At 36.0% G+C, this 72,089-nt stretch overlaps 2 protein-coding genes across 2 annotated transcripts; one reads left to right on the top strand and one right to left on the bottom strand.

Moving 5' to 3' along the window:
• Positions 1-50,441: 50,441 nt before the first annotated feature.
• Positions 50,442-52,729, top strand: LOC113293094 (probable WRKY transcription factor 49). The gene is made up of 3 exons (XM_026541857.1): positions 50,442-50,829; positions 50,975-51,118; positions 52,033-52,729. Exons 1-3 carry the CDS (start codon positions 50,513-50,515, stop codon positions 52,559-52,561), a joined length of 990 nt encoding a protein of 329 aa, XP_026397642.1. The 5' UTR covers positions 50,442-50,512; the 3' UTR covers positions 52,562-52,729.
• Positions 52,730-53,758: 1,029 nt separating this feature from the next.
• Positions 53,759-55,233, bottom strand: LOC113298817. Its single transcript, XM_026547658.1, has one exon. It carries the CDS (start codon positions 55,195-55,197, stop codon positions 54,004-54,006), a length of 1,194 nt encoding a protein of 397 aa, XP_026403443.1. The 5' UTR covers positions 55,198-55,233; the 3' UTR covers positions 53,759-54,003.
• Positions 55,234-72,089: the final 16,856 nt, after the last annotated feature.

Raw genomic sequence — 72,089 nt, 5'->3', positions numbered from 1 at the left:
AATGTGGGTTTAAAAAGAATTGTTCCCAACCCAAAATTACACTAGATGTGATAGTTTCCTTCAAGCAAGGCTTTTATACCAGTTAAAAGCATCAATTTTGATTTTGCGAATGATTTCATGGAGTTTGAAAGTTTTACCATTAAAAGCTATAGCGTTGCGAGCTTTCCAGAGACGAATTTTTGCAGTTTACAAGAACAGTTGAAAAATGCTATAATTATTAAATTAAAATTGTAAATTAATTTTTTTTCTTTTTAATGTATAAAAATCTTATTTTGTTTAGCGAGTAATATTTTTTTAATTTTTGAGCTATGATATTTTGAACATGCAGAATAGTTACAGCGGGGTGAACAACTTGAGTTTATAGACAAAAACATAATTCAATGATAAAAATTATTTAATATCAATTCAAAGCTTTACTAATAACAATTATATGTCTGAGATACTATTACAATAAATTTATTCATGTTTTTATTGCCTATTTTTATCCTCGTTTAATTGGGGGCCCCAAAAAACAATTGGGGCCCTGACCAATTTATACCCACACCATAAATTATAAAGGGAGTCAAAAAAAATAGGGAGAAAATACTATCTTACCCTTCCCACTTAAAAACCTATTAACACTAAACATTGGCCCCCAATTGTATCAAAATCAGAAACTCTTCTCCTCCCCCTCCTCTCCCTCCACGGTTCGTCTTCTCCTCCATTGACGACCAAATATTTTTTTCTTCGTCGATTCATCGTCGTAATCGTTACGAAAAACTTTAATCGATTATTAACTTCCTCTACAAACATGGCTTGAACGAATGAATACAAAGGAAAGTTTGCTAACCGTAGATATACCCAAATTGAAGATTAATCTTAAAACCGAGGTTACAATATCAAGCCGGGAAGAATTAGAAGAACAAATGGCGCCGATTAGAAAGTAAGTAAACTATAACCCACCTTTGTTTCGATTAGTTGTCTTGTTTTGATTGTTTGATTGATTTTTGGAATCATTTTTTCAGTTTCAGTGATAGGGTCGTCAGTCTGTGTTTTCCTATTACTTAACGACTCTATTCATGCATGTATAATCTATGAAAAATCGTTAGTCTGTTTGATGTTTAAGTTAACGATTCTAAATTTTCTACTGCAAATTTTTTGTTCTAGATTTGAATATGTTGACGACCCTTTTGTGTATGATAACGATCCCAATTGAAATACGAACCGTCTCTCTGTCCCAAATATTGGAAGAGTCGTCAATATATCTATTTAGGTCGTCATTGTACAGTTTTGCCCTAGATTAGAGTCATTACCTCTATATAGTAACTATATGACGACCCGATGTTGAAAACAATCATACTCTCTATCCAAAATATTGATAGGGTCGTCACTTATATCACACAGAGTCGTCAATGTTTTACACAGGGTCGTCGTCTTCTGTTCTTAGAGTCGTCATGTACTATATGAGAGTCGTTTTGTTTTTAATGAATATTGTGACGACCCTTGTTCTGATATATACCCACTCCTCCTTCCATACCAAAGAAAGACAAGAAACACATGCCTACTCCTCCCTCTAAACCTCCCGTACACACCAGATACTTGAATGTCGGTCCATTCCGAGGAAAAAAGCCGGATGATGTACCATTGTCTATCAACGAACCAAGAGACCCAGGTAATGATTCGTCTGATTCTTCCACCCCTGTTTTATCTGTTACCGGGACCGATGCAGAAGAGGAGGATGATGATGAAGTTCTAGAACAAAAAGAGATTAATGTTGATGGCAATGGTGGTAATGATGGTGATGATGGAAATGGTGGTGGTAATAGTGGTGATAATGGAAATGGTGGCGGTAATGGTGTTGGTGGTGATGATGATGATGAGGAGGAGGATAATGAAGGTAATGATGGTAACAATGGTAAGGGTGGTGGTGGTGGTGGTGATGATGAGGATGCTGATGAGGAGAAAGAGGAAGAGCAGGTGAAACAGTCGAGACGGAAGGATGGAAAGCCAGTTGCAGAGAGCGCGAGTCACAATCCCGACGAACATTTGTTGCTTACACGTATTTCTAGTGGTAAAGCCAGAGGAGAACCCAGAGATGGCTGCAAAGTTTTATTTGGATATCCCAGAATGTGGGCTCGTACCATCTACGAAACAATCGTAACAATCTTAACTTTGTTTTTATATTTGATTTGTTGATTTTAACTTTATTTTCTTTTAGTACTTACTTTAATACTTTATTATTCCTTTGTAGGATCATAAGAATTCCGTTCGTCTCTTCAGGCGGCAATCTTCTTATGTGAAAATGTCCATGTGGGATCTAAAGGATGAATGTCAAAGAGTGAAAGATATTATTGAAAACTTTACTCTGTATGCTGCTGTTGTGAACTCCGTGGTTGGATATGACAAGGTTGCATTGTCAAGTTTCTGTGAGAGGTTCTACGGCGAAACCCATACATTCCAATTACCCTTTGGTGATATGGCATTGACACCCGATGATGCAGATCAGATATTAGGTCTCCCGGTCGAAGGAAAATCAACCAATGACAAGTTTAAGAAGAAGCTTAGTTGGGAAGAAATTTATGGATTGACCGAGAAATTGTTTGGCTGGGATAAAGAGATGACATATGGCCGTTTCGTGATAGGAATGACATACCCGAAGAAAGAGTTCAAACTCGTTGATATTAGGGAGATGTTTGTTGGAACACTAATCAAAGAAAAATTAAATTTGATGGTCTCTCTAATATGGAATGTCGTTATGCTGCGGCTGGGTATTTCCTGTACACCCTTGCGTCGGTTATATTTCCCGACAGCAAGGGTAACCGGGTGAGTGTGAACCTTCTTCAACTTTTGGATCCTTTGGAAGATGTGAAAAAGTACTCTTGGGGGATTGCCATGGTAGCACATCTGAATTGTCAGTTATCAAATGCATCTCGGTTACGATCTTCTCAAGTTCATGGCAATACGGCTCTACTCCAGGTAATGTTTTATTGATTGAACCAAGTTGTCTCCTCTATTTATGCTTTTTTGTACTTTGAATATTTTTATACCAATCAGAATGTTTTATTTGATTTTATTTGTTGTCAATGTAGGTATGGATTTACGATCGCTTCCCTTCATTGTTCAAAGACAATCCCGAAGTAAAAATCAACCCAGAATGGAACAAAACTAAACCAAGAGGGACTTGATACTTGTTCAGTGTCTGTCAGTACAAGGACCAAAAGGATGCGTTCTTAGAAATGCGCCAAAAACTGGACAACATCACTGCTAAAGAGGTAATCTTTAATCCTTATAAGAATGATAGGGTGAGCGCAATTGAAGATGTCGTGTATTACAGCGGCCCTTTGTTTTACCCTTATGGATTTTCAATGTATAATTCGATGAGAATCATGCGTCAACTTGGGTATATTCAAGATTCACCCGCACTGGATTATGAATCGCATTTCAACCACAATTTGAAAAAATGTCGGTCTGGCGACTCGTCATTAGTGGTGGCTTACGAACCTGAACCTAAGACCAAGCATTGGGATGATAGGCACAAGCATGATAGCAAGATAGACGTCTATTTTTGGGAGCATGTGAATGAATTTCATGAGTCCACAGATAATTACTTGGAAAGGTATGAACAATTCTCTAACCCTCGGGTCATCCAGATAGATGCTCTTGGCACTCGAAGGAGTAACAAGGCATCTTCATCGGCTTCTAGATCTGACACTAGAGATGATTCCACCATTCTTAAGCTTGTGGTTAGTATTTATTTTTGGTATTGTGTTTTTCATAAACATACAAATATAACTTATTTAATATGAATTGGTGTTTTAATTCAAATAGAGGGATCGAAATAAGATTCTTATCAAGGCATTTTGTTGCACGGTCGACAAAGGAGAAGTGGTAGAACCTGAGCAACATTGTAAGTACGCTGATTATTGCAGCCACATTGAAAATCCACAAGCAAAGAAAATGTTTGCTGATCTGGCTAAGCAAAGTAAGAGGCCCATGAGAACTCAAGAAAAAATGAGACAAGAATGTGCCAAACGGGTGAAGCAAAACAATATGGAGGAAGCCAAGGTGAGGAAATCTCGGAGGAAATAGAAGACGTGAAGCAAGTACAAGCCAAGGCCGTCGTAAGAGAATCCGGACAACAGCTGGTGAACCAAGTGCAAGTCAAGGTCGAGGCCGAGGTGGAGGTCGAGGGCGTGGTGGCGGTCGAGGCGTAGGTGGAGGCCGTACTCTTGTGTGAGGATCTGTTTTTAATTATGAACCTTGAACTTATGTTTGTTTGTTTGGTTATTGTTTGATACAACTATCTACTGCTACATCAAATGGTTTGTTAAAACATTGTCGTTTTTTTTAATATGTTAGTAGTTTGTTTTAAAAATTTAATGTTATTGTTATCAAACAATATATCTCCAAAAAAATATCCCAGCATAATGATTGTCATCTTATCATATTAAACGATGACGACTTCAAACCTTTTAGCTGAAAAAGAACAACAGTCATCCAACAATTAATATAACAAATTAACGACTCTCTCTATAATTTACTGAGGAACTTAAAAAATTTTGTCAAAAATAGAGTCGTCCAGGAATATGGGTATTCTATTAACGACTTTAACTTACTAAAAAGCTATGGATTTTGGTCGTTTTTTTGGATGATTACAAGGTTGACGACTCCAAGTGCCAAAATCATCCAGGAGACCAACAAATATGGACCTTTAGAGTCGTCGTGTAATAGGGATATCCTATTAACGCCTCTAAGTTAATTTAAAGTTGGTGATTTTGGTCGTTACTTGTTATCAATATAACACTAACGACCTCTACAAAAATAAATACAAAGAGTGGACTTGTATTTTCCTATATTTAGTCGTTAGTTTTTATGTGTAAACCAATGACGACACTAATAGTTACAAAACCTCCAGTATTTCTTAAATTTCAAAATTGGAGTCGTTGGATTGAACATATTAAACAGTAACGACTTTTTATATGCATTAAATCCAGAGAACACCATTTTTAGGTAGGTAGGGTCGTTGTATGTTACAAGGAACCAAATAACGACCCTTGTTGAAAATAAAGAAGTCGTTATGTTGATCATATAGCAGAGTAGCGACCCAAATTTGAAATATTACTACTTCAACGAGAATGTACTTTGATTTCACTAAGAAAATAACATTACATCAATCTCGTACTACATAAGAGTCAATATGGATATCCTTAAATTTGATACATCAAATGTTCGTCGATGAACCTCCTGGCATGTAGGTACAACATGGTATATTCTTTGTGGTGAATGAACATAGTTTCCCCGTTACGAATTCTCCATAGCCCATTGAAACGTTCCAGCTGAAATTCTTAAACTTTAGTATGCCAACTATTAAGGATGTGAACTATTTACGAAGAACAATAACGGATTACTTACTTTTTCCGTAAGAGGAGCTCGTGGATGATGTGCGTACACCATATTTCTTACTTTAACATACTCTCGCATTGAAATTTTCATGTAGTTAAATCAAAAAGCCAAGTCTCTCCACTTGCGGCTATTGGGATTCCCGGTTCGCCAGTTAAAGAACTCTTTAACTCTCTTCCAAAACATGGAATAGATTTCATTAGGACGTTCACGAAACGTATTAGCAAACGATTTAACGAGACATAAATCTTCAAACGGTTCCCATTCCGACATTTCTACTAAAGGTTTAAGTATTTTGGTAGAAACTGAAATGTTTTAGGCAGTTTTATCAAGAGTAGGGGGTTGTATTTTATAGAAGAAAACCTCAACGGTCGGATTTTTTGAAATCCACAACTAGAATCGTTAAGCTATATATACACAATGTGACGACTCTTATGAGAAAAAAATTTAACTGCAGAAACTCCATTTAGTTGAAACTACAATACATCAACTTCAACATAAATCCACAACAAATTACATGTTATTTATTTTCCTGGTGAGAGAATGAACGACCATTGCAGCTTCGATGTGATAAAACGGTTCTCCTCTCCATTTGGTATAAGCGGCCTGGGCATCACGTCTATCCCATTTGTGCCTCGCGAGAAACTCGTTGTACTTGGTGCACAATTCGATAACGTGATTGTGGGAAGGTTCATAATTAAAGTGTTCTTTCTTCTTGAAATTAACGAAAGGACTCACATCAACTTGTTGATGTTCTTTGGGAAGATCTTTGATGTTATAATAACTTTTAACCCATTCAGTCTCTTCCTCGACTTGCTTGAATACTTCTCGTACATGGAATTGTTCTTCGCCCCGTTTTTTGGCCTCACACATCTTTTCTTCTTCCTTCGTAGTATATGATGATCCAGTGAATGGTTTTTTAGTAGGTCGCATGCTTCTTTTGCGTATTTCTTCTTCCATTGCCAATATTGATTTGGTTGGTCTCTTGCATCTTCTAAGTATGGATTCAATTGAATTGTTAACTGATGATGGTCTTGACATTGGAAAAATGATTTACTTTGATTGTTTTCGGGTGTATTTGCTAGTTGATGATGGAGTCTTTATATAAATAACATCCCAACGGCTCTTTTTTTTGGGAAAAGTGTACTCAGAAATAGCCTTTGAAGACAAATCATGGAAGAGTCGTTATTAAGTTACATTATCAGGTTGACGACTCCAAGTGTCAAAAACATCCAGGAGACCAACAAATATGGACCATTAGAGTCATACCGGTTTAGGCTTATCATATTGACGACTCTAGATCAGAAAAATGTTTGTGATTTTGGTCGTTATTTAGTAAGATTATTATGCTGACGACTTCAAGTGTCAAAAACATCCAGGAGACCAACAGATATGGACCATTAGAGTCGTACCGGTTTAGGGTTACTAGTTGAAGGGTCGTTTATGTTTAGCCGTTACAACGTAACGACTGTTGATCTAAATACAGTAAAAATCAATATAAAACACATGGTATTCACTAAGAGTATGAACTAAGCATTAAACAACCATCTTTTAAGAGTATATTTCAAAATACAATCCCCAAAATAAACATGTTCAAACAATTAAACCATCTTTCAATCATTCATACCACCATCACCCATGTCAACGGAATCCGGCATTAGGTCCAAAGCATTCCACAAGTTCATGCCGTACTCGTACAGGTTTGTCCACTCCTTAGTGAACTATCCCCAGTCACCATAGCCCACCTGTGGCAAAGGATATTCATCAGTTATCTTCAAACCTATGTAATGGTTCATGTTTACATGTGCCATTACAATTCTTATTTTCTTTAGCGCCGGCACACATCTAGTTCTTGAGGGTACATATGTACAAGAGCCTCCAGAGAACCCTTTGCTGAATACATGAACCACACAACTGAATATGTCCGCTAAAAGTTGGGCACCGAAAGGCATTTGCATCCAAAACTTTTAACCGGCCGTCTTCGACCCCTTTCGCCATTTCACGTTGGAAACCAACTCCTTGAACTCCATTTCTTTCTCTTTTGATCTCCTTCCATGATCATTTTTAAATAGAATTGCTTGTCCTCAACTAATTTAGCGGCCATTTTTTTCCTTGCAAATTCGATTTGGGTGAGTTTTAGATTGTCCGCTTCATCGAAGTGCCCTAACTGTTCCGTTGCAACATGGTAGCCACAATTTCTATCTCCGTCAACGTCGTCGGTGGATATAAGGTGGTCCAAGATGACGTAGGGAAGTTGATCGGTATACTCTTTATACAAAGTGTAAGCAACACGATGTGACCTTCCTTGGGAATCTCTAGGAGTGCACGGATAACCCTCCATTCCTTTAATTGTCACCATTCCGCTCGTTTGGCTTTGTTGGATACCAACCGTATACTCAACAACATCCATATCCACCTTTTCATTGGCTTGTATATGACTTTGGTTGACTACTTGTTTTTTTGCTCTGACCCCTTTTCTTGGGAAGAAATGAGTTCTCATACTCCGTATATTCAGCTTGGACATACTCATGACGTGATGGGTCACTTGTGCAGTTCTTGTCCCCATTCACTATTTCTCTAAACGACTTTTTAGTTGTTGGTCTACCCGGTGGTTTTTGTTTGATTGGCTCTTCTTATACTCCCAAACTCTTACGGGCAGCCGGCCACAAATTAGAAACCAATATTTGTCTTCCTGCACAATTCATTTTTTGGTATTTTTCATTAATGTACTTGCCAATCTCCAAGTCTCCAAATTCTTGCTCAGCGTCACCTGTGGGATTTGGGTCGAATGATAGTTGCTTCCAGAATGGATCGATATCTCCAAGTCTCCAAATTCTTCCATCATATGCTCTATCGCCCACCATGATACTTGGTGTGCTACCCCCTTAGGAAATCTTGGTCTTCTATGAATTGCATTTGAAAACGGTCTTTACTTATCTCCATTTGAGCCACTATTTTGCTTAGATCATTCTCTGCGTGCTCGTGAATATCTTCTTGTACCGTAACTATCCCACCATTATTCTCTTCCAAAAAAAAATTCAAACGTCCATGAGACTGCTCTGCAATACTTGTAGACTCATTTTTGAAGTGCTTGTATCTATTGGTCCATGCATAAACAAACTTCTGCTTCCAAGGATTCAACCAAGTATCTAGGCAATAGTATACCGCCTTCTTATGTTCCGTGCTCCAATCATCAATAAACTTATGCAAGTTAGCATAATACTTGACCTATGTCTTCGAATGAACCAAATAGTCTCAATCCCTGCAGAAATCCTTTCATAGGTCCCCCTCTTCGTCATATTTTTCCTTTTCTTTTCTTCTCTCTTCCGCTCGCTCCTTTTTGGAAAGTTTACTTAGATGCTCGTCTTCCTCATTCGAACGTTGATTACCCTTCTTAGTATGGATCTTTTGTATTTGATTCTTGCAATTAGATAAAAGATTGTTTTGGATGTGCCACGTACAAAGAAAATGTTGAGCTAGTGGAAAAACTTGACGGACGACACTCATAACTGCATAATCTCGATCCATAAATATAACCTGCGGTGTCTCTTCACCACGGTAAATCAACCTCACTTGCTCCAACGCCCAAACATAATCCTTTATTTCTTCTTTTTCCATAAAGCACCATGCCACGGTGAATGATTGTTTATCCGAAGTATGACTGACCACGTTCAACATCGGCATGTTATAATACCTGTTTGTCTTGTAGGTGCAATCTAGGAACAAAACCTGGTAAAAACACTGAGCCAAATCCACCATCCTAGGATGGGTAAGAAAAATATGAGTCACCTTATTGTCCGTACCCACCCTGGTTTGCATGGCGTAGTTAAGTGTTTCTTCCAACCACTCAGACTGTTGCATAATTAATCTACCATTCCATTCGGTTTTCTTGATCGTTGCTTTGGCAGCGTAGATTGTGGAAATGGTAGACAAGTTATCCTTATCTTCCTTCCTTATCACATTTAGGATCTTAAGAGGCATACATCCCTTCATCTTACGGACCTTCTCCATTTGATGCGGTTTCAATCGGGCATATGCAGGGTGTCCATATAAACTTTTAGGTGGAGGATGGTTGTGACGGGCGTCAGGAATACTATCCAATCTCCATCGATCAGTTTCATGATGCCTTTTGAAATAAATCCTGAACGGACATTTACACTTCTTCGATGTTGTTTTGTAAACCCTAGTCGTCTTCTTCTCATATTTGTAATTCTTACCTTTATGACTTTCTCCCTTTTTCCCCGCCCTCTCGCATACCATCTCCATCTTCTTACAATCGACGTGTCTGCTTTGAACAACAACGCACATCATCTCTTTTGCCTTTGTGATAAGCCATTCCTTGGCCTCAGCCTTGTCTCTCCATGTCTACATTCAACAAAAAAATTACACGTCCATGAGATCACTAACTAAAAAATGCTAAATTAAATATAACTAAACGGTTAAGGGAAATGTATCAAATCATTTATATAGTGTTGGGAGGTGTCCGGACCCATTATATTGACTGGTTCTGGCTGGGAGCTTGGTTGCACCACCAACTGCAACAAAGCACAAAACATTCATTAGAAGGTCGTCAATATGTACAATAAAACAATGGCGACTGCTATCTTAAGTAACCTTGCCAAGGCTAGAGTCGTCATACATGGAACTTGGAGACCAACAACTCCAAAGCCTTGAAAACTGGAAATTCTTACATTTACTAGGGTCGTCACTTACTATTTTAGCAGATTGATGACCAAATAGGGAGTGAGGAGATGTCAAATGTGTACCAGGGATAGGTCGTCATGGGCGTTATAGCAGGTGAATGACTCAACTGGTAAAAAATGACGATACTAAAATAATACTAACGACTCTTGACGTAAAAACACACACCAATCTGTCCAGTTTTCTTAATGGGTCGTTCCGGTGTGTAAACAAAAGAAATGACGACTTTTTTGTATCTGCAAGGGTCGTCAATTTTTTTATATATAAGGTGACGACCATATTAGCAGTTAATGTGTGTTTTGAATTCACCTAATGTGGTTGAGTCGACCAACGGACAAAAATTAAAAAAAAAATGACAGTTGGGTGATTCAAGTCTATAAATAGAGACCCATATATCACCTCTTCCTCACCCAAACCATAATTCTCAACATTCACAACCTTTATCATAGATTTAACATTCAAAAGGAAAAAAGAAGATATCTTCAAGATGACTACTCCCTACACTTCCGAAGAGAATTGTGCCATTACGAGAGCTTGGTTGATAGTCACAAACCACTTTGAAAGTCTAGACAAAGACATTGATGAAATATCGGATGCTTGATGGAACCGCGTATTCATCGTTTTTGTGGCGTTGGACGGAAATTGTAACTCAAGGTCTTTGAAACTCGTCAAGGAACGGTTCGAGGAGATAAAATTGGAATGTGATGCTTTCAAAAGAGAATTGAAGGCCGTAAGGGAAGCCGTGCCCAATATGTTGGGTGCTATAAGAGTAAGTATTTAAACAAGAGGTGAAACTTATCAAAATCTTTGAACAATACTAACTAAGGGGAAGGCGTATGCGCGATATGAGGTGCTTCGTGGGAAAAAGTTTGAGTTCGACCATTGCTACTTTATTTTGGATGGCACTATGTATAATTACGCCATTTATGGTTAAATGTATAAGTGCACTGTTATTATCTACTTTATTTCATTTTCTTCAATGCAACGCTATGCCAGATGTATGTTTTTACGATTCAATGAAATGATTATATGAAATCAAAAATTATGATAGTCCAGTGCAAGGGTCGTTAGTATATTAACTAAGAAACCGAACGACTATACACAAAATTTGAAATGTCTGGCTAGGGTCGTCATCTTCTATGAATACATATATGACAACTCTAAGTGTTTTATTTACTGAGAGTATTGGTTTTAGAGTCGTTTGTCTGTAAACAAAAAAAAAACTAACGACCCTTTGTGACCTAGTTAAAAAGGGTCATCAATGTTTATCACACCATCCTAACGATTTTTCATAACCCGGGAAAGTTGCAGGTTTTAGTCGTCATTGGGAGTGTCAATATAGTGACGACATTCTAGCGTCGTTTGGGTATTAACAACCCCGACTATGACGACCCTTACACTGGGTTCTTCCATGGTGTGGATGATTCGACCACTTGGAATAACAAACAGACAAATCTAAGGGTATAAGATGTTTACCTGATTGTTTTGAGCTTGGGGTTCCTCATTTTGAGTGTTGGTTCCTTCATTTTGAGCAATGGGATCTTCATTTGCACCATTGTTCATAGCTTCCTCTATCAACATTTCCTCATCGAACATCCAATCCATATGATTAGTTGAGACAATCTTGTCATCAACACAATCATTGTTGTTGTTTGAAGCTTCACTAACATCATTTCCTCCACTAGAATCACGCATTTCAAATAACCCTAACTTTTCCCCAAAAACTCACTCAACTTCTCCTTCTCCACAACACAAAAACACAATACTCCTTTTATCCAAAAATTATCCCCAAATCTGATTTTAATCTAACTAAACTAATTAACATATTAATCCACTTAATTAATTTAATCATATGTAATAATTTAAAGGTAGTTTTGACATTTTTAAAAAATTAGGATAAGGAATATCCTCCAAATGCTATTTCATGACACTTTTTGTCCTCTAGTGTGAGGCCCCCAATTAAACGAGGATTTTTATCTTACACGCTTCAAATTTTTAATCCCTAAAAGTCCACTGGCAACAGAACAAGCACCTAGTTTGATGCAACAACGGACAACCTTCCTTGCCCAAGATTTAGTATTATCTATGGGCTGGTAGATTTTCATGGAAAGCCCTGGTAGATTTTCATGGAAAGCCCATGAGATGCGTAATTTGACTTGGAGATAGTTTGACTATTGACCGGTGTATGTTGCTATTTTTGGTGAGAATCTTTGTTAGTTGTTACTTGCTGGTACAAACTGAATAAACTAATTTTAGTAAATTCAACAACAAATCAAGTCAACACAACTAACAGTAGTACTTTCTGAACTCAGGAGCCCTGCATTTCTTTGATTTTATTCCTGTACTTGTTCTTTACATCATGAAGATCATAACCGTCGTACCGAAAATAAGAGCATGTCCAAGTCTAGTTCATACCACACAGTATGACTAAAACCAATCTCTTAATTAAATCCCAAAACCAGAGTTTAAATTTAAAAATAAACCCCAAAATTAAAAAAAAAAAAAAAAAAAAAAAAAAAAAAAAATGAAAGAAGGTGTGTTCATTAGTCCCTGTAAGTTATCACTTTTCACCGGTTCATTCAACAAAAATATAAAAACATATCACATATTAAATAATTTCACCTAACAGAAGTACTACTACTAGTATTCAAAAAGCCTGTAATCTGATGATCTGTATACAAACATATATATAGAAAATCTTTTCTAATTAAGTTTGTAACTTGGACTAGCCCCAAAGCAGCTAGTTTCTCTGATTCTTGATTTATGATGAGAGCGGTGGTGTAACAAAGAGAAGCTCAAGGTCAGGTGGCTGATAATAACCATTCTTAGGCGGTTCTCTTTTTGCTCCATAGTTGATAGGTTTATTCTTCTTTGGTGGTGGCGGTGGACATTTCAAGTTCAACCTGATCTGATTTTCATCTCTTATTGGTGTCTTCCATCCCTCTTCACCTTCATATTCCATCATCTCATTCCCATACCGTACGCATCTTCCATCTCTCTCTCTCTCTCTCTCTCTTCTTTTTCTTTCTAGACTCTGAAAGACTAAGAGCAACTGCAGTGGTGCGATCAAAACCAAAGATCAAAGATCAAAAAAAAGATCAAAGTTTGGGTTTAGTCCGTGTTGTGACGCAACGGTACATGATTAAAATTTCGTCATGCGGACTTTAAAAGTCCGCCTCATTTTTTTTTCGTAAAATTTCATCAGGCGGACTTTAAAAGTCCGCCCCATTTTTTGTAAATTTCATCAGGCGGACTTTAAAAGTCCGCCCCATTAAAATTTCATCAGGCGGACTTTAAAAGTCCGCCCCATTCTTTGTAACTTTCATCAGACGGACTTTAAAAGTCCGCCTCATTCTTTTTTTTTTTTTTTTTAATTTGAATTTTCATCGGGCGTAATTTAAATCTCCGCCCGTTAACAAGCGTACTTTAAATTTACGCCCAGCAACAAGCGTACTTTAAATTTACGCCCGACTATATTAGAATTTGGGATTTGGTCGCGACCATATTTGGTCTGGAATTTGATCTTTGGTTGGGATTTGATCTTTACTCCGTCCCACTGTGTTACGATCTCATCCCAAATTTTTGGTTATACTCGCCCACTGTGGATGCTCTAAAAGAACAACCACGTAAATGATGAAGCAGCACAAAATGATTTGTACTCGGTACTTATAAGAGCAACCACAGTGGTGACCAAATTTGGGGACTATACCCAAATTTGGTCCCTAATTCATCCGTAATGTAACGGACTAAAACCATATTTAGTCTGGTTTATTAGGGTTTGCGACCAAATGTGGTCGCCAACCCAGACTAAAAACATCAATAGTGGGACGGAAGTATAGTGGGCGTATGATTTCAGACGGAAGTATAATGAGCGCTTCACATGGGGCGTACGTATAAATAACGTATGATATTGGGACGAAAGTATAGTGGGCGTATTAGTTAAGCGTTATTATAAACACCGCCGGGCTATACGTAGATAAAACCTACGCCCCATAGCAGGCGCAGTTATTAAACACGCCTGGGTTGGGCGCAGTTATTAAAAACGCCCGGTCTGGGCGGATGTATTATGACCGTCTGTCGAAGACGCATGTATTATGAACGTCTCACAGAGACGCATGTTTTACGAGCGTATGATCTAGGCGCATGTATGACGACCGTCTGTATTGGGCGCACGTAGAATGATCGTCTGTATGAGACGCATGTTTTATGAGCGTCTGGGATGGACGCACGTATTATGAGCGTTTGTTCGCAGCGCATGTATTACGGGCGTCTCTTACCAGGCGTAGAACCAGACGTGCGCCAACGGTTATATTTTGGAATTCTGATTTTGCAATTGATAACGGTTATATTTTGGAATTCTGATTTTGCAATTGATTTTCTGATTTTCCGACCGTTTGATAGATTGCAACGGTTCTCCAACATTAGGGTCTATTTCAGGCTCCATTGGACCTTTACCTTTGCGTTTCTTATTATTCATCTTTTTTCCTTGTGCAAATCTCGACGTTATTCTGCTCAACATCTGAGCACGATATAAATACAAGTTAGTAATTGTTTTTTCTGAGTTTACAGCATCCATAAGAAGTTCTATTCTATATTATAGAAGATCAAAATTTACAGTATAGAAGATCAAAAAAATTTACAGTAAAGATTATTTTTATTTACTTACAGTATAGAAGATCAAAATTTTTTAAAGTAAATAAATACGAAAATTACATTAAACGAGTTTGAATCTCACTACATACACCGTCTATATCACAGAACTGTTTAAAATTTTGTATCTCCCCTTGTGTGAGCAACAACAATACATGTTTAATGGATTTGAGTGAACTACTACAGGTGATAAATTAGAATTATTGTATTCTATCAATCATGTTACAGTGTGTTATTTCGCTATTAGATGATGATGCGGAAGTATATAACTAATCAAACAAACAAACTAATCAAACAAACAGTAATCAAACAAACAGTAATCAAATAAACAGTACATAATCAAACAAACAGTAACCTCACGGTATGCTTAATGAAATCAACATGCAATCCACCGATTCCACCCAAACACAGCCTAATTAATCGTAACTTTAATCTTTAATCAAATTATCCAACCAAAAACAGATTACCCCAAAACAAACCATACTTTTAATCTTCAATCAAATTTGCCCGCACCCGATTAACGAATAAGATTAGTCGTTTCTTTCACAAGAACTCGTTTCTCCGCACCCAATCAAATGGCCGTCACATGAGATTTAGGTATTGCCCTAGATTTTTACTTAGGTTTCGTCGTTTTTTTTTCTTCTGTAAAAACGTAGGTTATGTAAAAAGAGGAGGAGAAGAGGATAAAAGAAGTATATATTCAGACGCTCTTTCTAAAAGCGCCCCACACAAACGCTATTTCTGTGCACGCCCCATCGAAACGCACTTATTAACAACGTCCCAACTAGACGCACTTATTAACAACGTCCTAACCAGACGCACTTATTAAAAACGTCCCAACCAGACGCCTCTTTCATGCACGCCCCACACAGACGCTTCTTCAATGCACGCCCCATTCAGACGCTCCTTCTATAAACGCCCCAATCAAACGCATCTTGTATAAACGTCTCACCCAGACGCATAAGCCATTAACGCCCGAAACATACGCACTTTATATCTCCGTATGAATGGGACGCACTTTTAATCCCCGTCCCTGTAGACGGCACTTTCCATCCCCGTCCCATATCCGGCGTTAATTATACCTACGCCTCAATCAAACGCGCATTATACCTACGTTTCACTCAAACGCATAATATAAAGCCGCCTAATCAACAAACGTGAATATAATTTCCGTCTGACATCGGGCGTGTGTATAAGTTACGCTTCACCAAATTTGGTGTTCTACCACTGCGCTTGAACACCCAGAATACCAAAATTTTTTGGTTTTTAGTCTTACTTTTGGTATTTGGTCCGTCTCATGGCTGTGGTTGCTCTAAGAACGCAACGTGTTAAACAAAAAAGGTGTTTCATATACAGAGTTGGTGTTTGTTGTTAGTTTGTTTGTGTGGTCGGACATGGAGAAGTGGCCGAGAAAATGATAGTCTGGAAAAAGTAGTGGGGACAGTGTGAATGCCGAGGCTTGTTCCGGAAGGATCCAAAGGGGACCTACTCAAACCCCTAGAAAGTGGATTTAGTAGATACTAGAACTGGGATTAGTATGCGGTCGAACAAAATGCAACTACAGCTCAGCGGTGCAGAGACCAGGTGTTGTCAAGATGGAGTCTCTTTATCTACGTGTGATCGAAAGGTGGTTCACTTTCAACCCATCATTTTCGTAAGCGTGTTTGGATGAATGAAGAGGGCGCCAATTTGAAATTGAGGATTGTTTTCCATTTTTTTTCCTTTATTTTTGTTTTTTAAACACAAAATTAGTTAAAAAGATCAAAATCAATAATTTGGAAAAGACATTTAGATTTTGATACTGTTTAAATGGAAAAAAATGTAAAAATAACCAGGATGTAAACAGTTTCATTGTACTTATTTTCAAATATTTTTTCTTATTTTTAATTTACACAGAATGCATTTCATCCTCGCTATTTTTTAAGTTTACGCCGGGATGAAACTGGTTTCATCTTTGCTATTTTTTTGGTGTTTATTTCATCCATAATAATTTTTACTCGTCCGTGAGATTCATGTTTTAAAAATATTTAGCCAAATGATCTATTTTCTGTTTTTTAAACGAGGGTTGTTGTCTCGCTGGGAAAGTGGTAAATTAGTAATAAGATTTTGGTTTGAATCTAGACCTCTTGTTTCCTCATAATCTAATTTAATAAATGTGGTATTTCATCTTGTGATCCCAGGTGCGACATATGTAACGAGCTGGACCTTATACCCCACTAGATTGTTAGGCACACGCGATGCACGTGCTGGAATCGTTAGCAAAATTAAAAGATGATAAATCGAATTATATGTATCAAATTACCTAAATGTCATCTATTTGATTGTTAGATGTGTAGAAAAAAAGAACTATGCAGCGAGGGTGAAATTGGAAAAACTAAATGTCCAGCTTCAAGGTACTTTTTCCACGTACAGTTAAATTATTATAAGTGAGATATATTCTCACATGACCCGCTGCCTCTCCTGATTTATTTGTTAATTTACAGATTCACCCTTACTTAATTTAGTAGATATTATTGACAAAGCTTAAAATTAAGGGCAATTTTGGAAACTCTAAATTTGCAGCTTCATCTACAGTGTTTAAGGGGTGTTTCCTTTATATAATAGAATAGATATTAACGTTTCTGAAAAGTCGAGAAAAAAATGTGGCGAAATCAGAGTGGGCTTCTAGGCTTCTTATTGAGCTGATTACTAGGTATAGGATGTCATGTCATAGATGTCTTAATGCTGAAAAACCTTACTACCTTAGTTACTAAACAACGATGGGCGATAATGCCATTCTTGTATTATATCCACCCACTTGTTGCGATTTTTATAAAAACTAGATTTTGTATCCGTACTACGTCCGGGCGGCTCCGTAAACTTGCTTCACCAATTCGATCTATAACTGTAAATAGAATGGTATAGTTAACTATATTATTGATTTGGTAAAGCTTGGCTTCGGCTTCGCCTTGCCTCGCCCCGTCTCCATCGTGAATAGGAAGTCCTACACATCCATTAATCAGTAGATTGTTCTATATTTTTTTGTTTTGAAGCTTGATTGTTCTATACTTGTTCTGCACATGATGATGATGGATTTTGTTTTAGCTCACTTATCTTGTTCGCCCAAAACATGAGAAACCGTATGCTAATCAAAAAACAGAACACATACATAAAAATTAGAAAATTTCCTACTTAGAAAATACCCGTTTGTAACGGTTTGAAATCAAAACAATGATTTAACAGTCATTATGATATACAATAACATAGACATAGAGGGGCGTGCATAAAGTGGGTCAATCACTTCACTAATTTCTACTTACCAGCCATAAGATCATTTCATGAATTTTGACATACACAAACAATTGAATTTGGCTTAAGCAACTTCAAATTGTCTTTGACTTGGAGCCTTCAAAATTCAAAACAAACAATTTAGAATTTGGCCCTAATTTTATTAGTCAGCGTGTAATATTTTATGCATATGCTACACACGGGGCTGACTCTAAAACCATCCACCGTCATTGTTTTTTCTTTTAACCATATTTTTTTTGTGCATTTTTGATTTGTTGTGGCTCGGTTTCGCCTCGCCCCGCTCCCATGCATTTTTGATGTCAATGCATGCTTAGGATTTTTGATTTAGGGTGGCTCGGCCTCCCCCGTCCTTTTCTTAGATTAAATCGAGATGAATTACAATACGATACCTGCATTTGTTCTCTTTCTGCTACCTATCATCTGATGCGCCAACCATTTGAGAAGTTAAGTCAAGAACCTAAATTTTTCCATATGAGCTCACCAGTTAAGAAAAGTACATTGAGCCACAGGTGCAATAGAATGAAAATGTTAAAAGAAACATATCCACTTTGCATGATCAAATAAAACTGAAGCACATAATACAGTGCTCTGCCACTACGGCTCATAGTTCAAAAATTTGGACACCATAAGGTAACATCTTCATAACAAAAAATGATTTCAAATTAATTGTTTAATTTTGCACAGGATTGAGCTTTAGTGCTTCTCGTCTGAATAAAGTGAGCATCCGCAAACTCCATCGTTCATGCTCCAAGGCAGACGAAGAATCTGATATACATCATCCTCAATGAGCTTTTTTTTTTTTGATCGGTAAAGAATTTGATGCTGGCGAGTTTCGAACTCAGATCATTGGTATCATCACCCAGTGACTTTACCACTGTACTACAATGGCACCTGCCATCCTCAATGAGCTTCTTATTCTTGTTCTCCACATTCTTAATGGTGACCATGTATTTTAACCTCTAGTTTGGCTATCGCATCATTCACCTATGCGCCCTGTATTTATAAGCACTCACCAGCCCTACCAACAACTTTCACATAGCCAAATTCATATATTCAACTATAAAGTGCGAAATTATCCAAAGCTGATATTTCCACAAAACTTCACAAAGATCATTCTATCAAGTTTACTTAACAAAGAAAAACATAATTCGCAGAAAAGTTGTCGCCTCATTTATTTAAAATTAAGTACTCAAGAGTACAAAAACCAAAAGAGCATGCATAAAGCTTTCCTTTCATCGCTCCAACCACATTCTAGTTTGTTTCAGATTTCCTCCAGTTGCATACTCAAATCAAAAGACACGAAAATAAAAATTAAATATACAATTGCATTATAAAAAATCCAAAAATCAAAAGCTACAAAGCTGACAGATTCTCAAAGAAGATATATCCACTATATAAAAATTTAATTCAAATCAAAACCTTACCTTGGTGCGAATTACTTGTATTTTTGTTCTTTTTTTCCCCTTGGTGCAGATCAAAGCACTGCAACAAAAACAAAATCAAGTAGCGTAAAGATAAATTTTGTGAGAATGAAGAAGAAAAGATGAAAACCCCAAATACTTCTACAGAAATGAAATGTCCTTAACCTTTGAGTACCCAAAACTCTAAAGTCAATATGATGAAGTAGGGGTCTTTCTTAGCTGGGTTTTTCGGTGCCCATAGAAAGAGCTTCCTGATCCATTGTTGTTGATAACCCTTTTGCACTTGGATACATCTTGTTGTGACTGCAATATTTTCATGAGATATTTGTGCTGGGTAGCATCTCTGCGTCTGCAACATTTTCATGAGATGGAATGATCTTTAAGGAATCTCAGAATCTTAGTTTAAATATGTTTGTTACCTGTGTATCCAACTCTAATCCTTAGCTTAGACGTCAACTAATTTTAATATGACGTTGTGTGCAGAATCCAGAATAAGTTTGTTACCTAAAATTTAAAGTAAGATATGAGCATAGAATCACGTCGTGTTAGAGCGAATAAATAAGAAAAATAAAAAAGCATCAAAGGACCAAGAAGATAAAAAAGCATCGAAGGACCAAGAAGACACGGTCTAATTTATCCCTTATTCATTGCACTTGCGGTACTTAAATTTATACTTTGAGTACATCAAAGTGTAACACAGCTAGGAATTCTTCGATTTCATATACAATCATTCATGATTGGAAAAACCATTAACATTCAAAGCAGATTCCTTAGAAAAAGCCTAATATATTTTCTTCTACCATAAGACATTGTCAACTAATCATCTGGACAAACAACCACATGAAACTAATCATAATTTTGAATAAACCATTGATTTAGTATTGATTTATCGAGTTAGAGTTTGGGCATCATGAAAAAATTGCTAACTAAAAATGAAAAATGCTTGAGGAAGTTGTGCATCTACCTTATTTACAGAATTTCCGCAAGATCTTTTCTATCAGATGGTATGAGAAACAATTGAGCAGTTTTCTCGGCACCTGCAAGCTGCAATACGTCAACCAAAAAATAATCAATCAGTCTGAATGAAACTCAGAAATAAGATAGAAAACATCATATTCCTCTTGTTAGCTTGCCACTGCGTGAGTAGAAGCCAAATACCTCTATTTAACAGAAGCGAAACAAGATTCCTTGTGCCAATAACTCTATTTTGAAATATATTCAAGATTAAATGACGCAAGAAAATGAATCAAGTAAATTTTCTAGCCGAAAGTCCCGATGGTATATATGTGTTGAGACGTGAGTATATCTTGCACCTGTGCTTCAGTAATGTTTTTGAAAGTAATTTAATACAATATTGAAATAAGTAGGGACTGATGCCTTCCCTTGATTATGTATAACTAGTATTGCGCCCGTGCGTTGCACGGGTTCAGACTATTTGAGCCAAACAGAGAAGTTTGCGGCGGGAAAAAATAATATTTCAAGGACATAAAACTTTTTTTTTTAATCCCTCTTTGGTTCCAAAAAGAATAATTTTACGGGAAAAAAAATAACTTAGGTTTATAATTATAAAACAACAAATAAATAAATTTTATCGCAATGACATAAGAAAAATTAATTTGCTGACCCATAATCTAAAATATTCTTGAAAAAAACAAATACAATCTAACAAATAAAGAACAACTTCAATTGTAAAAATTCTTTAGAAAAGAATCTCATTCAATATAATTGCAATTTCTTAAATTAGTAATGTTCGTATATCATCCATTATTTAACTGTATTATTCTTCCAAGTTAAGAGAAAGAGGATTACCCTTACTGTTTCATTAAAATGCAAAGTAAAAAAAATAAAAAGAAGTTATTACTATCACAATTACATACGTTCATTCTATAATATTCATTAAGACTTTTAGCTTAAATGAGAAAACCCATTTGGTGCCTGTGGAGTGTTCGTGGTGTGTATTTTTCCTTTAAATGTAGCTTGATTCATTGGAAGAAGAAGAAAAATCGGTCTGGTTTCTAGATAGAAAAATATGTATCATCCTTCTTCTTTGGTTGAAGAACTATTGGACCTTATCTTAATGCAAATTCCATATCATTCTCATATTCGGTGAGTACCTGCATGCTTATTTCATACCGTGGCTTTTGCAACTTATCTTCATTGTCCTTCCTGCTAAAATGTTGACCAATAATTATGGCTTCAGCCTGAAGTGCAAACCAATTATGCACTAAATAAGAGGGTACATCTAGAAGAAAAAAAAAACAGAGGAAGAAGGTGAAGAAAATCCTAGGAAGTGCAAACCTCATAATACGAAACTGCCTTTTCTGCTTGTGTTTTACGTCTATGGGATGCTTCTGTGTTTTTTAATTGTTGATCTACTTCAGAAATTTTCTGCATGGATAACTAAATTGATGATTTTGCTCTAATACACTAAAACTACTCACTTTTTGGTGGTCCAGGATTTCCGTGCAGTTAAGGTACTCATAACTCAAGTTGACAGAGATGTCTTTCCTCGGATGCTCGATGGAATGGCTGGCAGACGTGAAGTGAAAGACATTTTCTTCTGATGCTTGCTCTTCTTTTTACACGAAATCAGCATCCTCATTTATTAACTTTCATCTTGAGTTCTTGGTATTATTCCTGCCCTTTGAGGAGTCACGTTGCAATTCTTCATCATGTTGGTCATCAACTGCGCCCCCAGCCTTAAATAATATATACAATCAGAAGGATAATTAAGCGACCACATAATGTTGTACATGATACTTAAATAATTTATAAAATCAGGTTCACCTGGCCGGTAGAGATAAAGACTTGAATTTGCAATAACAACATTTTGCGGCTGAATTTTCAATCGCCACATTGCTTCTGAATACAAACAAATCAGACTAAGCATGTTCCTTTTGGTATTGAGAAACTAAGTTTTATATTAACAAAATTGAACATAAACGATGAACCCCTCAGAGCATTCATACAACCAAAAACTAAAAATTAAAATAATAATAATAATAATAATATATATAAATGCACAAATAGGTGAAAGCAAAATGAAAAATCTAAAAGAATTTAACCAATAATTTCGTTACACCAAAAATGTGCAACAGTCTCAGTACCTAATTTGACAAACCCAGCTAATATTAAAGAAAGGCATACGTACTTCGGATCTACCCAGAATAAATTTTTATCTAGCTAACCCAAACTACTCAGCCATGGTACATAGTTATATAGGTCCTATATAGTTCAAGTGTCTATTTATAATCAATACTCTCGCCTAAAAATCCTTGTATAGACTGCTTTTACAATTATTAGATTATCAATTGAGTGAGAAAGACAACATACATTATATATTGATGTGATGGAGTAAATTTCTTTGTGAAACTGAAAGTAAGTGATGAATATGATCAAACTTTAGAAGATGGATAGCCTTTTGTTAATACTTGTTTTGATGTGTCAGTGACTCAAAAGGAAACCCTGCGATAACTTTCGTACTAAATAAAAAACAAAAGAGACGTGTAACAAAAAAAATCAGGTCAAAAGAAGAGAGCAAATGAATAAGAGAAGAGCTACATGTCATCGACCATTTTGAATCACTAACTAACGGTATATTGCGATTGCATTTGGAACAGAAAATAACTAAGAAAATGCATGAAAAGAGATAAGCAAGTGACCGAAATACTGGAGTCTTGAGTTATAAAGTAAAGACTCTAAATTAATTTTAAAAACAAAGTGATATTTCAGAATTTAACCTACAAACTTCTTCTGTCACTTCATTATAGGTGCATTAATATGCTATATCATGGCGCTGAGTAAACCTGAATATGAAATGAAAGTTAGATCCAATGATTCGAAGTGAACCATACATGTTCATAGCAGAGTATGGAAACAACACATATTCATTCTTAACCCACAAATTCATGTTCATTTTAATTCGGCAAAATCCCAATTCCCATCGATAAATAAGAGATGTATTGTACTACATCTCAAACTACAAATTGGATGACTGAAAGTAGAAAAATCATGAAGCTTTGTGTACGTTTGATCACTGGAATACCTTGATATATAATTCTAGACAAAGGTGGAGCAAAGGTCTATCACCAATGGCGTTGGGCCATTGTCTTATCGAATGAGTTCAGTGCCCACTTGATTTGTAGAAAAAGCAACCTTTCAATTTGGAACCCCTAACGTAGAAATTCATATGTTGGTTAGGGACTTGGTAGCATTTCTAGATATAGTAAACTAATGGCCATAATGATAGTGAAATCTGAATACCTACCGTACATGGCTGGCCAACAGGTCTCCCAAGCTACTTGGCATTTCCAATGGTTTATAATATACCTACTACACCTGTAATTAAAAATTCGAAAAAGTCAAACAACTCACGGGCACTTGTAGATAATTTTGATATGTGTTTTAGCATTCTGCAATCCCGTTTGACAAACATACACTGCTACACCTAATGGTCAAACCTTATTTTAAGAAAAACACATGGTTCAAATGAGAAACTGAAACTGAAATTTAAAAATTCAGCTGATTAGTTAGCCAATGTTTAAATGATATTTTTTTCAGTGCGCATTAAGCCATCAGCTTAGTACCATCCAAAAACGAACTGTATTGCATCCCAAGTCTCGTTAGGATTTTGGTCTACTACTGCTTATTTCTCCTTCTCGTCACCTCCCGCAATTACTCCATTACAGCAACAAAGCGTATTAAATTTTTTTTGAAGAAAACTAATAATGTAAAAGTATATCCATGTACCTTGGATTGAATCAAAAGAAAAGATTCCTCACCAGTTTGTACAAACACATTGTGTGTACGATGTCAACTACTGCCCAAAAATAACCCACCAGAAGGGCGGAAACATACTGGACTCCACAACTAAACCAAAATCGTCCTTACAGCTGCTCACAAAACATACTTAGTATTTTTATCATCAAAATTCAAGACATTTTCCCTAGCTCTTTGTATGTAGTAATCCTGTCTCACATTATCCTAGTATTTCAAAGAATCTTCCAAGTTTGATTTTAGGGAAGTACTAGAAATATCATGCGTGTTATTATAGATATCATCTAGCTGTTTCTGGATATCATTTATATGTGTTTGAAAATTTCCAAAAGAAATTATGTTCCACTGCCTAAGTGCCATTTTAACATTGTGAATACATTTAGTGTGTCCTTAAGCTTTTGACCCATTTTCACTAGTTTTCCATTTTTCCACAATAATATGTTTGCACCTGTTATTACTAAACCAACACCTATTAAACCTTAAAGGCCTCCTGGTATTATTTTCCTCCCTAGATGTGACAAGTAAAATTGGTACATGATTACTGGCTAGACTTATCAAATGATAGACTATGGTATTAGGGGAAAAAATCAAACCAAGCATGACTAACAAGGGCTCTATCAAGCCTTTCTAAAATGAGAGAGTCACCACTCCTGTGATTACGCCAAGTAAAATGATTACCTATGAAACTCAGGTCATTAAGTCTTAAATGATCTAAGTGATTTTTTACTTCTACAAGTTGACTTTGAGGAATTAAGTTGCCACCAAATTTTTTCTCTTGTATAATTATAAAATTTAAATCTCCTAAAAAAATCCAAGGACAAGAATATCTAGTAGCTAGGTTATCAATATAACACCATTGCCTATCCCATACTACATCATCTAAGGCACCATACATACAAATCAACAAGGTGTGACCATTTCTGGAATCCACATTAACTAGAACTGAAACAAAATTAAAATTCATATCGACTAGGTCAATATGAATTCCATCTTTCCACAGCATAAAAAAAACACCAGATGCTCATATTGGATTCACATAAAGATAGTTCATATAGTTATAAGAATGAGAATATCTCTCCATTTTCAAATTCATGGTTTTGGTCTCACACATGAAAATAATGTTTGGGACATTAGATCTAATTAGATCTCCTAGATGTTGTCTAGTACCAAACCCCTGGATGTTCCAGGATATGATTTCCATGGTTTGAATATTTAAGTTAAACTTAAGCATAATTATAAAGTCTGAATCCAACCACATGCAATTATTGTAATCAACCCAGCAATTCCAAAGACATATAATAAAATCAAAGAAATTAAAATTATTATTTGAAACCAAAATAAGATTCGGGGAGGTTGAGAATTTTTTGCAAACCTGATTTGATGCGCCCATTCGTATTTCAGTATGGTTTGGGTGGTAGGTTCCTTCAGACCTTCCTCCATTTTCCACATCTGTCATATTCAAATCTTCCCCATTATAAGTTTCAGCAGAATTGTCCATATGATATAATCTGTCATTCTAGAAAGCTTGAGTCTATTCATTATTCTCCTGGTTTCCATCCAATAGAACATAATTATGTTTTATCGAATCATCTCTTGTTCTTTTATTCTTTCTCGGGTCAGACCCGTCATCACTCTCATAACTCGTTCCACTGGATGCTCCAATCATCCCAACTGCTCCACCCCGCTCTCTTTGTTTCCACAACATTTCTTCAACCACATGGGCATGTTTTGCCAGTAAGCCTCAAATTCTTTCTCCGTAAAACCATATATGAAGATATCCCACGCAATCTCCTCACACTTATCCTCATCATGATCAATCACATAACGATAAGGGCATATTTTCTTAGGATGTTTCTCAAAATGGTACTTCACCAGGATTTTTGTTTAGCGGCACTAAAAATCCACACCCCTGTTTTTAATGGCTTACTTAGATCAACCAAGACCTTGACCGTAGGTACCCTTCATATGATTGTCACATACTTCTTCCAATCAACCTCAACCTTTTGACCAATATCGTGGATTAGCTTCATGATAATTTCATCATTTGGCGAGTGAACTTGTAGTCATCCAAAGGAGCCGAATTATCATATTCTTGGAGCACAATTAACAAGTAGTTGATAACCCAAGAAATTATCTTATACACTTCATTCATATCCTCATTTGTTTTAAACTTGAAATAAATAGGTTACGACCCATGAAACTGACTTCAACTTTCTTATATTTCTTCCATATTATAGTCACCTCCCTTTGAACATCATCATATTCAACTTCATCCTTGTGGGTAATCTTGCTAATAAGACAATTCCTCTATTTGTTAGTTGCTTCATCAATTTCTTCCACCGAAATCAAACTACTTCTCGAACTTCTGATTTAATCAAGGTTGAGATTAGCTTCCTTCATCCTCCTGGATAGAGCAGTTAGTTTCATATTATTGGGTTGCGCCATCTTCTTAGGATAATATCTTTTTTGAATTCCTTGTTGAAATCTTTCTTGACTGTGATAAGAGAAGTACCTCTTCTTAAACCTTATATAACCCAAATTAGGTTTAGGGTTTTCATTGCTGCATAACTACCTTCCAAAATTATCCCATTCTCCCGATTCTTCGCCCCATATTTCTCTGGAAAACGCCGGAGAGGATATTGACTCTAAAAAATGTGTTTGCCAATTCATAATTTTGAATTCCAGTAATTGCGTTTTTTTATTCGGAGAAGTACCGAGTTTACCCACTAAACTTCTGCTTATGCGTTGTTGATTCTGATTCAAGCTTTTTGTACCCCGGTTTTGAATTAATCTTACACGATGAGTGATAGCAAATCCTACTGATTTGTGTATCATACATAAGGAAATTAAGAGAATAAAAAACACCACTGTTGATTGAGCAACACCATTCATTGAAGACTTAGATTTATCCATCACATATGTGAACCTACCACTAATCAAAGGAAGATTGAAATTCCCCTACACCACTATTTTTTAAAAACATCACTGAAACACTACTTGAGCACTGCAAAACAGGAAAAAAAATATTATTTAGACATATCAATTATAGAGAACCCACTTTCTTAACAATTGATCAAAAACTGAAGAAAATAATTGAAACTAAAAAATAAAATAGGAATATTTAGGTTGCCATAGAGAAGATTTGAAGCTCTTAATCCAAAAAGAGACTAAAAATCATATTCAAGATCATAAACCGAGAAGATTCATCAAAGTTTAGAAACTGATCTTTCAGTACTGGGTTGATTCAACAATCACCCGATCCTCAGAGCTTAGTTTTAAATGTTATATCTCTTTTCGATTTCAGATGCGATCAACTTTGGATGTCATGTCATGTCTAATTTACACTATATAAATATGGTGGACGCGAACATACACTGAACTATCCAAAGAAGAATATGATGCAATTATGAAATCGTCTATGGCCAAAAAAATTATTGAGTTCATAATAAATGATGAGGATGATCCTGAATCATACCATGGTAGCGACCCACCAGACCAAATGTGTCATCGACGACTTTCAAGCTATAGTCATCATATAAAATTAGTTGTTATAACATGGTAAAATACTCCAGAAATTGTGCACGTGTTATTAAAATTGAGGATGAAATGCATTATGGTTTAGGTGGAAAAAAAACTAATCAACTGTAGATGAATTTTTGAGAAGAGAAAACGACTCTTTATTCTAAAATTGTTGTTTCGATGAAACTTTATGATTTCTTTATATACTAAAATATTTTTTGTATAGTGTAGGGGGGAAATATCGCACAAGGAAAAACAACAACCTCGCCCTAGACGAAAAAATATCAAGCACGAATATACAATAATCATTAAAGAAGAAGGATAAGCGCGAAGAGCCAAATGACAACGCTAAAAGTAAATCAATAAGACAAATAGAGACAGAAGATAGTAGTAGTCCAGCATGTGAGTCTTAGTTCTCTCCTACTATGATAACAATCTATGTAAAGACTAAAAAAATAATGGAAGAGAGATAGACATATTGTAAAATAGGAGACACACAAAATATCTTCTACTTCTTCTCTTTCATCCTCCATCACCACTAGAGCTCCACAAACTCTCTAATGGAGTCTCCATGTAAACTTCAATGTAATTTCATATTCATAGTAAACACCCGTGGATGTAAATCATTTCATAGATCGAACCACGTAAAAAAATCTTGTGTCTCATTTATATTTCATAGCACTTTTATCTCCATTTTTATGTTTGACATGATTAGAGCTAGAAATCATTGAAAGGGTGTAGTTGTGGGATTTTTCGAAACTACATTTTGGCGCTAGAAACAGGGAGGATAATCCTCCCTGTAACTTGTTGGTTCAAGAAAATTCAGAGAAATTAGCAACTGTTGGCGGTGGATTCAACTGGATCTATAAGTTTTGAGGGCAAAAGTGGAAGTTCAGGTAGAAAATCAAGCTTCAGTAAACAAACATCATCAGTTGTTCCAGGAAAATCAGAAAAAAAGGAATATAATAGTACTGAAGAGTAGAGCAGAGATGAAGGAAGTACAGCAAGTGTGAAATCTAATGAATCTTCATCAACAAATAGTTCAAACAGGACAAAATCTCTTTTCATCTTTCTAATTATACGCTGAAAAATCTAGATCTGGAAGATTTAGAGTAAAACTTTGGAAAACTTTTCTAACCACCGAACTTTGGTTTTCACAAAAATTTGATTTTTTGTTGATATCTTGAATTAAAACAAATTTTGATTATAGATTTACACCCATAAACCCTTGATATACAAACCCATCTGATCGATTTCGAAATCATTGAGTATCAATAGTTTAATTTGATTTAGCATAAATTAGTTCCTCAAAATTTTATTTGATTTTACAAACGTGCATGATCCCTTTTCAAAACCTTGCTAGTTAACTCAACTGGTTGTTTGCAGTGATGATGGAAAACCTTAACCAACACATGTTAATAGAAGTGAATGAAGAATCCATGGGAATGCGAAAGAACATATGTAACACGAAGATTATAATGAATGAAAACAAATATCATCAACAGCTTAAGAAAATGAAAGGAACAGCGAATGTGGAAGAAATAAAGGACAAAAGCGAGTGAAGCGCGATGAATCGATCCATTGTGAAGGGCGATGACATCACTCCAACATCTCAAAGCTCAAGGAACAACACGCGAAGAAGAAGGACACAAAGACTCAATTTGCCGGCAGGCTCGTACTTAGTCAAACAAACTCAAAGATACTACTCCATGCACCAAGAAACCACAATCATTTTAGGAAGAAGATCAACTTTAGTCATGGAATTACCACCAGCAAGGAGAAAATAAAGGAATAACTAAAGCTAAGTAAGTGTATATAGAGCAGACCTGTTTCTTGCAGCTAGGAATACTTTCTGTTAAAGCACTGCTCGGTCGAACTCGCAAGCGTTGCTATCTCAAGCTTGTTTTTCAAGTTTACTTTCCAAAACTATAAGTCTTGATTTATAGTATACTTATAGATAAGTCTCGGACTAGTATAGTAATTGTAATTGAGCTCTAGACTCCACGGCGTTCATCATGCAAAGACGAAGAACTAATCAAGGAATTGGTGGATCTTCATCGACAAAAAGGTATGTGGAGACTTGAACTTATCTATCACTCAAAAGTCTATCTATTATATCTCCTATCTTGAGACAAAAGTCGTATTGCTATATAGACTTCGATTATACACATTTGCTATTTCGAGCTGAGTTTATCTCGCTTATCTATTTCTCGGAATATGTGTTGGTAACCTTTCGCTTTAGCCAAGTTCATCTTTACTCATGACGGAAGTCATGTTGATTATTTCAATCTCTTGAAAAATGCTTTGATGAAAAATAGTTTGTGAATAACAACTATATAACATCCTCTAAGAATGTTTCAATGATTGAAATGAGAGTTTAGAATATATAACCATGAATGGATATAAACGTTGTATGTGAACTCATACTTGTGTAAGCCCAAAATCCTTGAACCAAAGTATGCGTACTTAACTGGTTTAGGATGTCCTGAGCTAATTCCGCGTACCTGTACGCATACTGTCAGAAGTTCACATCCTGTGAATTTCTGCTGGAGTTTCTGAACTAAAAACAAGCTCAATCCGGGTACTTAAGTATGCATACCGGAATGCGTACTTAAGTGGGTTATTTTCTAAAAACGGTTAATTCGTGAACTAAGACATTTATAAATTCAGGAATGCAATCTTTGCAAACCATGGCTATAATATTCACGAATCGATTCGAGTGAATCAAAATCGATTGAGCTCAGGTGTTAGAATTAACATGGTAGTTTCCCCGGCAGCGGCGCCAAACATTGATGTGATTTGTAGATAATGGTAGTAAAAGTTCGTTCAACTCAGACTTTTAAAGACTCGATTTTAGACTTAATCTATTAAATACATACAAAAGATGATAGTAATATCAGGAGAAATTGGGACTTAGGATTTCACCATTAATCACATTCACTTGGTTCATAAATGATTCACAACAATTCTAGCTCTTTTGTTGACTCTTTTGTTTGCCAAAAGTAGATTTTGTAAAATATTAATTGTAAATCACAAGCATGGTGTATCAACAGCTCTATGTCTAAGCATACACCATCCAATGAAATCACAAATAATTAATAAAAATAATAAATCAATTAAACCAATGCAAAAGTTATAGAGAATCGATTTTAGTTACCAAACGATTGTGAAATAAGGCTTCCTCCATAGTCCCAGTGTTGGGGTTTAGCTCATTATATTGGAAACACGCTCAAAATTGATAATCATAGCTCGCAAAGTGTTTACAGGATGAAAATATATGAAAAGAAGAAATCAGTGAAACTGCTACGTTTATAAGAGTTGCAGCTAAACTGTCACAGAGAAAATAAGACTGCATGTAAATGATACTTGTGTACTGCAGTAGTTTTGCCACGGTTCTTTGCGACTGACTCTGGAAGTCTGTTCTTCGTCTTCTTCTTCCTATGCACCAGCAGAATACTTTTCTGCAACTTGATTTGTTCGGCTCTGTAGCCTCCCAATTATCCCTACTGGTGCCCCCAACTCTCGACCCCCTTCTCTGAGTCTCGTAGCTTCTTTTTATACACCACATAGTCCTAAAATCCGATAATAACTTTTTTTTTCTTCTCCTCAAGTCTCGGTCTATTTCTCTTATTTCCTTTCCTTCCACGCGTTTTTGGATTACTCAAACCTTCCCACAGATAGAGTAAAATCTCTCGAGAATATATCCTCACTTAACTTCACACATACCTTCCTTTTAATCAACAGGAATTCCCGAAAATGTGATAACTTCCCTGTTTTATCGAAACCTAGTTGAAAACTTGCTTCTTTTCCTCCTACGCGGCCTCTGAGTTGTTGCAATTCTTAGCAGGATGTAATGAAATATTCAGAGAGGATCTTCTTTCCTTTTCTACACGTAACTGCCAATTATTGAAATAGAAAAATACCCGGAAACCTTCACCTCCCTGTTTAATCGTGCAAGACATCAAACCTTCCATTCTTTACGTTTCCAAACAACTACCTTTCCTGTTTCGATGTACTGGATCATTCCCAGTCCATATCCAAATAGAAAGTCCACTAAATTCTCGTCCAAACCTCTTCCCAAATCTTCCAGCGAAGCTCCGAGTATATTTCCGACGTTGTCTTGCTTCAAATCGATTATCTATCCCAGCTTCACCGAATCCATTAACTATACCTTTCCTGTTAAGCCAAAACAGGCCCATACAAGAAGTTTTTGCGATTGAATCTCTCTATAACCTCTCCAAAAATCAAACCCTAATTTCTTCCCGTGAAAATCCATTTTTCCCGCCAAATTTGAGAATTCAAATCGTGAAGAAGAAGGGTGTCCCCCTTATCCACTGTTGGGGTGCGAATAGCAAGTGGTGGTGAGTAGTAAAGAGGATAGCCCTTATCATTTGGGTGCCCCTTAGTAATTTCGGTACCTCTTATCCAAAATGGGGGTCTGTATAGTAATTTTCTTACACGAGCGCAAAAACCACGATTCGTGCCAATTTCGCCGCAAAACCTTATTTCTCCAAAAACACCTACAAAGACACAAAATGCCAAAATAAGTACATAAATGGGTACTAACAACATATGAAATTGAGATCAAAATAGACACATAAATGCGTCTATCAGTACGGTTATTTTCTAAAAACGGTTTATTCGTGAACTAAGACATTTATAAATTCAGGAAGTGGTGTGTTTTCAAAGTTGTTGTAGTAATAAGATTCGTTCAAGACTTGTGAAAGCAGATTTTAGACTTAATTTTAAATAAAAATATAGGAAACTTAAATAAAAATGATATGAAAAATATGGAGAAGACTGGGGCTATGGATTCCACTAATTACCAATATCAAAGTGATTTTATATTCTCTAATTATAAATATGAAAATCCTTCATTCAAATTGATTCTAAATATTGCAAAATTTGATTTTTTTAGAAATAACAATTGTTAATCGAAAATATGGGACATCAAAACCCTAGGCTAGCATGCTCCATCAATTGAAATAACAATTGTTTAACAAAAACCATTTTTTTTTAATTTATTTATCAAGGAAAATAATCATATAATAATTGCATAAATTAAATAAAATAGAGATTACCACATTTTATTGGCGAAATAGCTTCCCCCGTCGCCCCAGAGGATGGGTTTAACTCATCATTGTATAAACTTGCTCAAAGTATTGATTCATGCTCAAAATTTGTTTACAAAGATGAAATGGAGAGAAAATAATGAAAAATCGGGTTTTTGCAACGTTCATAATTGTTGCAAAACACTGTTACAAAGAACGATAGAAAAGAACTGTTGTTGTTGTATCTCTGCTACCCTCGTGTGTCTGTCGCTGTCACTGTTGATAAACGACTGCCTCTGGTGGTCTTTTGTTCTTCGTGTTCTTCCTAGCAGCAGCAGAAAAGTTTTCTTCGCAACACGATCAATCTCCTCTGTTGTTACTCTAAACTCTCCCAAACTCTCTAGACCGCTTCTATGTGATCCTAGGAACCTATTTATACCCAGTAGCACCAAGAAATCTCGCTATAACTCAAGATAATTCTCTCTTAAATCGGCCTTGATGAAAAATATTCTGGGAATATTTTCTTCCCTGATTTAGCTTCTCACGCTGTTTCCCCACGCCAAATTACTCTCAACGCATCCAGTCATTGTCCAGAAGTGTTCCAACATGCAGCAGCCACGCGAAAATCTCTTGGTCACTCAATCAGGACTCGGAATGGAAAACCAACCCGTGATGCTCTGATTTCATATCTTGGGTTATCTAGCCAAATTTTGATCGAAACAAACACCCATACCAGCTCTGTTAGGACATATCACAACTACCCATGAAGTTTCAGCGATTGAATCGCACAAAAACTCCTCCAAAATCCGATCGAAAAATCTGCCAGTGAAGTGAATATTTTTCCCGCCATTTTTATTTTTGAACTGTTGAAGATGAAGTACCCCTATCCTTTTCTGGGGTGCGAATAGCAGATGGGTGCTGAGGACAAATTTGGGTGCTGAGGATGAATTTAGGCTACGCATAACCTTGGGTGTCCCTTAGCCAAATCTGGGGTCCGTATAGAAAATGTCCTCCAGGGGGTCCAAATAGCACTTTTTGAGCAACTTTTTCCACACAAGTGTATTTCTCCAGAAACACCTACACAAACATAAAAACATCATAATAAGTACAAAATCAAGCACTAGCAATACAGACATTGAGGACAATTCAGACACAAAAATGTGTCTATCAGGAATACAATCTTTGCAAACCGTGGCTATAATGTTCACGAATCGATTCGAGTGAATCAAAATCGTTTTTGCTTCGATTGTGTCTTGTATAGTTCTATGAGATCTAAGCAATTGAACAACTCTCTAACTAGTTCTTTTGAGTCATTTGAACTAGTTGTGGTGAAGATGAATAAGGTTGATATGAAAGTGCTCATATGGCTAACCATTGGTTAACTATTATTGAACTAACTAAGTGTACATGTTTAGGTACGGTTACTCAAACCTAAATGAAGTTATATTTCATTTGTATATAACAAGCTAAGTTCGATCTAACGTTTGAAAGACATTAGCATGAATCTAATCAGGTTTTCATCTAACGATGAATATTGAATGCTTTGTTACCAAGGTAACTTAGATTGCAAACCATGATTTGGAGATTTATAAAGAAGAACTCTAGCAACTGGGAAACCTAATCCCCACACCTCTCGTGTGATACTAGTTGTATAAGCTAGAGTCGCATCTCCTTTAACCTTAGGTTTGTCTCGAGACCCTATAGGTTAATGACTTGAAGACTTCATTGGGATTGTGTAGCCAGACACAACTATTTACTCTGTAGTTGTGTGCTCTGATCTTGCTGTTTCTATTGTGATTGAGTACAATCGTAAGATTGGTTTGAGATTTATATCTCCGATAGGCAAGATAGAAAAGTAGTCACAAACACCTTCGTCTCATCGTTTGTGATTCCACAATATCTTGTTTTGCTATTCGATTAAGATTATTGTGAGGTGATTGATATTTCTACGCTGTTCTTCGGAAATATAAGTCCGGTATATCAATTGGTTCCTGTTCACCTTGATTTATCAAAAGACGAAACAAAACTCGTAGGTATTTTTGTGGGAGACAAATTTATCTATTCATGTAGACTTTTCTGTGTGAGACAGATTTTTTTATTAAAGTCTTTGACTTTGGGTCGTAGCAACTCTTAGTTGTCGGTGAGATCAGCTAAGGGAATCAAGTGCGTGGTATCCTGTTGGGATCAGAGACGTAAGGAGCGCAACTGTACCTTGGATCAGTGTGAGATTGATTGGGGTTCAACTACAGTCCAGACCGAAGTTAGTTTATAGTATGCTAATGTCTGTAGCGGCTTACTACAGTGTGTGTTCAATATGGACTAGGTCCCGGGGTTTTTCTGCATTTGCGGTTTCTTCGTTAACAAAACTTTTGGTGTCTGTGTTATTTCTTTTCCGGATTATATTTTGTTATATAATTGAAATATCACTGGTTGTGCATTGAATCGATCAATTGGTAAATCCAACCTTTGGTTGTTGAATGAAATTGATTGATCCTTGACCATTGGTCTTTGGTACCGTTCAAGTTATTTCTCTTGTATTCAATCAGGCTCGCAGATTTCTATTTGTTTGAGTGAGAATAGAATCAAGAAATTGAGATATAACTCTTTGATATACTTTTTATTAAGATTGAGTCTGATTGTCTAGTTTATTATCTTAAAATTATATTTGAGTTAGTCCATACATATTTCTAAGCGAAATATTGGGTGAGGTTGTTAGAACCCCGCTTTTTCAATTGGTATCAGAGCCGCCAAACACGTTTAAGACATCATAAGTCTGTGTTTGTAGCGATCTGACTCTATGGACATAAATTCTATCTCCATAAACTTACCACCAGTCTTCGATGGCTCAAACTACTTGCGGTGGAAAATGGCTATGCGTGCTTTTCTTCAAGCTCGTGATTTTCAAGCATGGGTACGTGTTGTTAATGGCTAAACTCCTATGGTTGATACAGAAGGCGATGTGTTTATACCCAAGGATATTGGTAGATATAGTCTAGAAGAAATCCTTGCTGCAACGCAAAATTATGACGGCTTAAATGCTATCATACATTCCATTAACCCATATCTTCAGCATCATGTGACTACGTGCACAAAGTCTAAAGAAGCCTGGGATATCTTATAAACCGTATTTGAAGGGAATACCTGTGAAAAGGAAGTTAGGCTTCAAAACCTAAATTCTGATTGGGAAAATATTTGTATGGTAGATGAAGAATCATTTGATGAGTTTAATCACAAAGTGTCTGAAATTTTTAATGCATCATTTGTACTGGGTAAGACTATTCCTGAAAAGGACATTGTGATGAAGATTATCAGATCTCTGCCATTCAGATATGATTCTAAGAAGCATGCCATCGTTGAAGGAAATAATCTCGCAACACTTTCCATAAATACTCTGGTTGGGAAGTTAAAGATCTTTCATCATGAGCATACATCCAAATCTGGGAAGGATGTTGCTTTCAAAGCACAAAAGAACACTAAATTACTTGATAAAAGTAAAAGTGTTTGCATCTCTGAAGATGATCTTTATGAGGTTGATTCATCATATGAAGATCTTGAAAAGTCAGTCTCATTGATCACAAGACTGTTTAGGGATCTTTTGATGAGAAGTAAACGGTTCTCCATAGATAAAACGAGGTCATCAGATAAACCCCATAATTGTGTTCCTCCTAAAAACAACGATAATGATGAAACTGATGACGAGGATATGCCTCAGTGCTTTAAGTGTAAAGGTTTTGGTCATTTTGCAAATGAGTGTCCAAAACGAAAGAAATACACTGGGAACAAAGATCTTGCTGCAACTCTTGATGAAATGTCTGACAACTATGATTCTAATGAAGACGAAAACTCAAGTGTTGCATTTTTTGTAAAAATATTTATTTTGATAATTGTAGCAATACATACACCAATCTCGATAGTCTTTCAGGAGAAATCTCAACCAATCTGGAAGAAAAAATTGACTTTTCTGTTGGAAACTCTCTGTCATACTTTTCAGGTTCTACTATGTGTCTAGCAGCTTGCACATCTCAGATGCCTGAATCATATTCCAGGTTGACATGCTCTTATTGTTCACTCAAAGGCCATGAACTTTCAAAGTGTTTCAAGTATAAACACAAATTGAGGCATGTCAACAAACTTCAACGAAGAGCGAATCGATTAGCAAACAAGCTCAAACTTGTTCAAAAGACCGCTGAGGTATGTAAGATTTTCTTCGTCAAAGAAGTTAGTTTACAAGGAAAAGACAAGACCACTAGTGAAAAAAGTATGGTCTAAACATTATATGGGACAAGGTCCAATGAATTCCTTTCAAAGAGGTTATGTTGGACAAATTTTTGTTCACCGCAGCACAACTTGATTGTGTTGTTTGGTGCATCTTGTCTCATGTGCATGTTCAAAAGAGACAGGATTGTGCACACCTCAGGCTTTTGGAAAAGAATTTGTTTTTTTTTTCTTCTTCTTTTCTTAGCATTGCTGTGTTTTGCAAGTTTGTAATTCTTCGATATCTAATTGATATTGGAAAGGACTTCTCTGTGAAATCAATAAAAGAGGGTTATTCTCGACAATTCTACCCTTCTTAGGGCAGTGAGTTGTGCGTGCACAAACCTGTGTTTAAAGGTTTTGTAACCCTACATTCCTTTTTCCTTCTCTGAAAATCTTTTTATCTTAAGACTACTTGTTGAGTTTAAATTGTGAATTCCTCTCACAAATCCGTACACATATTGATACTCAAAGCATCATGTCTTCTGATGGAAAAGATGTCAATATAATTGTTAAGCCATCAATCATGAAGGAAAATGAAAAATCTCTGTTACCTCCAACTTTGAAAAGAAAAAAAAAAGGAATGTGAGGAAGCCAAGAGCTGTGCCTTCAAATTCTCAGAAGTTTTCTGATGTTCTTGAAGAGTTGAAGGAAACAAGGAAGGATATTCAACAAATAAAGGATTTTGTTATGAGCATCTTGAAATTCATAAGTCCCTGGTTCGACATCATCAGCCCAGAAGGTTTGTTGGAATTGACTCCCTTCTTCACGAACCATATGTTCTCATGGCTGTTGACGACAAGGAGTTCGGGGACGATAAAGAGTTTTTCAGAGGTATCAATGTCTAGGAAACTTCTTATGAGAATTTATTCTTGTGTTTTTAAGAAGGATAACTAGGGTTTGGAATAACCATTATTGTGATTACACATAGCTATGTCCAACGTTTTTCATCTTGCAATGTTTTTAGATTTATTTATTTAAATTCTAAAGTTCGTTTGGAAGATGATTTTGCAGTATTAATCTTTATGGTTTTATGTTTTGCAACTTGTTATGGGATATGTGTGTTTGCGTCCGTGGACTATGATTTTCAGGGTACATGGTCAAAAGTTAAGTCCTTCATATGTCGATATACAAGTATTAATAAAAGACTGAATGAACTTTTGACAAACAAAAGATAAGCCTATTATGTCATTATGCAAATATTTATGGAAGATAGAATGAGCTTTTTTTTACAAAGATTAAGTCTATTATATGTAATTGTGCAAATAGTGATGAAGAATAGAATGAATCTTTGTATATTCCGCAGTATTGATCTTCCGTGATCCATATTTTTAGGTAAATACTGTGCGGCTCCGTAAGTTCTCTTATGTGAGCATTTACGGGTTCTCTTGTGGTTAATTTAATTGAGATTTTTGGATACAAATTCATATTCTTATGTGATTTTCTAATGTCCAAAGAAATCCTTCTTTTCTTGTGAAAGTAAGATCGCTCTTATTGTTCTTTCGGGAATGACATTTTATGGGGGAGAGTTCTTAATTGAACTTGTGCTTAATTGCCAAATCTTTATGGGGAGTGCGGATATGGAATATTATAGGGGTTATCTTGTATCTTTATAAACTCCTTGATGAATGCATTTAGTTTCGGCTATATGCTTGCATCTAAAACGTTGATATGTACTTTCTTTTGGTCATGAAGTGTCTCTATGGAAATTTCAGTAGTATCCCACTAGTTTTCGTACCTTTGCTAATTTTATTAACAAAAAGGGGGAGAATTAATGTGTATTTCACGCTACAAATACATATGGTTTTCGGATCATTATGTAAGGGGGAGTGGTTTTCATGTGAGATGAAGTATTGACTAAGGGGGAGTGATACATATCACCATACTATTGTTGTCGAAGTTGTGATACAATTGAACTTTGATGTTGTGTAATAATACCATGACACTGTGTAAGAATGATCGAGAACTATTGTTTTCTCATTGTTATGGATATGTATCTTCAACAACGATGATGCTGAATTGAATATCTTTGGAATCATTGGGCTACTTGGAAATGACGAAGATTTCGAGTAATGTTGAAGAACCAAGGAGATCAAGCATGTGGATGAGAAGCTGCAAAGTTTATTTATTTTGTATACCATATGTATTGATAGATTTGTCACTGAAATTGACAAAGAGGGAGATTGTTATTGCACTGCTCGGTCGAACTCGTAAGCGTTGCTATCTAAAGCTTGTGTGTGAAGTTTAGTTTCCAAAACTATAAGTCTTGATTTCTAGTCTACTTATAACTAAGTTTCGGACTAGGATAGTAAGTGTAGTTGAGCTCTAGACTCCATGGCGTTCATCATGTAAAGACAAAGAACTTCTCAAGGAATTGGTGGATCTTCATCGACAAAAAGGTATGTGGAGACTTGAACTTATCTATCACTCAAAAGTCTATCTATTCTATCTCCTATCTTGAGACAAAATTCGTATTGCTATATAGAGTTCGATTATACATATTTTCTATTTCGAGTCGAGTTTATCTCGCTTATCTATTTCTTGAAATATGTGTTGGTAAGCTTTCGCTTTGGCCAAGTTCATCTTTACTCATGACGAAAATCATGTTGATTATTTCAATCTCTTGAAAATCGATTTGATGAAAAATAGTTTGTGAATAACAACTATATAACATCCTCTAAGAATGTTTCAATAATTGAAATGAGAGTTCAGAATATATGACCATGAATGGATATAAACATTGTATGTGAACTCATACTTGTGTAAGTCCAAAATCCTTGAACCAAAGTATGCGTACTTTATTGGTTTAGGATGTCCGGAGCTAAGTCCGCGTACCTGTACGCATACTGTCAGAAGTTCACATCCTGTGAATTTCTGCTGGAGTTTGTGAACTAAAAACAAGCTTAATCTGGGTACTTAAGTATGCATACCGGTGTGCGTACTTAAAAACGGTTTATTCGTGAACTAAGACATTTATAAATTAAGGAATGCAATCTTTATAAACCATGGATATAATGTTGATGAATCGATTCGAGTGAATCAAAATCATTTTTGATTCGATTATGTCTTGTATAGTTCTATGAGATCTAAGCATTTAAACAACTCTCTAACTAGTTCTTTTGAGTAATCTGAAATAGTTATGGTGAAGATGAATAAGGTTGATATGAAAGTGCTCATATGGCTAACCATTGGTTAACTATTGTTGAACCAACTAAGTGTACACGTTTAGGTACGGTTACTCAAACCTAAATGAAGTTACATTTCATTTGTGTATAACAAGCTAAGTTCGATCTAACGGTTGAAAGACATTATCTTGAATCTTATTAGGTTTTCATCTAACGGTGAATATTGAATGCTTTGTTACCAAGGTAACTTAGATTGCAAACCCTGATTTGGAGACTATATAAAAGAGAACTCTAGCAACTTGGAAACCTAATACCCACACCTCTTGTATGATACTAGTTGTATAAGCTAGAGTCGATTCTCCTTTAACCTTAGGTTTCTCTCGAGACCCTGTAGGTTAACGACTTGAAGAATTCATTGGGATTGTGTAGCCAGACCCAACTATTTTCTCTGTTGTTGTGTGATCTGATCTTGATGTTTTTATCGTGATTGAGTACAATCGTAAGATTGGCTTGAGATTTATATTTCCGATAGGAAAGTTAGAAAAGTAGTCACAAACACCTTCGTATCATCGTTTGTGATTCCACAGTATCTTGTTTCGCTAGTCGATTAAGATTATTGTGAGGTGATTGATATCTCTAGGCTGTTCTTCGGGAATATAAGTCCGGTATATCAATTGGTTCATGTTCACCTTGATTTATCAAAAGAAGGAACAAAACTCGTAGGTATTTCTGTGGGAGACAGATTTATCTATTCCTGTAGACCTTTATGTGTGAGACAGATTTGTTTATTAAAGTCTTCAACTTTGGGTCATTGTAACTCTTAGTTGTGGGTGAGCTCAGCTAAGGGAATCAAGCGTAGTATCCTGCTAGGATCAGAGACGTAAGGAGCGCAATTGTACCTTGGATCAGTGTGAGATTTATTGGATTTCAACTACAGTCCAGACCGAAGTTAGTTTGTAGCAGGATAGTGTATGTAGCGTCTTAATACAGTGTGTGTTGAATCTGGACTAGGTCCTGGGGTTTTTCTGCATTTGCGGTTTCCTCGTTAACAAAACTTCTGGTGTCTATGTTATTTCTTTTTTGCATTATATTTTGTTATATAATTGAAATATCACAGGTTATGCGTTGAATTGATCAATTGGTAAATCCAATCTTTGGTTGTTGATTGAAATTGATTGATCCTTGAACATTGGTCTTTGGTACCGTTCAAGTTATTTCTCTTGTATTCAATGAGGCTCGCAGATTTCTATTTGTTTGAGTAAGGATTGAATCGAGAAATTGAAATATAACTCTTTGATATACTTTTTATTAAGATTGAGTCTGGCTATCTAGTTGATTCCCTTAAAAGTATATTGGAGTTAGTCCACTAAGCGAAATAATTGGTGAGGTTGTTAGACCCCACTTTTTCACTTTCAAAGGCGAAATATAACACCACCACCAGCCATGTGCTAGATAAATGGGCTAGATCACACATCAACATATTCCACTTAAAGGCGAAGAAATAGGATCACAAGTGAAGGGAAACTTCATGATCACAGGTGAAAGATGGAGAAAAAGGATGCGATGAAAGCTCACCAAACATGAGAAGCTAATGAAGAAGAAGAGAGCGGCACGAAGGAACCAACGTCAATCAATAAAAAGGGCGAAAATACGAGAACGACAGTGAAAAAAAGAAACAATAGGGTGAATAAAGGACAATTCGTGAAACTAGAGAGAACACCAAACACGGTGCATGAATGAAGCTTCAACCTGACATATACGGAAAAATGGGTTGTGTCAAAAATCCATCAAATTTGCTGAACAAACTCTGCAACTGAAGAACATAATTTGATCAGAAGAAGAGGCAGAAAGGGAGAAGACAAAACAAAGGGCGACAAAAAAGAATAACAATCATGCGTCGTTTATTTCTTTTGCACTTGAGAGGTTGCATAGATGATCAAGGAAGGAAAGTGCAAGCTACAGGTCCTGAGTTCAAATCTCTCATCCCGTTTAATTTTTCTCCCATTTTCTAAGGACGAAAACAAGGTTAAGGATTCAGAGTTACATCAACTATCCCACAAGGGAGATGGCTTAGACGGTCAAGGGAGAATGATGTGAGTAGCAAGTCCCGCGATCGATCCTGCCTGAGCACATCTTTTTGCATAAAATAATCTTCACCAACATTTTCTATCGCATAAATTTATTGCAAAAATTATTTTCCAAACATCATCCTTCGCATAGATTTTTCGCACAAAAATTATTTTTCAAATATTTTTCATTACATACATGTCCGCAAATAATTTCTTTCACATACATTTTCATCGCATGCAATACTAAAATGTCTTGTAAAATCATAAAAACTTTCATCGCATGCGTAAGACCTCAATAGGGGGCAGCAAGTCACTATTTTAAAACCTCTAACTAGGGAGGCTGGGTACCCAATTTTGGCGTGTCAACTTAGTTTGCATGCTTGTGCGACGGCGTTTTAGCATGATCACGCAAGAGGCGTCAATAAGCCCTAACGCGCGTCATATTTAGAAACTCTTGGAGAAGTCAATTATATTGGGGCGAAATAAAAGCCTATCCGCTTGAGGTCACTGAGAACGAACAACTCAGCAAAAAGTTCTCCGACATGGGATTTAGAAACATGGCCAGTGGAGTTAGAAGAAGGCCTGGATTGGCTCTGCACTCGGTCCAAAGAAACCCCACTCAGGGTGTGATCTCGTACCAGGAGCCACATAGGCGAACGGTGCGAGGTCACGACAACACTTCTTGTTGAATAACTGGATGGAGGAGCCCAACTGAAATGTTTATGGGTGACTTCCTTGAAAGGGAAATTCAGGGAAAATATAAATGGACGACACCCTTCATTACAGAGCTGAATTGTGTCAAAGACGGGAATATGTTGGGGATTCTTACTCAAGGGAGTATCTAAGGCATGGTATATTGTCGCAAATACAACCTGAGGAGGTAAAAATACTAACACATTTAAGGTGAGATCGATGGCCAATGACTCGCAAGAGCACATGGAACTGAGATTTCGTCCCCCAACAGGTTGAAGACCTTACCTAAGAGTTCCATAAGTCCTTTAAGTTCTCTATGTGGGGGAAGGCAATAAGACCTTACTTAGGAGTCAAATAAGACCTGGAAGAAACTTCATCAAACTCACGCAAATAAAAATAGCAAAAGAGCACGAAGAAAACTGAGGCATTACAGCCACAAACATGGAGCGCGAAACATCTACAAACAAGCTTAACAATTCAACCAAAGAGCGGACAACAAACTGACAATACAAAGTCATATTTTATTTTGCATAAGATGGTTCGCACAGTTGTTCAAGATGGTAGAACGCGATCAAGTCTCAACTCGGGCACATTTTTCATGTTTTTCTTGAACTACTAAGGGCGAAGAAAAGAATATCAAGCCACCGTCGTATTTTCTATCACAAACAACAACTTGCACAGTTGGTCAGGAGTTTTGTGCGTGAGTAGCAGGTCGCGGGTTCAAGTCTCACCCTTCGCGTTATCATTTTTGTTGCGCGAATATCTTCTCCATAAAAAATTACTTCAAAGGCATTTTTTAGCGCGAACATTTCCTTCGCAAACAGTTTCAAACAGAGGCAGTGATACTACTATACTTCTTATTCACATTCAAGGACTCGCAAACAGTTTCAAACGGAGATAGTGATACTGCTATACTTTTTATTCACATTCAAGGACAGATACTTCTTTACTTCTTATATTTCAAGGAATGATATTATTTCTCATATTTCAAGGAATGGTATTTTTTATTTCGCACATACTTCACACAAAAAGTTTCGAAACTCCGCGAATAAATAGAAGCAAATATATACTTTTAAGGCAAGGGGTATTCTATCGGGTAGTTTCTTCAACAACAAAGATCAAGACTTCTAAAGATGCTTCGCGCTACACATTACCATATTTCAAAACGAGGCAGAGGCAGCATGTTAATTTTGCTTCGGAAAGATTTAGTTCCTTCATCTTCCCGAAGCAAAAGGAGGCATACCATATGAGAAGCTGAGGCAATACCATCGCAAGAGAGGAAAAATTGAAGATGAAGCAAGACAAGAATGAAGAGTGACCCACCATGTAATGACCCGTCCCTCCACCGATATTGTCCCCACTTAGCCACTGCGGTTATCCGGCAGTGTGGGGTTTTCAACGGGCATCACTGCGGTAATCCGACAGCAACTTCTCGGATGGTCACCCATCCCTGGATTACTCCCGCCCGAGCACGCTTAACTGCAGAGTTTTCTGCCAACTCTAGAGCCAATTGTGCTGAAAAAGCATCGGTGTTAGGGAATGACAAACCATTACTTATATTCCATACGGCCAACCGCTGTCGAATACTGGGGTATTACAATACCACCATCTTAAATTGGAACCATCATCGACTCCTGAATATATTCTCAAGCCCAGATCTTCAACGTTCCATACCCCTCATGAGAGTGGTACCTGACATATCCCGTCTAGCGTACTCTCTCACCCTCGGAAGGTGAACCGTGGTCGGCTTTAATACCATTTGTCATGACCCGTCCTCCACCGATATTGTCCCCACTTATCTACTGCGATTATCCGACAGTGTGGGGTTTTCAACGGGCATCGCTGCGGTAATCCGGCAGCAACTTCCCGGATGGTCACCCATCCCTGGATTACTCCCGTCCGACCACGCTTAACTGCAGAGTTTTCTGCCAACTCTGGAGCCAATTGTGCTGAAAAGGCCTCGGTGTTAGGGAAGGACAAAACATTACTTATATTCCATTCGGCCAACCGCTGCCGAATATCGGGGTATTACACACCAACTCAAAGGATATGAAGCAAAAGTCATCTCGCATCAACTCCAAATAATCAGCACGACAATACAGTACGATCCAAGCTACTCAAGCACCACGCTCCAAAAACTACACCAAAATGAATTTTTCCTTAAGATCGCTATTTAAGCAATCTCAAGAAAAAAGAGACAAAATGTAGGAGTGAAATATCGCAGAAGGAAAAACAACAACCTCGTCCTGGACGAAACAATCTCAAACACGAATATACAATAACCATTAAAGAAGAAGGCGAAGCGCGAAGAGCCAAATGAGAGCGCGAAAGGTAAATCATAAGACAAATACAGTCAGAAGATAGTAGTAGTCCTGCATGTGAGTCTTAGTTGTCTTCTACTATAGATAGTTAGTTGTCTTCTACTATGATAACTATCTATATAATGACTAAGAAAACAATGGAAGAGAGAGAGACATATTGTAAAAGAGGAGACACCCAAAATATCTTCTTCTTCTCTTTCATCCTTCATCACCACTAGAGCTCCACAAACTCTTTAATGGAGTCTTCATGTAAACTTCAATGTAATTTCATACCCGTGGATGTAGATCATTTCATAGATCGAACCACGTAAAAAACTCTTATGTTTCATTTATATTTTATAGCACTTTTGTTTCTATTTTTATGTTTGACATGATTAGAGCTAGAAATTATTGAGAGGGTGTAGTTGTGAGATTTTCAGTAAATACATATAGAATTTAGTGATTATTGATTTAATTATGTAATTGAAGAGATTTTAAGGATTCAAACATTGATGTTCGTAAATACTTGCAGTGAGATTATGTGTTTAGCAATTTTATTATTATCCATCTATACAGGCATAAATTAATTCTAATTCTAATGGCTGAATAGATCTTTCCATATAAAAATAAGGCATGGAATGGAAAAGATGGACATTTATAAAATCCACGGACTTTTTGATGTAAGACATTTGGTTTTTCGGCCTATATAATTTGAAGTACGTTTTTTCTAGGTCCGGCACACAGCACTGTCAATTTCCAACACGCTCCTAATCTTGCCAGGAGTGCGCCCTACAACCATAATGGGTTGACTTTATTTTAAAACAAAATGTACAAAATAATACTAGCTGAGCTTAGCCGACCCTCTAAATACCTAAACAAGTTTCTGCCAGTCAACCATTTGTCTATATCGAAAAAGTGCGGAATTCCAATACAACAAAGTCAACCCCTTTAACATAATGCCAAAATTTCCCTAACTTGATAGCTAGGTAACAGCATAGTAACATCTAAACATACACCATAAATTTCATAAAAACGTATCTCAATCTTTCAGCGCTTGTCTTACTGGTTGGACTAGTAGTTGTACTAGTTATGAACCTCTTATGGGATTTTATTTGTTATCCCCATATAAAGGGCCATTGGATTTTGACCAAGAGAGATAATGAGCGTTTCCGAAGGTTCGAAACACACCCGTTTTTACCGAAAAAACGGTCGTTAAAACGGTCACACCCATATACCGTGGTCGTGAGGGTCTTCAAACCTCGTGCTTTTATAATGCCGATAAATAGGAAATAACGCCAGTTTTTAGGGTCGTTTTTCAGTTTTCATACACGTTATAACCGTTTTTCTAAAATTAGTTTGAATATTTTTTTCTTCTAAATAACTTTTTAACGTGCGTTTTTTAGAACTGTTTTCCCGTTATCACGCACGTAATAATGGTGTAAATAAATTTTTTATCATTTTTTTTAGCTTTTTTTCTTTCTCTGGATTGAAGGATTAAAACGTAGAATTAAAATTTTAAAACAATACAGGGAAAGTAAACTACATGATTAAAAACTTCAAATTTAAAAAACATAATATTATTAAACTAGTGTTCATCATTTAAATAGTTACGCGAGACAACTACGACCACCACCCTTTTTCGATCTATTCATGTATTTTTCATTTTCTCGACGGTTCCTTTCCTCATTATAGTCATCGTCGGGGGATACTGGCTGTCTTCGTTCGTATAAATATCATAATCATAATAATCTCCATTATCATCATCATTGTTACCCACTTCATTATATTTTGTTATTAATATTATAATTATATCCTTCATTCATATATTGGACACCCTGGTCAGAGCGATTGGTAGTGTAGTGAAAATCATATGTATGATTCACATTCTCATAACCTTGTGTATTATCTCTGAATGAAAGATTCCAAAGTCATAAACAAAGTCACTCACCGGTAACCTTTCGTATGAGATTTCAACTTCGGGATCATGCCAGTTGTATGGTAGATGGACAAGCTCTGGATCATTAACGGCTTCGTCTTCCAGCATATTTAACAATTGTTCTTCTTGAGGTAATAAAACCGATGTTTTATCTTCCCCTGCTATCCATTCAAGCAATTTGTCATCCCTCAGTAGACTATGATCGTCGTGAATATCAATGTTATTTTGCCTTGCTTTACCTTTGATTCTTTTTTGCTCCAACTTCAAATTGTACTGAACATACACCAGATCATGTATTCTCGATGAAAGTAAATGATTGTGTAGTTTGGAGTGGATTCTTTAAACATACTCCAATTCTTCACTTATCCAGATGATATATTTGTTTGACTTAATATCTTTACTACAATCTTATGGAGGGGTGGATACTCAGCACCATAAGATAACCACCAACTTACAGGATCACCGTGTTGAGCCGCAATTAATACGTGCTGATGGTGACGCAAATTGACCTTGCATCATTCGCATGCTTTCCTCCTACAAAGAAAAGTAAAATTGGTGCTAGAAATTCAAATTACTTAATTAAACATATTTGGAGATAATATTAGTAACTCTAGCATGCATTTCGCTTGTTCTTGCGGGCCACTAACTATTTTTGATATAACTTCAGCAAGACATATTTGGGGCTCAAAAATTTCATTATTGATGAGATTGGTTGTTGGGTTAAAGATGTAATAAGGATTGAGAAAATACGTTGCAGCATGAAGAGGAGAACTCAACTGACTTTTCCATTGTTTCTTTATTACACATACGATAGAAGCATTTCGATTTGATTCCAAACCCATTTGTATAGTTTCCATACATGTAGCAAGTGCATGGAACAAATAACCCATGGTGGGTTTGTTCGGGTCCAAAAACGAATCATTTTCAATAAAGGACCAACCATTATGCATGCATTTTGACACGTCGACCTGAACATCTCATTTGAAATAATATTCTTCACATCTCTAGCTATTTTAGTTTTTGCCTTTACCGATTTTAAAAATTATTTGTCCGCAAACATGCTCTCGATAGCATTACGTTGATCAATGATACTTTTAAAATACCATATTGAAGAACATTTTAAAGCATCTAAGGAATATAAACATGACTATCAAATTATACATATTCTTATACTAACAATAATCAATTATGATAGTTTTAGAAATATCCCATTTTTTTAATAATATAGGTCATCTATTAGTGGGACAAAATTTAAAAATAAATAGGTCATCTATTTAAGGACAGAGAGAGTATTAAAAAAGGAAAAAAAATCTTAGTCACAACGTTTTTTAGACACGTTATAACGTTTTCACGCATGTTATAACTGTCAGATAGGAATTTCAGACCATAATGTTTCTTAATTTTCTATTTAACCGTTATAACGGCCGTTTTAATAGAAAAACATACAAAAAAAACGTTTTTTTCCTAAATAACACGTTTTTTTCTAAAGCGTGCTCACACCCGTCAGAACACATTATAACGGTCACGCCTAGTACATGTGACCTGAGTCGTGACCCGTTTTTTAAACCTTGGCGTTTCCTTCCTTCAAAAAATCAAAGAAAACCCCAAAATTTACACAAAATTGGTTAAAAAGACCAAAATCAACAACTCCTGGGTGAAAAGGACATTTAGATTTTGATATTGTTTAAAATGGACAAAAATGTAAAAATAGTTCCATCTTACCCATTTTACCCATTTTAAAATACTTTTTCTTATTTTTAATTTACAGGGATGTAAACAGTTCCATCTTACCCATTTTAAAATACTTTTTCTTATTTTTAATTTACATCAGGATGCATCCAGTTTCATCCTTACTATTTCTTAAGCTTAAGTCAGGATGAATCCAGTTTCATCTTTGTTATTTTTTTAGTGTCCATTTCACTCATACTAATTTTTACTCGTCCATTTGAACCATGTTTTAAAAATATTTGGACAAATGACCCATTTTCCGCAAAACTTAGCCGTTTTGGAAAGACTTGAACGCACCACGTAATATATTTCTGAGTAATGTGAACATTTGTGGATCTAAACTTGTATCTCGGAGAATCGGAGATTTATCTGATCCAATATTCAAAGAAATGGATCATGGACGTCCATCGGATCGTATGAAACACATTGGATGCACAAGATAACAAAATCCTAGATGGTTATTTCATTTTTCCAGTGTCAGAACTTGAGGAGTTAGTTGATGATAAGCATTCCAAAGAGCAAGAAATTGCCGAATGTCTGTGGGCAACTGAATGAGCCTTTCTTTTAGTACGACAACCAGAGTTGGGATTGTGAGCTGAACGAGATGTTTCCTACAAAGTATAAGAAAACCAGAACTGAGCGACGGTATTGTAACTCTTTGTCCAGAAAAGAAAAAATATAAAAAAAAAAGAAAAAGTATCAAATGATGATTATCTAGGAATAATTTCATTTTTCACACGGCTTATGAGGTTGGGCTAATGGTGGGATTGTAACCTTCATCAACTTCGGGGAAATATTCTAAACGATGAGAAGTAGATATTAAATAAGCATCATATATACTACTCCAGTAGTTTGCTTTAGTGGTTGACTAGATTTTCATTGTTTATCCCCACATTTTGACTTCTGTCGAAGTAGTAGTTGACCTTTATAAAATTAAGATTATTAGTCTTAATCAAATAGGAAATGGTCACGGGTCAGGTGGTGGTGGTTTTGGTCTAACTGAATCCACATCTTTCTCCTTCGCTTACCAGTTCTGACCTGAACCACATTCGATCGAAACAAAAATCAGACAAAATCAAGATAAAGGAGAGAGACACACACCAAATAGAGAGAAAGATGCGGGGTAGAGACTAGAGAAAGTTTGTAAGATAGTAGTTTATGAGGTTTTGGAATTTTATTCAAAGTCAAACCCATTGTCTAGTACCACTCTTGAAACGAACACAATAATACAGATCACAGGTAATGTACACAAAATGGGTCCATACAGATACTTACTGTACACAGACCAGGTCCATTCTTAATTGGATCAATCCATGTACCTAATTACATTTCTAACAGTTAGAATAAGTTACAACCGTGAACTTCATTAACTAGAAATGTGGGTTTGCGTTACCCAAAAGCTACAGAATTACGTTGAGACTATATAAACTAGTTACCTAGCATTGGTTAAAAGAAAATGAGACAGTTCAACACGTAAACATCCATCCTTTCGCTATCTACTCCACAGTCTTTCTTTCTCTGTGTATTATCTTTTAAATTAAACCTTCCATTTCTTTCATCATCTTTACTTATACCACAATCAGTACTTCTTTTTCTTGTACGTTAAGTTGAAGATCATCATAATGGAGGAATATTTACTTAGAGCAGCAACTAATTGGTTTGATGGGTCATCAGAAGATGATGCGGAGTTAGTAAGAGAGCTTCTTGATAATGAATCACCTTTCTTTATGTTACCTGACATTGTAGATTCTAGTCAAAACGAACGCGGTTTTTCATCAGCGGAGCAACCATTAACTCCGGTTAATCCTTTAGTTTCGAGGGCTAACGTTCTCTACTCAGGGCCAACTATTGGAGATATTGAGACAGCGCTATCATTCACAAATCATCACCAGCAGCAACACAATGATGAATCCAGTGACATGAGCATCTCACGCAACGGGTACGTATTTTCCTTGTTCTCCGTCGATACATTACGTGTTGTTGAGTTTTGTAATATGTCTTGTTCTATGTTGTTTTCTAACCAAAAACTGGTTAGTCTTGTTGATATTCATCCGTTCAAGTCAAGTTTGAATTTTGTTTTGCAGGTTTTCGATAATAGAGAAGGGTTTGAGCAAGGTTGATAACAAGTATACGTTAAAAATCAAAAGTTGTGGAGATGGAATGAGTGATGATGGTTATAAATGGAGAAAATATGGGCAAAAGTCAATCAAAAACAGCCCTAATCCAAGGTGAATTATCTTATTCTTAGTTTAACCATGACCATTATCAATTCTTAAACCTTTTCAAAGTTAGACAAAAACTTTTCAGTTCACAAGTACTATCCAACGTTTGCTTGATGCTCAACGACAGTTCTTGTTTGGTTCTTTTTTTTGTGTGTGTGTCCGTGTCTATTTTCTCTTGTCCGTAGAGTAAACTTGCAAGTCTACCATGTCTGTCAGTTTGTATCTGCTTCGGTGACTCTTGATTGTTAAGACTAGTTGGGATTACCTCCTATGCTATCCCACTCGCTCTTTCTCACTCACTACTGTTTGGGGAAAGAACGACTAATCCCACTAACTGGATAATGACAGCACCATCCCTACGTCTTTACTCTTTACTGTCTAAGCATGCACATTTCGAATAGCTCAAAGATTGAACTTAGAATTGAATTTGTGAAAGTATTCATTTTAATGTCATTTTACATGGTTAAGTAGTAAGTACTATCCATGGTGGGAGCAGAGTTGGTTTGGGAGGTAGAGAGTTCAAGTGTTTAACTTGATTGTCATTGATTATTTTTTTTAATTTTTTTGAGCATTTAATATTATTAGCCTGTTAACTGATATTCATGTATAACAGCACAACAAATTGACATCCACAATATGTTTGATGTAGCTCGATTTCAATCAATTAACGCTAATCGCACAATAAGTAACCACAATGGTATCATTTACAAACGTTCTAGAATCTGAGATTGCATGGCAGTATGTTAAAACGAAAAGAAACCCTTGAAATATCCAAAATCAATAATTGTGTGCAAATGATATGTACCAACAACTCTATATCGAATGTCCCACCAGAAGTTTTGGTACCCTAACCTTTTCTTTTGATTTGTTTTAGTTTCTTATTCTGTTTGGGGTTTGCTTTCTGCATTATTTGGATACAGGAGTTATTATAGGTGTACAAACCCAAGGTGCAGTGCCAAGAAGCAGGTGGAACGATCGAGGGAGGACCCAGAGACGCTTATCATAACCTATGAAGGGCTCCACCTCCATTTTGCCTACTCCCATTTCATACCAACCAAATCTCACACCAACATCACCGCCCCTGCTACCACCGCCACTACCAACCCTCACCCACCTTCCAAAAAATCCAAGACGAACAGCAGCGTTTCTCAGGTAGAAGATGATCAAGTACTTAAAGCTCAACATTTGGTGGACGTGACAAACTCAGACCCAGTTTACATATCGCCTTCAGAAGATATATTTCAACAGCCGGGCGGTATATGTTCACAAGGTTTGCTTGAAGATATGGTACCTTTGATGATAAGAAACCCATCCAACAATACCAACACTTCATATTCAAATTCTTCTTATTCATCCTCCTCTCCGTCTTCATGTTCTTCCTTTTCCTGGTCACCTAATAGTTCTTATTATGATTTTGATATTGGAAGTGCTATTTCTAGAGCCACTTAAGCATTCGTTATTTTCTTCTTCCTCCTCTTCTTTCTTCATCAGTTTAGTTATAGATAACAAGTGTTTCTTCTAATAATAATGATGTAAAGCTCGGATGTAAGGAAACGATTATGAATGGATCTATGATTGGTAATAGTTGCAGAGTTTATGAAACTGTGTTTCCAGTGAGATGTATTAGTAAGTTTAACAAGAGTTACCGCCACATGACAAAAGATCCTATTGGTGTCGATGGAAAGTGTGGGAAAGAAATATTTATAAACAACTGATAATCACAATTTAAACCCATGAAAACACACCAGATGTGTTTTAAGGAAGCATTAATGTTAGAAACAGAAAAAGACAGCAAACAACTCACGCCAAAGGAAGTTACTGCACAGAAACTATAATGCATAAAAGCTCTGAAATTAAAGCATCCCTAAGATACCAATGGCAGACGAAGACAACAATTAAAATTCTCTTTTTTAGGAAGTTCCATCTAGTCTAAGAAGTGACAATCTGCAAATGCAGAAAGGCTGTACATGCAAATGAAACTAACAATTCTTCAGCCTTAAAGATTTATATGGGCACTATCATAAATTTGGTGCGGAACTTAAGCAATCATAATGATGCTATTAGAGGATCAAATAACCTACAGTTCACTCTTGAAGTTTAGGGTAAGCTCTACGTCATGGATAAGATATAGAAGGTGCATTAATGGTGTATTTTACTTTTTGATACACGACTCAAGAGGTGACACCCTTTTCCTGAACGTTTTGAGAACATTAGTAAATATCAGCTGCTACATAGTTATGCAAAGAATGCAGACAAGATTCATTATAGCAATTGTGTAAGTAAAAGAAAAAGAAGAATATAAAGTAACGTGCAGAACACTTTGATGAATATGAAATAAACGATGTATGATGTTGAACAAGTTAAAACTTTCGCAATGCTGATATGCTACACAGCAAGAAAAACAGCATAGACCACCTCAGTCACAGAACTCAACTTCAAATGAAAAGATCAGGAGCTACATAGTTATGCAAGAACGCAATTAAAATTCATTTAAGCAATTGTGTAACTTAAAGAGAATATAAAGTAAGTAATGTGCAGAACACTTTGATGATTATGAAATAAACTATGTATGATGTTGAAAATGTTAAAAACTTTCACAATGCTGATATACAAGAAAAACAGCATAGACCACCTCAGTCACAGAACTCAACTTCAAATGGAAAGATCAGGAACACAAAATGTAATTAATAACATTGAGTACAACAACAACAAAAAAGTGCCAAATGTAGAATCAAATACACTCTGAAAATCATGAACGAAGTAAAAACAGGTGAAAGAACTAGTCATGTTCATCCACTAGAAATTTCGATTACAACGCTCAAAAGGTTGATTTGATAAGAGCAAATCCACACAAACCCACGTCAATTAACAACATTACAGCCAAAAGTAGACTAATATAGGAAAGGGATGAACTTGTACTTAACTTTATTCATGTACTCGGTATATTTCTCCCCAAATGTCTCCAGCAACAAGCTCTCTTCCAATTTCGCTTTCTGGTCATAATAAACCACACAGACGGCAATTATAAACAGCAAACTTAGAGGTGCCCGAAGTGCAACACAGTGCGTTCCAAGAAGCATCATCGTAGACGCATAAATTGGATGTCGAACAAATCTATAGGGACCAAATTGAACAACTGAAGTTGGCACCACAACCTTCTCAGAATACTTAGCTAGATACAAACTTGAGTTGTAGTGCATAAAAAGCGTTGCAATTATCAAACCCCAAACTCCGAAGTTTCTCCAACCACCGCGAATTAAGTGCAATTCAGGTCCTTCCATTGCCGCAAACCAATGACCAATCATTGCACCAGTAAAGAACAAATATCGAAACAAACTGGGTACCACGATATCCCATTTTGGATCATGCGCAGGGAGATAATAATCACCATAAAGACGTTTCCTTATACTAGCATTGAAGAAGAAGAAATAATGATACACAAAGAAGAACACAAATGGCCATCCTTCAAGGTATCCATTAAAATGAGCTGGTGGAACAATGGTTAACCAAGTAAAAGCTGAAGTCACTATGGCTAATTGTTCAAAGATATTTGCTTCCCCATTCGAATGTTTACGAAGACAATAAAGACCGTAAACTGCAAGACCCACAGCTAGAAACCAAGGCCAAAATAACCAAGTCCAACTAAAATACATCCAGAAAAAAGGACTGAGTAAAAGATTTACCGTCCATTTCGTTGCAGCAATAGCAATTGAAACAATCCCAGACCATTTGCAGATATCAAAAGGTGTTAATTCAGATAAAGATTTCTTCACTGAATCCAAAGAAAGGGTTTTTGCAAATTTGGTTAATGGGTTTTCTACTTCAGAGGCACTATTACTACTGCTGCTGCTTGAATATGAGCATTTGAAGCAATTTCTGAAATGGGGTGATATTGATGACCTAATGCTTACGGGTTTGGAGCAACTCACTAGGTTTTTGAGGGTTTTAGGGTTTTGAAATCTCCCATTTAACTGTGAGTGTTGTAAGAGTTTGTTCAACGGTCTGACTGAAAATCTGTTTGTTCTTCTAGGAGAACACCCAAATGGGTAGGTTGCTGTGTGAAGGAAAACTGAACTGGTTTCCATGATTTCTTCAATTTACTCATTTTCAATCTGTCTCCTCTAAACAGAGGTGAATAAGCAAGGATAGAGTTTATTTAGGCACCCCGAAAATTATATTGCAAGCACCTTCTTTGTTTTGGCTCCCCTGGTTGCATCTTTACCTCTTTTTATCAGATTTTTTTTTTTTTTTTTGTAAGTTAAAATTCATTCCAAACAGCTAACTTAGGGTTTTAGTATCCCTTACATCCTGTATAATAGAATCGTCTAGTGTAGAGTTGAGGTGTTGATCTCTTACATTAGATTTATCAACTTCCAAGTTTGGTAAAATACAAGTAGGTGGACTCTTGTCCCAATTAATGAGCTTAACAAAACAATTTGCCTCATTGGCTAAAGTATCTGCCACTTGGTTTGCTTTTCTAGGAACATAAAAAATATCCAAAAAGTTCTTGCATTTGTTGAAGTTACATTTTGCTTCATCCATCAAAGTCTGGTTCTGCCATTCGATTTGAGAGGGATTCCCATTTAAGTAATCAATGAGATTTTTGCAATCTCCTTCCACACTGAAATTGGTCCATCCCTTCTCTAGTGCTCATTTAGCACCTTGACAAATTCCCAGGGCTTCCGCTTCTTCAGGGGTAGCTGCTGAGAGAGGACCTGCTCTGCCATGTTCCCATTCTCCTGCGTCATTTCTCAGAATTAAAAGAAAAACCTGCAGGCAGTGTACTTGAAATCCAACCTGGCATCTAAATTAAGTTTCAGTTGAGATTTTCTAGGTGGTATCCATTTTGGTACCTCAGTTATGATGTAAGCTATCTTCCCATTTAGAGTAGTATCATTATTCCAGAACTGTAAGTATCTCTCTATCTCTATTCCTAGTTGAGTACTTGATTGTTGTCTATTCTCAAAGACCCTATTGCATCTTTCTTTCCATATGAACCATGCTTTTGTTAAAAGGGTTTCTAAATAAATAATGTGGTTTTTCTTTCTAATCCAATTCTTGCAAATGTCCAAGAAAGTAGTATTATTGTGAAAATGCATTGTGACAGGAGATGGTGTGGTTGCCCAAACAGACTTGGCATAAAGACAGAAAAGGAGGACATGTTCTAAAGTTTCAGGAACATTACAACCTAGAGGGCAATTAGGATTGACATCATGCATAAATTTTGATAGCTTTAAATTTGTAGAGATATCATTATGTAGACATTTCCAAGCAAAAAATTTTATTCTTTGGGAAACCTGAAGTTTCCAGAGATGAGTCCAGAATTCTTCTGGTTCTCCTAAATTATAGTGATCAACATTTCTTTCATTAAGCTTATTGTACATGGATTTAACTGTAAAGGTTCCAGATTTTGTTAGTAGCCATCTTAGGGTACCAGGCTTACCCCTGGCTATTCTAATGTTGCAAATTTTCCTAGCCACCTCAGCTGGGAAAAGTTCAAAGATGGTTCTGGCATTCCATTCCGAAGAGACAGGCACCATAAGGTCTTTCACAAGAGTCAAATTAGAGTTTGAGCTAGTCTTAAATCTACCAAGATTATGGTCCAAATTAGGTATCCATTTATCTTCCCATAGATTCACACTGTGTCCATCTCATATTTCCCATATACTATTTTGTTCAACTAACTCAATTCCTTTACTAATGCATTTCCAGATCCAAGAGCTATTAGAAGGAGTTTTAGCCCTAAAGACTGAGGTATTTCTAAAGTACCTAGGTTTTAGTTGTGACCCCCCCCCCCCCCCCCCCCCCTTTTAAGGGTTTACATAGACAAGAATAAGATTTAGGATATTATCCTTTGTAATTAGTCTCTTTCCCCCACCAGAAGTCTCTTTGTAGTGCATCTATTTTCTTAGTAATTTTCTTAGGTAAACTAAAACAGCAAATTTTAAAACTTGTCATACTGGCTAGGGTAGCTTTGTTTAAGACCATTTTACTAGCTTTAGACAGAGTATTTCCCATCCATCTTTGAATTTTTTGTTCCATCTTTTTCACTGTTGAATCAAAAAGTTGTATCGTGGCTCTACTTATGAATAGGGGTGTTTCTAAGTATGTGTCCTTTGGGTCTATTTTCTTTATCTTAAGAAGTATACTAATCATTCTCTAGTGTTTAGGTTGTATTTTTTTTACTAAAGAACACTCCAGATTTTTCAAAATTTATCATTTGTCTTGATGCTTTACTAAAGGATTCAATGAGAGTAGGGATATTTATGACTTTCCTTAAGATAAGCTCTATTGAAAAGCAGGCAATCATCTGCAAAAAAAAAAACAGATGAGAGATTGGACTATTTTTTGGAGTGATTTGCACACCATGAATGATATTCTCCTCTTCTCCAGAAAGAGGGAGTCTAGAGAATATTTCCATAAAGATAATGAAGAGATAAGGAGAGAGAGGGTCTCCTTTCCTAAGCCCCCTAGTGGGTTTGAAATAATTTCCAGGACAACCATTTAACAAGACTGCTATATAAGAGGTAGAAATACATTGATGAATTAAGTTGCAGAAATTAGCATCAAATCCAAATGCTTTCATAGCATTGATAAGGAAATTCCAATCAACTCTATCAAAAGCCTTGGACATATCAATCTTAATTACCATGCCAGCATGTTTCACTTTCTTTTTCTTAAAGGAATGAATGATTTTTTGAGCAATGACAACATTGTCAGAAATTTGCCTTTTAGAGAGGAAAACAGCTTGAAATGGGAGATGAAGCTATTAAGCAGAGGTTTTATCCTATTAGCCAGGATTTTAGTTATAATTTTATAAATGGTATTACATAATCCTATAGGTCTGAATCCACTAGGGTCTTTAGGATATCTACTTTTAGGGATAAGAAAGAGAAAAGTTATATTGAATTCAGGATGCAAAGAACCAGTAGAGAATAAATGTTGAACAGAGGAAATGACATGTTCTCCAACTGTTTTCCAATTTAGTTTGAAGAAACTAGTTGGGAAACCATCTGGTCCTGGTGATTTATTTGGTTTAAGATTTTTAACCACAGACCAAATTTCATCACTAGAGGGGACAACATTGAGGAGAGAATTATCATCTAGAGAAATGCAAGGGGAAACATTAGAAAAAAGATCAGAGCTTGTCAAAGAAGCGGAAGTGAAAATCTTAGAATAATATTCTAGCAAAATATCTTGGATTTCAGGTCTTTTGAAGGTTAACTCTTTATTACTTTTTCTAATGCATTCTATACTATTCCATTTTCTTCTTTTCAAAGTTTTAGTATGAAAAAATTTGGTATTCTTTTCCCCTAATTGAACTGTATTATCTCTAGATTGTTGTTTAGCTATTTCTTCTTGAATAGCATATAGATGTTCTAGGAGGGATAACTTTTCCTTGATCTTATCTTCTTTTTATGAACATGAAGAGAGGAGTTTAAGTTGTCTATTTGGTTAGGACCTTCTTAATGTTTTTAGAAGGTAAACCAAAAATGTTTTTCTTCCAATAATCTAGATTAGATTGAAGAGATTTGAGGTTCAGAGCTAATGTATCAGAAGGTGAGTCCCTAATACAATGGTTCCATGAGTCTTTTATTGTTTGGATACAAGAATTCTCTTTTTGCCAAGTGTCGTAAAACTTGAAAGTATACTCTATTTTGGCAAATTTTGTGTCTAAGTTTAAGGCAATTGGGCACTGATCTGATCCTGCTGCCACTAAGTGTGTAAGCTCAGAGTTAGGGAATTGTGAGCTCCAATCCACATTAGCAACTGTTCTATCCAATCTTTCTTGGATATTCTCAGGACCTTCTCTATGATTATTCCAAGTATATTCATTACCTTTGAACCCTATATCTAATAAACTAGCATTACTTAAGAAATTTTGAAAAAAAAGCTACATTCAGACTTTTTGAATAGTAGTCCACCACTTTTGTCCTCCTTACAAAAAATCATATTAAGGTCTCCTAATAAAACCCAAGGCATTGAGTTCTTTTCTACTTGAGCAGTTATTTCAGAAAGAAAATCCCAAGCTATCTTTCTATTATGTGGATAGGGGCTGCCATAAAAACAAGTAAGTAGCCACTTTTTTGTTTCAGAATTAGTTTGGACTAAGATATTTATCATATTGATATTCCAGTATACAATTTCGAAAGAAAAACCATCTACCCAAGCCAAGGCAAGGCCGCCTGCAAGACCTATTGGGTTTATTATACGAGTATTAGGATAATCTTTAAGCAATCTTTTAACTAGATGTTTTTGTGACTTAGTTTCAGAGATGAACAAAATCTCAGGTTTATCTCTAGATATCAGTTGATTTAGGTGGTTTTGTATGAAAGGATTACCACATCCTTGCACATTCCAGGCTATTATTTTCATTATTGCAAGAGAACCCTTAGGCTTACAGTGTTTGAGGTTCTAAAATCTGAGCTATAAGCAAGCAAATGTAAGAGAAAGTTGACACTAGAAGAGGTTTAAAATGTAATCAGATCATACTAACGGGACAAAAAGGCAATTTAACACAAAAGCAATCAGACATATAATATATGAATAATCATCAAGCAATTATCAATTTTAGGGATTTTGAGAAATATTAGGGTTACCTGAAATTCAACCCCTTTCGTAGATGGGGAATCCAAATTGAAGGGTACCGGTAGAAATTCATCCTCTTCCTGTTTAAGCTCCTTGAAATTAGAGCCATATTGATCAATGTGCGGCAGCTTATCCGAATCTGAGACCAGAATGTTCAACCCTTCCGAAGAAGAAGAAGAAAGAAATTCTGGAATAGCAATGTTAAATGCAGACTTAGGTTGGGTTCTAGGAGATGCAAATGATGAATGAATGATATTGGGATTAGTACTAGAATAAGAATCAAGCAAAGAAGGATTGACAGAATCCCCAGGAGAGGGAAAATTTTCTTGAGCATCCTCAAAAGAAGAAGATGAGAATGATAATCTGCTATTAACCAATTGTGGCTCGATGGCTAGGGTCGAATTCATGCCACTAGTTGGAACCACAGGTAGAGCATATTCCAGAACCAACATGTCCTATATTGGTTCCGTAGAGTTAATAACTCGGTGAGTCTCCGAGTTCCCCGAGTTAACTGATTCAGAGGACGAGACATCTAAAGGGATGTAGTTTTCTGAGATATTGAATGGATATGTTATCTTGCCTAGAATCGAAGCTAGCGGCATATACTCATCATAAGTAACATGTCCTAATACTTCATAGGTTTGATTCTTAGCTTGATTCGAAGATACAACCTCTCCCCTCACCGGATATTCTTCACGGAAAAGCTCGTATAACGTTTCCCTATTTCCAGGAATATTCAGATATTTTTCCACTGATTCCATGTTGCCATGAGCATCCACATTATCTCTGGGATTCCATATTTGAATTGGAGTACCATTGTGCCAAAAGATATCATCTCCCGGTGAAGGAGAATGCATAGTTATATCCTAAATATCCTCTAGTGGTTTGTGTTGCAGTATAGCGCATTGGTTAATCTTATGGCCAAAACGAGCACAGTGGTTGCAGAACTTAGAAGGAAGGTTGTGGTAAGTAAAGACCAATTCTCTGACAGAATAATGTTCTACCTTAACTAACAATTTCAATACTAACGGCTTTTCAATGTTGACCCAAACTAGGACTCTTGGTTCACAATCAAATTGTCCAGTACCATTACAGACTTGACTAGCAACACCTACTTTTCTAGCTATCAATCCTAACCTTTCTCCGATCCTGTGTTCCCTTCCACGGTTTGAGATACTAGCCCGTAGAGGGATTTTTTTCACTGCATCAGTAGAGATTTGCATACCTGGAGTCGCTGAAGTTGCAGAAAGTACATTACCATACGGGTACCAAGGACCATTCAAAGCGATCCATTTCAAGTCTTCTACCGCACGGAAAGAAATGATAAACAAATTTGGGTCGGTTTCTCTGATTTGAAAGCAGATATTATTGCCCCAGAAATGACGCATCACACCCCTAATATCCTCTACAGAATATAACTTAGTTGAGAAGATTCTATCTAAAATATTGTTTTCTTTAATGCCATAGTCTTTAATTAGGGCAGGAGTTAATGGTAGAATTCCTACATTGGTGTAGTTGGCATGACGTTAGGCTACAGACAGGCCACTAAGGTGTTTGTACAGGTTATAACTACTCATGATAGAATAAGGAGAGAAGAGCTGAAGGATAATGCAGATAGATTTAATGAACTAAGGGTAGAAGAGATTGTTGGCTAAAGAAACACAAGGAGAATTTAAGAAGCGGGCAGAAGATAACTAACAAGAGAGAAAGGTATAAGTGAAATAACTGAAGAAGAATGGGTTTCTTATTTAAGCAAATTCCTACACATATTCTCGGGAAACTAATCTTAAAAAAATCAAAAAAAAAAACTTCTTAAATTTAAACCTCAGCCAATAGCTGTTCGACAACCAAATTTTTGGTTAATGGGAAAGGTAGTGTTGAATGCAATAAATACCGTTACGAAAGGACTTGAAAGACTTCTCCTAAGTGACAGAAGCAAAACCATTAGAGACCATACGCAATTCAGAGCCATTAATGCTAGCAGGCGGCTAAGCAGGGATACATGACTAAACATCATAAAAAGGGTAGAATGTTATAGGTCTATTAATAAAGAAAATAAATGCGCATGAAGAATAGGGAATCAGGGCTAGAAACAAATCCTACAAAGGGAGGGATCCTACTAGAAGATAATCTTAAACTATCCATGCATGTATCGGTTTAATACATGGAATTCACAGAGCCTGAATTATCTACTCAGTCGATTAACACAAGAAGATTAGACGTCTGAACTTCAACAAGTCCCAAACGTAAAGAAAGGGTTAAAGATTTTAATGCTTCAAGACCATTAATGGTAGAATTTGTATAAAAGCCGTACTAAGAGATTTCCTCATACACTGAGCAAGAGAGAAAGAGATATAGAGGTCAACAGAAAAATCAAGCAGAGAAGATATGGCTTGAAATCACTTTAGGATCCCTATATGTGTTCGAATTTCGTCAACTAGGGTTGTTCGTTGCAAAAAATGGCAACTCCATAGGATTCAGTACTATCGATGTAGTGTTTGTCATCAAGAAACGTTCATGTATCCAGCTCAAGCACAAAGGTTAGCTCTTTGCAATTTAAGCCAAGAGGAGAAGACTAGATTGGGTGTTCAGGCAATCAAAGATTTGCACATTAGGTTAACTACCAGAGTGCCAGTAACTGCAAACTACTTTCTGACAGAGTATCCTCCCGGCATGGACTATGCTTATGTCCATGAGAAGTCGGCAATTTATCAACAGGAAAGGGCCGGAGGGATAATCGAGGTTGAGGATACCGATGAAGAAGAAGAATGAGATCACAGAAAGAAACGGTAGAGAAGTCAATGGAAGAAGAAAAGGATCTTGTGGGTTGTTCTAGTTTATTTTCTGTTATTTTGTTGTAGTTTTCTGCACCTTTACTAAGTAGGTTGGATGTTTTAAGGTCGGAAGTTTTAATGAAAAGTTATTATCTAAATATCCATCTAAATTCATGAAATCTAAAGATAAATTTGGCATGAATACTTTCTAGAAAGCAACTTCCTCGAATGCCAAATCTTCTAAAGAAAAGAATTTATCATAGTTGACTATGCTGAAACAAACATTCCTTAATTTATAAGCTTAGTTAAACAAGATGATGATGAGGATGCAAATGAAAAATCAAAGGAAGAAAAACCAAGGGAAATTCTAAAAATCTATAAGAACACGCCCCCTAGGTAAATCAGCAAAGGAGAAACGGATAATGAGAGAATAAAAAAAAAGAAAACATTCGGATTCCGCTGCCTGCACAAATCAAAGAAAACATTAGTGGAAGAGTAGAATTTAAAATGGTGCCCCCTTCATTGGCACCCATCTGGATCAGGGTCGATTTCCAGATGGGATGAATTACTCCATCATCAATGATTAAAGGAAGATCTGAGATGAATAATAAAGAAAAGATGAAGGAATATAGCCGTTGAGAGAGGAGAGAGGGGAGAGCTTGAATTGTTATTCTTTTTTGTAAGGTGTATAGGTCTTTGGCCTGATCAGTCTTTTTACTTGGGATTTTCATTTTGGACTTTCTTTGAATCCACAATTGGAGAATACTCTCACAAATTGAGCATATTCACAGTTATATGAAGTTGGATTCTGGCTAAGGGGATACCATGTGGTATCCTCCTTCATTCTTCAATTGCTGACTGCACCTTCCTTTTGCTCCTTTTCTTCTTTTTCTACTCTTCTTCCGTAACTTCCTCGTTTCATCGTCAATTAATCGATGATTCTAAATAGCTCTTGTGAGAATGTGAGTAATTTCATTTATTTTCATAATGTTTTGATTCAATTTTATAGGTGTTCAACACTATATAAGTTCGAAGGCAATACCGACTGTTATAGTGGGTATTGATTTGTTGACGAAACTGAAAACGCGGGGGTACAACAATCACAACCAACTAATTTGTTCGGCAATTTGTATGGACTAAACTCCAATATAATTCCAATAGCACCAACTTAAAAGTGAGAATCAATCAAGAAAGATATCAAAGAGCTTTATCTCTTTCTCAATACAATCAGTAAATCAACTAGATAGAAATCCGTGAGACTGTTTGTTATGAGAATAACTCGGATGATATCAAAGACCAATGGTCGAGTGTCAATCAAATCCTATCCAACAAAGAAGGTTCGATTTATCAACTATGATTGAAATACACACAACCAGTGATATTTCAATTATATAAATAAAATATAATGCGAAAAAGAAATAACACAGACACCAAAAAAAATTATAACGAGGAAACCCCAAATGCAGAAAAACCTCGGGACCTAGTCTAGACTTGAACACCACAATGTATTAATCCGCTACAGATTCTATCTTACTACAAGTTAACTTCGGACTGGAATGTAGTTGAGCCCTAACCAAGTCTCACACCGATTAAGGTACAGTCGCATTCCTTTCGCCTCTTGAATCCCAATAAGACTCTGCGCACTTGATTCCCTTAGCTGATATCACTCACAACTAAGAATTGCTATGACCCAAAGTCAAAGACTTATAAACAAATCTGTCTCCCACATATAAGTCTATTCTGGTTGTTGTTTCTGTGTTAAGATAAAAATCAAGGTATACAGGAAACTCAACTAATAATCCGGTCTTACACTCCTGAAGAGTAGCCTAGAAATATTAGTCACTTCACAATAACCTAACTGATTAACAAAAGAAGATATTGTGGAATCACAAGAGTCTGAGACGAAGAACTGTTGTGATTACTTTTTATATCTTACCTATCAGAGATAAATCTCGAGAAAACCTTAGAGAAGATTAAACTCAATACGATAGAAAAAGTAAGATCAGAATACGCAACTACAAAGAAAATAGTTGGATCTGGCTTCATGAACCCCAAGTGAAGTCTTTAAATCGCTAACCTAATAATGGTTTTCGAAAATCTAGGTTAATGGAGAATCAACTTTAGTTTGCAACTAGGACACACGCGATTGTTAGGATTAGGTATCCCAGATGCTAGAGTTCTCCCTTATATAGTCTTTCAAATCAGGGTTGCTTACAATCAAAGCTAAGATAGCTTAGTAACAAAGAAAGATATTCACCATTAGATGAACTCCTGATTTAATATTCAAGCTAAGTCTGCTTAGAAAATAAGCAATCAGTCTCCACCGTTGGATAGTATTAGAAAATAAGCAATCAATCTCCACCGTTGGATGGTATCCAAGATTTAGAGAATCAAAAGGCTTTGCAACTCGGCGATTGAATCGGTGCTCAACTCAGTTCATTAAATTCTCACTTTATCGATCTTTGTTACCAGATTTCATCACTTCAGGTGAATTCAATGATTGGTGGTAAGAGTTTTATAGTTTATGATCATTAAATGGTAACAAATTCTAGCTCAGTTTCTTTTAAATCTTTAGAAAATGAATCGAGTTTCAGATCTGTTTTAAATCATTCAGCTAAAAATAATTTGGAAAAATCCAGTTCAGTTTCAATGAAAAGTCCGAAAGTTGATGATTCTCTAACATTATTTATTCCTGATGATGTTATTGACAATTTCTTGGAGGAATGGAAGTTTAGTTTAATTGGGAGATTAAATTTGGTCAAATTGAAAATGGAGATAGTTGAAGCTTCATTGAGAAAACAATGGAATCTTAAAGGTAACCTTCAACTTATTCCATTAGGTAAAGGTTTCTTTATTATTAAGCTAGAGAATTCAGAAGATAGAAGTCTTGTATGGAATGGTTATTGGACTGTTGAAAATCAGGACTTAACCCTTTGAGCTTGGGAACCTAATTTTAATCCAGAAAATCAAAAAACCTCGAAAGCTTATATGTGGGTATATTTTCCTGGATTATACATTGAATACTGGAAGGAATCAATATTGTTGCAGATGGGAAATAAAATTGGGAGAGAAATTAAAGTTGATGCAACTACATTGAAGAGAGAAAGTGGGTATTATGCAAGTGTACTAGTTGAAATTGATCTTGGAAATTATATCCCTAGTAAAATTGTTGTTGAATCAAAGTATGGGAAATTTGAGCAAATATTCAGATACCAAAAATTCCAAAGTATTGCATCCATTGCAAGAATATAGGTCATTATGTGGCTGAATGTAGGATCCAAAGAAATGCTCATCAACAAGAAGGACAACACCAAGTAAGGAAAGTGTGGAGACAACAGATCAAAGAAGTTAAAATTCCTCCAATTATTGGTTTTGATATTTGTAGCTCACCTAAAGAAAAATGCCAGGAAACTCCTACTTCAGTATGGCAGGTAGAACAACTTTTTAGTAATGAAGAAACAGTTGATGCAGTGATTCCTCCAATAAAGCATCCAGGAAAAACTTCTAATTCAGGGAGCTTTAATGTTTTACAAGATAACTCTGAAGAATTTAATAGCTTGTTGGAGTCAATGCAAGATTTCCCTACTCTTCCAGTAAACAAAATTCTTGAGGTAAATTCAGTTACTCCTTCAATTAATAATGTTGTTGCCATAATCCCTCCTAGTAAAAATGTTCAAGAATAAGAGAAAGGTGGAGTTAAAAATAAGGGTAAAATCCCTAAACCAACAAGAAATGTTACTACAAGAAAGCAAGCTGCTCAGAAATCAATGAATAATGTTAATGAAGGCAAGATTTTAACAGGAATGGGAAGTCCTAAAACTTCTCAAACTCTTGCTAAATGAGAGTTCTCTATTGGAATATCAGAGGTTTAAGAAGATTGCAAGCCTGTGATAAACTAAGAAGTTTAGTTAAAAACTTTAGTCCTACTTTAGTTTGGATCTCGGAACCAAAAGTAAGAGTCAATTCTGACTCATGTACAAAGCTAAGATTTCCTGGAATGAATAAAAAGATAATTCACAATACTTCTGAGACAAATAAAGGCAATATCTGGTTACTATGGAGTGCATCAATAAAAGAACCAGTGGTGGTATCAAGTACAAAGCAGGCAATAATAGTGGATGTAGGAGGGTATCTGATAACAAGTGTTCATGCAGATTCTCTAACAATAAAAAAAAGAAACTTATAGGAGTATTTAACATTCATATCATCATTAAATAAACCATGAATGTTAATTGGGGACTTCAATGCAGTTCTATCTACGGAAGAAAAGAAGGGAGAAGGAAGCCATTAACTTCAGCAATGATTGATTTCAATAACTGCATTCAAAATTGTGAAATGATACAATCTCCAAAGACAGGTATAAACTTCTCATGGTGCAATAATAGAGCAGGAAAGAAAAGAATTGTATGCAATCTGAACATGGCTTTTTATAATGTTAAATAGCTAGAAGTGTTTCCAAGTTGGGGATATAAAGTTGGAACTAGAGGTACATATGATCATAATCCTCTTTTTGGAGCAACTACATCAATTCCAAAACCAGCAAATGTTCCTTTCAGAACTTTGAAGGTGTGGTCATCACATAAGGGATTCAAAAAAGTGATTGAAGAAGCATGGAAAATTGAGGTGAAGGGGAATCCAGGTTTCATATATCTATCAAAACTTAAGAATCTTAAGTTGGTATTAAAACAATGGAATTGGAATGTGTTTGGACATGTGAGGAAGAAAGTGAAACAAGCAGATGATGAAGTTATGAAGCTTTCTCTTATTTCAGACCAAAATACCAGCAACATAGACTTATTAAATCAGCTTGTCACAACTAGAGGGGTCCAGGAAATAGTAACTCAACAGCAACAAGAAATTGATAGACAAATATCAAGAGTTAAGTGGCTTAAGTATGGGGCAGCAAATTCAAGATTTTTCCATGTTAACATGAAAATTAGGCAGATGCATAATGCCATAGTGGAACTGGAAAATGAAGAGGGAGAACTAATTTCAACACAACAAGGCATTGATGATATTCTAGTGAAGCACTTTGAAGTCAAATTCAAATATAAGGATGTTCAGTTATCTGAAAGAATTTTTGATTCAGTTCCTAAGGTAATTCTAAATGAGGATAATGAAAAATTAGAGATTATTCCTTCAGAAGAAGAAATAAAGAAAGCAGTATTTGATCTTGATCCAGAGAGCTCACCTGGACCAGATGGCTTTGGAGGAGGTTCTAAAAAATAGCCTGAGATATTATCAGTGAAGATTTTGTTAAAGCAATTCAGTTTTGTTGGGAAAAAGAATTCATCCCAGCAGGTATGAATGCTAACTTTATAATGCTTCTCCCTAAAGTTAAGAATGCAAGAAAAGCTAATCAATTTAGACCAATTGGTCTAATGAATTTCTGCTTCAAGGTTTTCACTAAAATTGTCACTACAAGATTAAGCTCAGTTGTGCAGAAAATAGTTTCTCCTCAGCAAGGAGCCTTCATTAAAGGCAGAAATATTCAAGATCAAATAGTTCTAGCATCTGAAATGATCAATGAACTAGATACAAAGAGAAGAGGAGGTAATGTGGGATTAAAATTAGACATCTCTCAAGCTTATGACTCACTTAGTTGGGAGTTTCTTTTCCAGGCACTAAAAAGTTTTGGATTCTCAGAAAAATTTGTCAAATGGATTCATATCTTGCTTCAATCATCTAAAATATCAATTCTTGTTAATGGGGGTCCAGTTGGATTTTTTGATGTTAGCAGGGGACTATGACAGGGAGACTCTCTTTCCCCTCTACTCTTTGTTACAGCAGAAGATGTGTTAAGCAGAAAATTAAATTCAATGGTGATGAAAGGTGACTTAATACCCATGATATATATAAATGGAGTACACCCAACTCATATCATGTTTGCAGATGATATATTTCTTTTCTGTAATGGAGATAAAAGAAACTTGAGAAAATTACTTTTTCTTCTTGAAGAATATCAGAATGCATCAGGGAAAGAAATTAACTTCTCAAAGAGCAAATGTTTTGTAGGAGGTACAAGCAACACTAGAAAGAATCAACTAGCTGCAGATTGTGGTATGGCTTTGGCTGGATTCCCTGAAAAGTATCTAGGAGTTATGTTAATACCAGGATTTATAAGATCAAACCATGTATGGGGGTGTGTAGAAATGCTTCAAGAAAATTTAGCTGGCTGGAAAGGAAAAATGCTCTCATTTCAAGAAAGATTGGTGCTTGTGAAGTTTTTGTTATGTAGCATCCCTATTTTCAACATGTCAGTATACAAATGGCCAAAAAAGTTTTAAAAGAAAGTGAGAAAATAATAAGAAACTTTTTGTGGTCTGGAGATCCATCAGTGAGAAAGACAATAACTTTGAAATGGGAAAAAACTTGTTCACCAATAGCAGAAGGTGGTTTGGGTATAAGGCAGATTGAAGTGATAAATAAAGCTCAAAATGGTAAAGATGAATGGGATAGATTCTTTCAAGGCAAGTTTCAAGATAAAAAGGTAATTGGATTGACTATTATAAAAAGTCATCAATTTGGCCAGGGATTAAATGGGTTGCTGCTGATGTTGCTGAGCATACAAGATGGTTAGTGGGTGATGGAAACAACATTTCAGTTTGGAATGACAGCTGGGTAAAAGATAAACCTCCAAGAGATATATTCCCTGAAAACCCCATTATGCTACAAAATCCAACAATGAAAGTGGGAGAACTGATAAGGAATGGAGTATGGAAAATTCCATCTAGCTTTCTTGAATTTTTTGAGCCTACAGAATTACCAGTTTTGGACAACAACCAAGATAGAAGAATATGGAGTGCTACTTCATCTGGTAATTTTACTATTGCATCTGCAGCAGAATGTATAAGGAAAAAATTCCAAATTGTTCAGTGGGAAAAAGCAATATGGCATAAGAGTATTCATCCCAACATATCAGGTAATGTGTGGAAGCTAGTAAGAGGTGTAGTACCTTCATATGAAAAACTGAAGAAGAAAAAATTTCAGCTAGCATCAAGATGCCCATTATGCAGAAAAGAGGAGGAAAATTTGGATCACATACTTTGGTATTGTGACTTCAGTGTGGAGTTGGCTGGGAGGAATTTTCAAGTTTACTAATCCTAAATCCATGGAAGATGTTCTTTAACTAGCAAAACATACAAGTCCAACTATAAAAGAACTATGGAGAGTGGTAGCTTTGATCACACTGAAGGAGATATGGTTCTTGAGAAATAAAATAGTCTTTGAGGGAGAGGAAATGAGCATAGACTCTGTGAAGAAAAAAATACTTCTCTTTACAAAATAATGTGAACTGAGAATGTCTGGGAACATGTGGAACTCAACTTATGACCTGCATATTCTCAAAACATTTAAGCTTAATTGTAGAAAGGTGAAGATAACAAGAATAATAGAGATATACTTTCAGCTGTCAACTGAGCCATTCATTCTGATATGCTGTGATGGTGCTTCAATAGGCAATCCTGGTGATGCAGGATATGGTTTTGTTTGTAGAAAATAGGATGGAGAGTATCTATATGCAATGTCAGGTGGACTAGGATAGCTACTAACTTTATGGCAGAAATTTTTGCAGTATTATGTGCACGAGAGTGGGCTGTTAATAATAACTTATACAAAGTTTGCTTCCAAACAAATTCTCAAGCATCAATGAAGGCTTTCCAGTCACAAACGGTTCCTTGGTGGAGCATGACAAGATGGAACAAAATCAAAATCTCACTTCAAGAATGGTATTTCTCTCATAGCTACAGGGAGATTAATTTTTCAGCAGATTCAATGGCCAAGAAAGGAGCTAATCTAGCAAGGGGAGAAAGTAGAAGCTACATCACAAGACCTGGTTTCATGTCTGCAATGGAAATCCCAAGAAAACCTTATTACATAACTTGTTAAATTTTAATGGGATTTTTTTCATTGTTTTTTGTTTTAAGCCCAACTATATTGGGTTGTTTTGTATAAACCTTTGGTTATTATCTTTGGTTTTAATAAAGTATATTATCAAGCAAAAAAAAAGGATGGTATTAGCTTGATAAACACAAATGAAATATACTTATATTTAGATATGGATGAGTCGTACCTAAACGTATATAACAAGTTGGCTCAACAACAGTTAGCCGAAGTTAGCCATATGAACACTTTTAGTTTAGCCATATTCATCTAATACTTCTAGATCAAATATGATGATCAATCAATTAGGATAAATAATCAAATGAATCTAAATGTTCTTTAATAGAGTTATTCAAATGTTCACTATCTCATAGAAATATCCATGAATAATTTGAAACATATTCGGTTTGGTTTGTAGTTGTACAAATTACTTATACAAAAACCAATTCATGAACATTATGCCACGGTTTGCAAAACAAGTTCGCATACCTTATTTCATTAATAAAATTCCAGGGATTTTAGTTCGCAAACTGAGTTCGCACACGAACCTGAGTTCATGAGTATGAGTATGCGAACCACAGTTTCGGACCTGACCTAGTCTCGTCGTTCGTAAACACTGTTCACAAACCACAGTTCCGGACCTTTCACAAGCAAACCCGTTTGGAAACACAGTTCGCAAACAAAAGTTCCGGACCCGAACTAGAACTTCACAGTTCGTATACTAGGTATGCATACTGTGTTATATCCGGACATTGGTAGTAGTTCTAAAACTCTCATTTAATCATTGAAATATCCTTAGAAGACAACAACGGTAATCTTACACATACCACTAGCTTCAAGTAATTTTCAAGTGATTAATTGATCAATACGAAACTTTCCAAGTTAACATCAAATGATTGTCTCACATAAATCATGTAAAATGTTAAAGGTAATTTTCACATGATCATCTTGACTTAATATTTAGTTTCCAACAAATAAATTATCTAAAACTAAACTCATCATGTAGATGATGAAGTTTAGCGAAAGCTAAAAATCTCCAATGTTTCTAGAAATATATAAACGAGATAAACTCGGCTCGAAATTTCGAATGTGTATACTACAAAATCTATATAGTTATACGACTTAGTCTCATTAGAATATAGAATAAAATAAACTTCTGAGTGATAGATAATTTTTAGTCTCCACATACCTTTTGTTGATGAAGTTCCTCCAATCTCTTCAGTAGATCTTTTTCTTCAATTGGTGAACGCCGTGAAGTCTAATGCTCAACTACACACTTTTATGCTAATCCGAGACATAACTATAAGTAAATTAGAAATCAAGTATATAGTTTTGATCAACTAAACTTGACAAACAATCTTGAGATAGCAACGCTTGCGAGTTCGATCGAGCAGTGCTCTAACAATCTCCCCCTTTGTCAATTTTAGTGACAAAACTATCAATAAATATAGATTACAAAATAAATAAACTTTGTACCTTATGATCCATCATACTTGATTTCCTTGGATCTTTAACTTCCTTGAATTCTTCGTTACTTCAAGTTCTCCATTGATTCAACTCAGAATCATTGTTGTTGAAGATCCGTAGCAATAACAATACGAAACAAATGTTCTCAACCATTGTTATTCAGTGGCATGGTATTATTATATAAAATCAAAGTACAATCGCATCACAACTTTGAAATAATACTACGCTGATATGTATCACCCCCCCCCCTCCCCCAGTCAATACTT

Source organism: Papaver somniferum, chromosome 7, assembly GCF_003573695.1.
Source record: "Papaver somniferum cultivar HN1 chromosome 7, ASM357369v1, whole genome shotgun sequence".
Classification (NCBI taxonomy): domain Eukaryota; kingdom Viridiplantae; phylum Streptophyta; class Magnoliopsida; order Ranunculales; family Papaveraceae; genus Papaver; species Papaver somniferum.
The sequence above is the reverse complement of the archived record's forward strand: the minus strand, read 5'-3'. Positions and strand labels throughout refer to the sequence as shown.

Excerpts from the sequence above, each read along its gene's own strand:
- LOC113293094 (XM_026541857.1), top strand. The coding sequence starts at position 50,513 with ATGGAGGAATATTTACTTAGAGCAGCAACTAATTGGTTTGATGGGTCA. Across the intron at positions 50,830-50,974 it reads ATGAGCATCTCACGCAACGG|GTTTTCGATAATAGAGAAGG; the intron begins GTACGTATTTTC and ends TTTGTTTTGCAG. Across the intron at positions 51,119-52,032 it reads AAAAACAGCCCTAATCCAAG|GAGTTATTATAGGTGTACAA; the intron begins GTGAATTATCTT and ends ATTTGGATACAG.
- LOC113298817 (XM_026547658.1), bottom strand. The coding sequence starts at position 55,197 with ATGGAAACCAGTTCAGTTTTCCTTCACACAGCAACCTACCCATTTGGG.